General features: G+C 44.9%; 3 protein-coding genes, 1 long non-coding RNA gene and 1 pseudogene across 4 annotated transcripts; 3 read left to right on the forward strand and 2 right to left on the reverse strand.

Moving 5' to 3' along the window:
• The first annotated feature begins 6,590 nt into the window (after window positions 1-6,590).
• On the forward strand, window positions 6,591-8,358 carry LOC135386935 (uncharacterized). The gene is made up of 3 exons (XR_010420724.1): window positions 6,591-6,664; window positions 7,220-7,359; window positions 8,325-8,358. It is a non-coding gene; the product is annotated as an uncharacterized LOC135386935 (long non-coding RNA).
• Window positions 8,359-13,719: 5,361 nt separating this feature from the next.
• LOC135389385 (uncharacterized) lies at window positions 13,720-15,211 on the forward strand (annotated as a pseudogene).
• Window positions 15,212-23,153: 7,942 nt separating this feature from the next.
• Window positions 23,154-24,800, reverse strand: LOC135389386 (uncharacterized). The gene has a single exon (XM_064619441.1). The coding sequence runs from the start codon at window positions 24,798-24,800 to the stop codon at window positions 23,154-23,156; it is 1,647 nt and encodes a 548-aa protein (XP_064475511.1).
• Window positions 24,801-25,664: 864 nt separating this feature from the next.
• Window positions 25,665-36,426, forward strand: LOC135389387 (uncharacterized). The gene is made up of 10 exons (XM_064619442.1): window positions 25,665-25,933; window positions 26,346-26,452; window positions 26,522-26,754; window positions 27,057-27,141; window positions 27,260-27,414; window positions 27,515-27,739; window positions 27,800-27,974; window positions 28,142-28,215; window positions 28,396-28,635; window positions 36,232-36,426. Exons 6-10 carry the CDS (start codon window positions 27,584-27,586, stop codon window positions 36,424-36,426), a joined length of 840 nt encoding a protein of 279 aa, XP_064475512.1. The 5' UTR covers window positions 25,665-25,933; window positions 26,346-26,452; window positions 26,522-26,754; window positions 27,057-27,141; window positions 27,260-27,414; window positions 27,515-27,583.
• Window positions 36,427-52,250: 15,824 nt separating this feature from the next.
• On the reverse strand, window positions 52,251-53,228 carry LOC135389389 (uncharacterized). Its single transcript, XM_064619443.1, has one exon. The coding sequence runs from the start codon at window positions 53,226-53,228 to the stop codon at window positions 52,251-52,253; it is 978 nt and encodes a 325-aa protein (XP_064475513.1).
• Between the last annotated feature and the right edge of the window lie 18,861 nt (window positions 53,229-72,089).

Genomic DNA, 72,089 nt, shown 5'->3' on the forward strand with positions numbered 1-72,089 from the left:
AACCGCCACGACTGGATGTCTACATACGATGTGCAGAGAGCAAGAACACGCAGGAACACAAAAATAGCAGTAGAGGCAAATGAAAATGATTTGAAGCATACCCTCACATGACGGAGCAGTCACACCTGAAAGAGCAAAATTCTGGACACATTCCACTGCTAATACCACATTACCAACGGTGTCCATTTTCAGTAATTACAATCACAAAACGTGCAATCATCACTCATCACAGGCAAACTTCACTTCACAATCACTCATGAGTAGCACTTACAATGTATGTACAAACAGAGTATACACGGTCACGTGGTTCACTTCAAATCCAGGACCAGGTTCTTGTGAATGCACATGAAGCATTTTTCTTCAACCTCAAAGAACATGCACTTCTTTGGAGAGACAGCATCCAGGTTTACAGCTCCTTCCACTGGCACTACTTCGACAATTGTCCTCACGTCTAACTGCTTATTTAAGACAGACAGGACATTTTTCACAACTTCAAATGGTGTCGCTCTTAATGTTACAGTTTTCATGCATTTGCAGTCATGGCACTGCCGATGGCTCATACAAGACACAGAAATCATTTCAATACGACCAAAAGTGCCCCCACTAAGGAAATAGGAATTAGTGCGCCGAGTCTTGTTCAATTTATTCACACAAAACGTGACCGAACCCACAGACATTTTTTTAAAAGTGCATTCACTGTCCTCATACGTTCCCTTTCCGTAAACACGGGCTGTCCCAACCTGTCTGCTGAACTTGTGTCGCTTGCATCCTTTGACAAGATCGCCAAAAAGGTCCCTAAACCTTTCATCTGACTCAAAGAGTGCAGAGTACTTCAAAAGTTGCTGTGACATTAAATATTTTTCACAGATTTGCTGACCAACGAACCGCGTTCCCTGAAAGAATTTCAGGAGTCTTCCATTCATGCTTTCAAAGCGAAAGGCAGAATAATTCCATAACGGGCCCCAGCTGGTGACACTGTCTATCATGTGTATGAGAAGGTGTGCATTGTATGTCATTTTATCTATTCCATACAATGCCTGATATTCACCTAGGAAGTTGAGCAACTCACTACGGACGAGGTCAATGTTCTGAAGTGGAAGTGTCTCAGCTAGAAGAAGATGCATTATCTGAACAAACTTCATCCAGTTTCTGTAGTATTTCTTTGGAAGTATGTCCTTAAGAACAATTGGTGAAAAGAAGAGCACGAAGTTCTTCCATTCCGAGGCCTTCCAATACTTCCATTGTTTTACAGATCTTGCAGGCCTAGAGATTTCCCAGATAGACATCAGACCCTGGAGCCTGTCGTCTATTTGAGAAACCTTTTGGCCAATTTGATACTTGTGGGGCCCCTTGTGGTTGAACCACATGCATGCTGTTGCGCGAACAAAGCCGAGACATACAGCATGCATGTAATCAACGACGAAACCTGACGTGACACTGAAGTATGACAGCATGAACAAGATACTGATGCCCTTCACCCCACCGCTCTGACTCCCACTTTCCTGTGCATTTCTTACATGTTTCTCAAAACTTGCATCTGTTCTCCGTACAGGTAGCTTCTGCGCAATAGGGTAAACCCTTGAGTGGCCATGTCCTACCTCCACCACCTCCCCTTCATGCTGATACCACGGGCAGCCTTGCTTTCCATTAAACTGTGCCATGTTTAAAACCTGGCACCTTGCTATGCTGTCTACAGTACAAGGTCCTGGGAACACCTTTGAGCACTTTTCTTCACCTGACTTTGACTTCCAAATGAAGCCATCCCGTGACAACCGGTTCATGTCATCTACAAAAGGTTTCAGAAAAGTGTTCATACAGGGCTTCCCAGGTACAAACCACAGGCCAGCAAGCATCTGGTTGTGTACCCTCTCGCGGTATTGCAATTCATTTACCTGGAGTAACAATGGCCAAATGCTATATTGGGAAGACTCGAACACTGGTACACCATCGGTACTCCAGGTAAATGAAATGTCATCACTGTTAAGCAGCAGCTTACGGTACGCAGGGCTTGTAGTTATGTCGCCTATACAGTATAATGGTGGTGGGCGGGCTGTGAACTTTCCTTCGAACTTCTCGACAAAGCCACGAAATTGGGTTTCAAGGTCAATCGAAATGAAATAATACCCGCCTGAGAAAAGTTGGTCTCGATTATTGATGATGATGATTGAAGTTTTAATGGCGCATTGACAACAAAGGTCATAATGCGCCAACACTGGTCTCGATTATTGCTGTGACCACACTTCTGACATGTCACACCTTCCAACAAAGGGGAATCAGTGGTGTCCTCACACATGTAGTCTGAGCAGCTGGCACAGAAAAAGCTGGCACACTGTCAGAGACTGTCCAGTTGTGAGGAAATGTTTAAAGAACATGTACTTTGTCGATGGAAAGGACGTGTCTTCAGGAAGATGCGCTTCAACCACTTTGAGGAGGTTCTCGGTTGCTTCCTTCGAACTGTGATATTTGAGAGTGTGGCCCATCAGGAGAAGGATGCTTTCGGCTCTGGTTATGCGAGCACCAGGGTACAGCTGTTCATCCTACGAAGCGAAACAAGATATTGGATTTATTGGGTGTTAGCACCATAACATGATGTCAAATTAGCTGAAATGAATTCAGTGTTTACAAGCACACGGGCATCTCTAATCTTTGAAAATCCAGTCATCCACAAGAATGTATAAGCAGTTGCAAATAACTGAATTACACGATAGCATTAGGGTTAGCTGGCATGGCAAAGTTGCCGAAACAGTAATGAAGGAATTGCATGGAATAATTGCCCTAAAATTAATTGTACAAGAGTGAAAATTGTTCCTTGTCTCACACTGAACACAAAGCAACATTATCACCTTATCTCCTGGCCTTTATGCATAGAATGCATGGAATGGAAAAAGGTTCAGCCAGAACAGTTTCGGTTGTATATCCATTGTTCTCATAATTTGAACATTCATGCACGTATGAGGTCAGAGAACTCGCACAAGCACTGCACTGGCACTTACAGGTACGGGCTCGTCGTGTTGTGTGTACGGTCTAGCTGTGGAACCATCAGAAACGCTGGTCGTCGGAAATGTCTCCGTGTTGCTGTCAGGAACATATCCACGACTGCCAGTGACCAAGCACTGATTCCTGCTTGGCTCGTGCCCTTCCACGTTGACTCCTGCGATGCCACGTTATTCAGATGATCTGTCATCCCCCGCATCGCCGCTCTCGTCGACACTGGGACGTGCTTGTTCACCTTCATAATGGAAGTGAGGCCCCTCGGTGCAATTGCCGCAAGGTTCACACGTATGACCCTTTCCCGGTGAAAGGTGTTGATGCGTCTCAGCGGCTGGCTGTTCTCAGAGTTCAGTGTCCCTTTTCTTCCAGTTCCACAGCGTACTTCGCGAGACTGGAGTATCTGGACTTAACGCCCACTCACGGTATGCCCGCTTCGGCATACCCAGTTCGAGGAGCCGTCGGTTTCCCCTAACTACGGTGAATACTTATCTGACAGCGCAACCAACACATTAAAAAGAAGATTGCCATGGCCGTAGCTGCGCATTGTACCAGCTTAGACTGTACAGGTGCTCTTCAAGGGTCGCTGAATGAGGATTTGAGAATCACCACTTCGCGGCCGCGCCAAACAGCAGCCGGCTATGTACATGGATGTGGATTGATATCTGGCTTCTCTTTGCTGAACGCGGGTCTTCTGGTGCGGGCTATCTCGATACTATCGTTTATCATTTGCTATTGTTTTCTTTTTCTCAACTTGCAGTTACCTTGCGGTTTCATAATGGTTGAAATGTATTTTAAGAAGCCTCTAAGCCAGAAGTAAGCATGGGGAGGATTGAGTTGGATTGATATCCGATAAGTTACCAAGTCGATCCAAGCAGCGTCCGGGTTCAAGGCAGGAGGAAGGAAGGAGGGAGATTGGAAGTGCGAGGCCATTAGCCGCATTGCTTGTGTCGATCTGTAGTCTTCTGCGGTCAGAACTTGCTATTTCTCACCATGCATATTTTGGTGAAGTGACCGAACCTGAACATGCTTGACGTTTACCCTATCGAAAGCATTGTGGAAGTCGAGGTAGGGCTAAGTATCCTGCACAACCCGGGAAGCGTGGCGGATTTCAAACGGACAAGATATTTTATTCGATGGAGCGAGGATCCCGACCAAAGTGAGGCTTACATTGTAGCTGCAGGAAAGTCCTCTCTTGTTGCATTCGTTTATGCGCTACTATGTGCATCTGTGATGTTTTTCGGCACCGGCAATGGAAGCGTGGAAGACACGTTGTGAATTGTGTTGGCGTGGAGTAGGCAACTTGAAGTTCTCAAAACTAAAGCAAAAGAGCAAAGCAAGCTTCAAAACCTGGGCGATGCCTACGTGTTCTTTGCTCTCCTCCTGTTATTACTATCAGCGTACTAAAGACATCAGTTGGTCATGTGGTTGTGGAATGACTGCAGGCTGACCTACGTTCTTATTTGAAACTGGTGATAGCATGACACATTTCGTGTCCGTTCATTTCTTTCCCCTAAATTTGCGCTGAATGTTTTCTTCTTGTCCTCGCCACACAGTAATACGCTTGCTGCACGAAATTGTGATCTGCTAGTGTTCAGGCATGTGGTAATGCTATTGGCAGTAACGTGAATGATTTGTTATACCTACAGGGTCCCCAGATGTGCTGGAAGGAAAAAGACTGAAGATCCTGAAAGCCCTGAATGTTGTTGCAGATATATGTAGTACCACTATCTTCGTTTGATTCATTTTATACTCTGAGATGATTATTGATTCATTCTTGTGCGCCGTGTAAATGTTCTTTCATCAGCGGCAAGACAAAGCATAGTAGCCAGAAAAATATATCCTGTGGTTCATATTCTCATAGCACCACGCATAGCATAGCATATATACCACGTGTCCGACGGAAATCTCCGCAGCCCATCGCACGAATAGATCGATAAATGGGAAACTGAGGCACTGTTAGCGCTACTTGAGTTAAAAACAGGTTCTACACCACGAGTAGAACCTGTTTCTAACTCAAGTACCACAGTGATCGTCTCAGTTTTCCGTTTATCGATTTATTCGTACAATGGGCTGCAGAGATTATAGTCAGACACGTGGTATATAGGGCACCACAGATTCTCGTATTCTACAAGTGTTAATTACTGTTCGCTGTGCAGGCTGAGGAAGAACCCTGCACCAGTTGCCAGGAGCACAAAAGGAAGGTCGAGGACCTGACACGTGACAATGCCAAGCTGGCAAAGAAGCTTCGAAAGGCGAAGGAGAAGTACCGTATGTTACCAACTTGTTTCATTGACCGCTTTTTTTGTTTACGGTACACACTCGAAAAGGAAACAGCAGTATGCAATGTGTTCCTGCCATGTTCCATTGTAAGGCGACAGATCATTATGCAATTAAGTATGCAGGCTGGTTTATTTCTGTGTGGAAGGTACTGGTTTGAATCGCTTCAATTCACTTTGTAACTTTTGGGCCCACTGAGTTAGGTGGAATGAAATTACGTTCGATTATATGAGTTGTCATTTCTAAATTGCAAGTGTTGTTCTAGGCTACCTGATTCGTAGCAGGTGACAGCTGCGTGTTGACATTTTTCATTCGCGTGGCAGTCCGGCATGCAAGTGCCAGGTTAGGTCTTTCTTTTCGGCACACATTCATGTTTTCCGATGTGCAGATAGCCATTCCTATTTAGTGCACACAGGGCCGTACATTAGTGCTTTTTTAACAATACCTTGGTACGGTGTTCAGAAGTGGCAAATATGGTGGGGAAGATGGAGGACCTCATCACAGCAGCATCCACTCAGCAGGCTTCTGCAGTGTGTACTGCAGCAAAGGTATTAGCTCTATACCTTGGTCTTGTGTTTGTATGCATTTAAAGGAGTACAGAGGGCCATCCAAAAAAAATTCAGATTAAGACATCTGATGAAAGTGTGTGTGTCATTATACCGAGTAGCGCGAAATGTTTTGATGTGTGCAATTTTGTTTCCCAGAAAAAAACTCACATAAACGTAGCTCCGCGCCTTCACCCTTAACTCGCCACTCCAGCTATAACGAGGATGAGGAGGTATGATGGCACGTCACCGATGACGGCATAAGGAGACTCGTTCTGGTTTGCCGGTCAGTCGGGGTCAGCGCATTGTCCCTTTGCCGCCGTAAACCTGTTTTGCCAGTTCTCCCGGAGAATTGGGGATAGAAGGAGCGGCCGAAGCATTACCGAGCAAGCAGAAAGGCTTTATCAGAACCCCGAACAGCCGAGTAGCAGACGACAGCGGAGTAGCAGACAACATTTCTCTAGGCCAATCAGTGAGCGTTCTCCTTATAGCGTCAGCGCGAGGTTCCAGGCAGATCACAGGCTGGTACTGCTCTTCACCACCGTTGCGCACGGTCGCTTTTTGCGGCGTATTTTAAATTCAATTTCTGCGAAAATTATGAGTCTGTGGTGTAAATTACTTCGCATGGTGCATCTTACTGGCAAACTTAACAGTTTTATAGGAAGAAAACTGGGTGTTAAAGATGACTTCTGTGCTACTTTAAACTCATGTGCCAGTGCCTCAGGAGTGTGGCCTTCTTATCTATAAATGTGCAACCATATTCAATTGCAGGTGGACATAGGTCTTGGAGTCTGTATTGATGCTCGTGTGCTGCACCGTATAGAGCGGGGAGCTAAATGAGACGGAACAAAGTAAGAATGCATACTTGCTCCCTAGCCTTAAAGGAGCGCTCAGATACTGTGCATATCGCGAAATCTTTTTCCCCGTGTGTTCAAGTGGCGTAAATTGAGCTATGTGCTGTCATTGGTAATCACAATCCACCTGCAACAGGTAGCACAGCCAGTGAGCGTTTTTAAGGTACTTGAGGGTCACACACCAAGACTGTGACACAGCCGTCCTTATCTGACCTGATTTGCTGATAGGATAAGGCGACTAGAGAGTAGCTTCTCGGCAGCGTTGTCTGCCACACTATCAGTTACAAGATCCTGGAGCATGTTATAGTGCAGTCCAACGAAAGCATCCTAAATGCTGGAAATGGTGTTGCGAAAGGTGTTGCGAAAAATTTGATATTGTTCCGCACACGAGGTGCAGCGTGGGTTGACCCGTAGGACATTTTCAGGGCGTTAACTTATGCTCCAAGCTACGACAAGGAATGAAAAACTAACAAACTGTTGTGGGTCATTTTAATGCTCCTTTAACTGTGGCATCCCTGTCATGCTTCATGGATGTTTATTTTTTCGTTACAGACTTGTTCGGTCTCTGATGAGGGCACTGTTCGATCCTGAGGAAATGATTGGAAGAACACTGTATGGTAAACCGTGCAATGCGCACCAGAATGCAGTAACAAAGCCAGCAGTCGATGAGACAAGGCGTGAGGCCATCCTGGGTATGTTATGTGTGTGTATTTTTATGGGTCCTGGGTATTATGTGTATGTTATCTTATTGAGTCATTCTAATTTGCATTTGGCATGTTGGCAGCATCAACAAAACGCTGGAAGTGTCTGTTGGTAGTGTCAGTAAAACATCTTGCTGCTTGTGGTTGATCTTCCTAAAAGTACACATGTGTGAACACAACAGAAGGCCAGCATTCTCCCATTCATCATTCACATTGAGCTGTGAATGTAAGTTCCTTTGCTGTAGTTCAGTGATGGAAGTGCTGCACCATTTGCGCCATAATGCACCATAATTGGTGTCATGTGCACCCTTGCACCGAAACCATTTTTGTTTTTGTGTGCCCTATAAATATTCTGTCCCAGGTTTGCTTTGGTTCACAGCCATTCGATTTAAATTTGCTTCAGTTGGCCTTACATTTGTTTCAGTCTGACAAATGACTTCAGACACCTGTGTCTTTTGTAAAATTACAAAAATTGTACAATTAAAAAAATTGTAAAATTACAGGTGGAGCCTCGCAGAAAATGATAGTTTGATTACTTACTTTTGCACACAAAATTGAATGGCATGAACCACTTCCATCACTGAGTTCATTACCGGTACCATTGAACGGTGCTGGCATGGTCTCCATCACTTTTTCTTAAAATATATTTAAAAAATGTTTGTGCCTCATTAGTTCAAATATTGGTACTGTATATAGTGAGGCTTAAATAAAGGCTAATTAATGTTTTGAGTGCATGGCAGTGAATACTCACCGACGTAGCCTAGTGACTATCAGTTGGGGCACACGACGGTGTACACCAATCGACAAAGGTTTGTCATTAGGCCTCAGCAGTGAAGAGGAACACCGTAGTGTTCCTTGTGACTTTGTATTGCTCTCTGTGGACGGCTACAATAATCCTCCACGTTTCATAAGGTACATTTTTGGTTATGTACTAATATTCTTGCCTTCTTTTGCAGCGTACACATGCAAGAAGACGACGACCGGCCTCCGGGATATCAAAGAAAGCTTGTCGTCTATGATACCTAAATCGAAATCATAAATAAATCCCTTCCGTTTCGAACTTGTCGTCCTACTTGCATGTATGCATGTAGATGTCGCGCCCCAATACAATGCTCTATACAGTAGGTGCCCGCAGTGCATGGATTATACATGGATTATAGGGGGAGGGAATAACTGAAATTGAAAGAAAAGCCTTTAAGGCGCAAAAGAAATTCCATAGCAACTCATATGATATTCATAAGGAAAGTTAAAGAATGTCAAAAGAATTATTTCAAAAGAAGTCCTTTTGCAAAATTTCTATTGGAAGTCCGTCCCAAATAACCAATGAAATTCCAAAGATTCCAAAGGATTGGACAAACAAAATCCACAGAACTTCTATTGGTTATCTATTGACAATTTGGACTTTTTTCAGTTGGCATTCAAAAGGATGGACAAAAAATTTTTACAAGGGTTGGGAGGGGGGTTACGTTTCACGCAGCAAAAGTTATCGGGATCTGTGAGTAGGGTGGTGCAATCTTTGTCTATAGTGTCTTTCTTGCCATATTAGCAACCGATACCTCGTCCTGAACTTCGGGGAGGGGAGGTGTTGACGCGTCTGAACTGTCTTCAGCTTAAGGTCTTAGTTGACATTGAAATAGCATTCCGTGTGTTTATGCTCTGTGTATTCTGTGTCATCCATCTGAATCGTCATCTGCCCGTCATATGTGATTTTATTTGTGTATGAAAATAGTGGATGCTGTGTTTTGTCTCATCATGCAACTGGGGCCATTGGGAAAACAGAACAACAACAATGTCTTGCTGAGAAATATCGAGTTATTGGATTGGATTGGATTGAGGTGTTGCTGGCGCATGAGCAACTAATAGAGTTATTGTGCTGGTTATAAAGCACAGCCACAACAGCATATGCTTCAACAAAAATTGTTAATGTTCATTTGCAAAAAGGACGCATTCGCAACCTGGCGCATCAGGTCTCAGAGACAAACGTGGGATTGGTGTGTTGTGTATGGCACCAAGGGAGATATAGAGATTTTATGTGTGTTATATGCAATTCTAGTGTCGCATATAGTATGTGTATCATATGTGTACAAGACAGATATGAGTATCATATTCCTCCATATGTGTATGTTGTCCCATACGAAGTCGTACGGCACCCATGTTGCTGCCATATGCATCATGGGGGAGAAAGAGATGTGGAATGTGGTCCTATATAACTTCATAGGATTCCCGTATAAGTGTCATATTGACACCGTATGACTTTGTATGGTACCCGTATGAACGCCATATTGGCTCCATAAGACCTCGTACGGGGGCCATATGTATGCGTATGGGGGTGACATGTATGCATACGGGATCCATACGAATCTGTATGGAACCCATACAACCTGATATAGGACGAACCCGTTTCGGGAAAAAACAACACGCTCGCGTACGGTACCGCGTTAACGCGTCCGGCGCAGAATCGCGTTCGGTTTCGGGTAGGACATTGGGGAAACGCGGCCCGGCGTGTTGCCGAAACGTCTTCGTCCACGCGGGTGACCCTTTCTTCGAGTTTTAAGTAAATTTCGTTCGGAAAATATTCGTAACTTTTAATATCCACAACATAGAGAATTCACATTATGATATATGTATATAGAAAATATCAATCCTTTTCAATCAACCAATCTTTTATGTACCGTCCATCTCAGATATGTGCAATTTCAACATATCCGTAATGAATTGTGCGATATAGACTGCTTGTATATGATACTTTGATCCGAGTGCTTTCTTGATGAATGCAATGCCCATTGCAATGATTACAATTACATCTGGTCTAGTGTATTTCAATTCTTCGTTAGCAAACCTCAAAAACTCCGCCATCAATCCCAGTGGCCCTTCCGATGTTGACGTGCAGATATTTTTATAAGTATTGTAGATTCGGCATATAAATTATTGCACCTTCAGTTCTGCAGTTTGTACCATTTCTCCGAATACGACCATGTCTAGGACGTATTCAAATGCAGCGATAATGGAATCGTTTCGCGGCTCTTCCTTTTCGAAGCAGTTTTTTATCTCATCTTCCCATGACTTATGGTAGAGAGTACAAAATCTGTCCATCTTTTCAATGTAGAGCAATTGTCTCTTCTGTTTTCAAGTGCTCGTCTACAGTTAATTAAAAGCATATCTATGCTCATTTTATTGATTAAAAATTTATTATCTGGTTTAGAATGCTATAATATCCATTTGTCATGAGAATTATTGTTTTGACTCTGTTTCAAGTATTCATTCGACTGATATTCTATGGGTTGTGAAGTTACTACCTGAAATAATTATTGTCTTGCATTTGTTTCAATTGTTCACTCGATTGATATAAGTAAAAATAATCTCTAAGATGGGAATGCTTCATACCTCTGAGTTGCATTTCACATTTGATATTTCTGTGTGGTTCATTAGAACTTTCTGTTGCAAGGTATCACAAAAATTGATGTAATTAAATTTGTTTCTCTCTCTTGTAATTTGATTGTAATCATATTGAGTAAGAATATCTTCTTTGTAGTGGTATAGATTTTGTTTCCTCTTGTGTTCGTGTCGTTCGTGTCCCATGGTCTTCCAGGGTCTCTGCTGTTCACAGTTAATTACATACAACTATCGGAACTTCCCTCTATTGGACTGATGGTTCTCACGTATAGGAATATTAGACTTTTTATAATAGAATATGTAATTTTGATTCTAATCGTATTGATTAAGAATACCTTTTTTGATTAAATGTGGTGACTTTTTCTCGTTTTGATATGGTATTATGTAGCTATTATTTCCCTACATGTTGGAGGATTGGTTCTGTATTAATGCTATGTGTTGATCGTGTTGATTCTAATTATTTGCTTATGTCTGCGCTATTCATTTCATAAGAAACTGATTATTTGTGTCATGTTGGAATATTAAACTAGTAAGCAATGTGATGAATTTTGATTTTATGTATGTTTTCTTTCAGAATCGGATGGCTAGGTATAGTGAATAAAATATGTATATTATTCGCATGTACTGTCTTGCATTTTGTTTCTTCTGTTTCAGGTCGTGAAGGGTTTCTGCTCGGTTTTTCTCCTTCACCTGATTGGCATCTCAATTGGCATTACAATTCCCAGCACTATTGGCTTTAATAAATATATTTTCACTTGTAGTTTTTGTGTAGATCTATTAGAACTTTTTATTTAAAACTCCACCATGGACCTTTTTATAATAAAACTTTTAATTTTGATTGTAATCATATTGATTAAAATATATTCTTTGATTAAAATGTGCTACTCCTTCTGCTTAATTGAAAACTTGCGTGACTATCACTAATAAAAAATTGTGATACCCCTTCAATGCTATTGCATCATGCCTGTAATAAGTATTGTTACGTGTCGCTTTTGCGCCAAAAACCTCCAATTATCATCATCAGTATTGTTACGTGTATTGTGTTTCTTCTACATCAGAGTTTTTTTGGCTAAGTTTTTCTCTTTCACACAGAGTCATAACATAATTCCTGACACTAATAACTTTAATAAATATATTTTCACTTGTACTTTTTGTGCATGACTCCCCTTTGCATGTCTCTGCATGTTATAAGCGCGGACAACCCTCCGCACACGCGCCGCGCGGGGAAAACTACGCGAAGGGCTCAGGGGCAGGGCCCAGGGGTCCATGTTGTAGTTTCGCCATGTCGTAGTCTCGGCCCACCCTTTTACTACTAACTTGATCCTTAAAAATGGTATCAGGATGTTCTGTAAGTTTTTGCCTTATTCCTTGGAACCTGATTACTGGCATGAAACAGCGCTCACAAGGGGTCAAGTTAACGATTTTTCTTTAGTTGAAGCCAAGGAACAAGGCGAAAAGTCCCAGCCCCTCCCTGAAATCGTGTTTAGGGAACTGAAGTGTCTTCACAAGGCAGGCAGCATAAATGCGCTTGCCCTCGTACGCTTGAAATCTTTCTGTGAAGTAACTATCCCCCGAATGCAAGGTGCCTGTGAAAGAAACGTTAGACCTGGCCTGATTAATACAGTACCATACCTTTGTACGCAACAGAAATGCCCGGAAACAGCTTATGCGATACCGAAAGTGATGGCACCCATGATTGACAAAGTTCTTCTCTTAAAGCGAAAAAATCGTACATCACAGTTACTGAATAAGTGTGTTATACGTGCGAGAGGAACGGACAGCTAAAATGGTATGTTCCCAGTACTGGAATGAGGTAACATACACATACACAAAAAAAAAGTGTAAGAAATAGTGGCACACCCAGGAGCTTACTAGTAAAAGCATTCTCTGCTTGTGTTTCGTGCAAGCAGTACTTGGTCACCGTTCATGTCGTGATTCCACTACTCATGTCAGCCCACGCGCGAACATACGGCCACGAACCCACGATGCGCCAGACGCGACCGTCACCACCTGCTGCTTATGCGCGCGCCGCCGCGCGGCGTAACTCCGCGGCGAAACTCCGCCGGAAATTTAGCCTAGAGTCACTGTACCGGGGGAAGAGTATCGCATTCGCTTTCCTCGTGCCGCCGCCGCGCTGATTCGCCGAGGCGAGTCACGTGGTGCGCTTTCCTCCTCCTTGCTTCCAACCTGCCGCCGTGTGTACGGGGAACGCAATGCTGGTACGCACGTGTGTGTGTTGTTCTTGCTGTTTTTGCATGTGAAAAGAATCACAGAGAGCTGAGCAACTACGGACAACCATGCCAGGATGTTGTGCCTTCGGGTGCAGCAACCGGACAGAGTCAGGCAAAGCGTTTTCTTTCTTTTTTTTTTGCATTCCGACGGGCAAAAGTGACAGGACGCGTCGGTCACAGTGGCTGCACAGAATCGGCCGCAAGAACTTCGTGGCCACGAGGAATACGCGCTTGTGCGAGGTAAGTTCTGTGGCGTATTTAATTTCTGTTGTAGAGCCTTTGCACACAATATTGAATAACTGTTAAACTGCGAAGAACAGGTAATTCCGATCCGCGCGGGCGTATCAAAGTAGAGCTTATCGGATTTTCCTATTGTGTTTTCTGTTCTGCGGTGCTAACAAAATGCCATTCTCAGGACCACTTGACACGCGATGATTTCGAGGACAAGAGAATCGATGGAAGGAAGAAGCTGAAGTGGACGGCAGTCCCAAGCATTTTTGCACACCGGACACCTGCGAGGCTGAGGAAAGCTCCTATCCCGCGTTCTTCACACGCAGGGTTCTCCGAGCAGTCACCGAAAGACTTGCACAGTGAAGTTGATGACACTTTGACAGAAGATCAAGGGACCGTGTTAGAAGGTAATGCCTGCAAATATATGTAGATATATGCACCGTGTCAGGTATGAAAACCGTTCTGAAATATTGAGCTGAAATATTGAACATCTGACATGGGTGGTGGCAACATGGCAATTTGGAGACTGTGTAGCATTTGTGCAACAAGGTATGGGCTCCCAAAAACTATGTGTCCGCATCCGTGTGGGGGAGGTCGCAGTCTGCATTTCCTAGCTGATGCACCTCACTTGCTCAAGAATCTTCGTGGGCACCTCATCCGACAGCAGAAAATACTTCTGGATGCCGATACAGTCAGGAAGAACAACTTGCCAACCAATGAGGTAATTCATCATCTGGCTGCATAGCATCATGCGCCGTCTGATAGTTTCGATGCCAGGCTGGGTGACTTATGGTTACGATTATCTTCTGCAGGTCTCTCTTAAATACATCAGGGAACTGTGTGAGATTGACGAGAAACACAGTCTCAAACTTGCTCCACGGTTGAAACTGAAACATCTCAGTGGAAACCACTTCGACAAAATGAATGTAAGCACTGCCTGTGCACTGTTCAGTCACAGCGTGGCAGCAGCTCTCAAACTGTTGGTCGAGCACAGGAAGATTGATGTCACAGCCTTAACAACGGCCTGGTTCCTTGAGCAAGTGTTCAAGTAGTTTTCGCTGATGACGTCTAGGACACCTACAATGGCTCTTAGTGACATGTGCCCAGAGAAAGGAAAAGAAGCGAAACTCTTTCTCCTCGAGTTTATGGAAATGTTCAGGAAGTTGAGCATTATAGACAAAAATAGAACCAACCCAACACGGAAGCCAGTTCAGTCCGGTGTAACCATCACCACTACAACAGCACTGAATCTGCGTGAACGTTACGTGAGGGAAAGGGGTCTCAAGTTTCTACTTTTGGGTCGGTTTGCCAGGATGCCCTTGAAAATCTATTCAGTGTCGTGAGAACAAGGACACCAGTTCCTCGAGCAAGAGAATTCAAGCATACCCTGAGACTTATCACACTAGGACAGTTTTTTCAGCCAAGCAAGCATGGCTCCTATGACATTGACGACTCTGTGCAATTGACAGACTTCCTGTGTTCGATGCCAGACTTGTCCGCAGAATTGCAAAGCATGAACATGCCAGACTCAGAGGAGGCAAAAAACCTGGATCCAGAAGAGCACCAGTCACTTGAGTATTTAGCTGGGTATGTAGCAAGAAACGTAATGAAAAAGCACAGCCTCTGCAACACCTGCAAGGGAACTCTAATCGATTCCACTCTTAGCCAAGCGCAAAGCCTTTTGGCCCTGAAAAATTATATTCCAAGCAAACCATCGCTTTGCACACCAACCAGGAAAGTCCTCTGTCTTCTAGAGTGTACAGAAGGGTACTTCAGAAAGAGTGAAGAACCGCTTTTGATGGGCAGGCTGAGAATTACCCAAGTAGAGAAATTTCTCTACTCTAATTTTAACAAAATTCGATAAATCTCAATTTCTAGAAAACTGTTCCGTTTTCAGTTGTTCCGTGCACACACATTATGTTTGGCTGGAGGAGAACGTTATTCAGGCAGAATCTGAATCTCCGTTGGGGTCCAGCCTGTTCCTTTAATCCAATTTCTGTTCTCCTGTTTTAATTTCTCATTAATTTTGCACTGTAATGATAACTCTCGAACGGCGTGGCATGCTCACTGCTAGACAAACAGTGAAAGAAGCCACCTTCTGCATACTGTTTCACAAATTGTGTCCTTGCGATGAATATGTGTATCTGAATATCTCTTAGATTAGAGACCTGTCAGTGAAATGCTGTGCTGAAAAACCTATTGTCAAGTGTTTTTTATGAAGTGTCAAGTCCAAGTGTCAGATTGTTGTCTCGTTATTCTGGTAATATATACAGAAACCTAAGCGTTCGTAAAGTAAATGCACGAGATGATGTTTGCCAATTTTCATGTCGCATGTTTGTGTTTTCTGTTAAAGGATGCACTCAGTCGTCAGTATGAGCGAGCGACGAGGAAGTATGACAAGCTGAAATCTGAGCATCGGGAACTCAAGGCGAAGTTTGAGGAGGTGACAGAGCTCAACCGCGAGCTACAGAGGGTTCTCGTGCAGAGACTAGGTATGCCAATTTGTTTCTGTATATTCGCACTTGTGGCTGCTTTACAGTTCTGGAGCCTCGGGTGCGTACAGACTGTGCAAGCAGACTTGAAGTTTGCAACATGTGTCTGATTGCATCGATACATTTTAAAAAAGTACAAAGTGACCGCCTGGTGACAGTAACTTAGTTGACCCTTTGTCTGCATTACTGTAACGTTATTATCTTTCAAAGCAGCTGTTCCCCGGACCAATTGTATGTGTGTGCACAACAGCTTACAGGGTTCCATCATTTCATCCCTAGACAATTTAGGGCACCAGCCAAAAGACGCGGGCAGCTCATCCACCCCCATGACACACACAGACGGTTCGCAAGAATGTCACAGCATTCTGCAGCACTCGGAAGTTGATGGCCAGGTGAGGAACTGCTCTTAGGCATTTTTTGTAGTGTTTGTTTTCATGTTCACTGCTTTCAGTATGCCACAGCTTCTACAAAATTATGGGTACATATCCTTATGTACATCCTTTCTGACCCACCTTGCACCTCACTTGCGCGCAAATGGCAAACAAGACACACTCGTGATTACAGTGGTTACTTGCTATTATGAGCCTATTTAATTCATGCTGTACGGCCAGACTGCTATGGAACACTTTCTCCTCTATATTTTAATGACATTTCGCATGTCGTTCTGTGACAGATTTTTTTGTGCAAGAGGTGCACAGAATTACAGCACGGTCACTTTCACATGCGGTAATGTTCTGAGGTTCGCGCAAAATCCACAAGGTTATATAGAGTTTGACAGTGCATCGCTTGGAAAAGGGGACCACTTAAAACTTGTTTGAGGGGAAAATCTGCCTGCGAGGGGGAGCCCGGGTATGAAAATTCACAGAATTGTGGTCTGCCCCAGAATGTAAGGTATTTCGTGGAGTTGTGCAATTCATGGGATGCTCCATGAAAACTGAACCTATTTAGATCACATTATGATATATCTAGCCATTATAATTTTTTATATATTTTTTTAATACTGTAAAACCCTTAAAGGGGCTGTCTCGTGGCCACAGGATTTCAAAACTCCACTGAATTTACATTAAAGTACTAAAGAGATAGACAACCGTCAAGTCCCTGCACGGAATAAGCAAGTATTACCTGAGGAAACAGGAAATATAGAGGCCAGATGCCACATGTTCTGACTTCCCCCTCTCTTTACAACGTCAGATAGAATGAATAGAGCCTAAAGTTTTCGGGGTTTATTTTTTTTTAATTCGGGGGGTAAAAATGGGGTCAGCACCTTTGTGTAAAAAATTCATGCAAATTCAGGAAGCAGGACTGAATCAGACTGAATTTGGGGAGAAATCTGGTTTTATTGTAGAATAAATGTTCATTGTACCGTTTATCCAGAGTGTCAGAAGTGGACGTCAACCGCATATTTTGTGAGAAATTAGTACATCATTCCCTTGTGGTGCCTAGCTTAGATGCAGTTTTGCGCGTAGAAATCTGGTTTAACCTCGAAGTTGTGAACCTCGATTCGGGGTGCAAATTCAGGGGGGAAAATCGGATTTAACCCTAAAACTTCACGGTCTAAGAATGAACCAGAATGAAACAGGGACGCTGCCTTATAAAAAGAAGACATCAAGGACTTACAAAATCCCCAGTTATCCCCATGATTTAATCATGTTTCCGCATAATCTGCTTAAGGCATTAGCTTGGGTTCCCCACCACAGTGACGTAGCGGAAGACGGGAGCTGTGTCACTCCTGTTTATTTCGTGTGGGTTATTAAGATACAGTCACGTGATTCGTCAAGTAAATTTGCAGTATTGTGTTTTCAGATGCGGACAATCGAATGGTGTCACTTTTTTGAGGGCGGTAGTGTATGAGACTGTCACTTTAAATTTCTTAAATGGGTCAGCTGTATTTTTCTATAGCTTCCGTGATCAACACTTGTTTAGCGGTCATGAAGCACAAATTTAACTTGTGAATGGAAATTAACTCATCCAGCCCTGACAGTCACTTTCAAGAAGTTAACGTGCTTTGAACGTTAGAAGGGAGGAGAAGGGTTTGGTGGCAAAAGTAAGCAGAGCCGAGGACAGGAATATGAACCGTAAACGGGACAGTTACTGAGGAGCAAACTTTGGCGTCAGTGTTAACTCAGGTGCATTCATCAGTAGTGCCTGAATTAGAAGCAAAGCCTATAAGCATAGGATAAGCTGGTAAAAATTGATGCACCCTTATTGCATTCAATCCTGGAGAACATGCCTTCAGCATATGTGATGCATGGCAGACCTCACTGTACCCAGGTCCCAGTGCTCGTAATCTTTGCAAGTGGAAAGTTCCCATTTTCCTCAAAATTTGCGAAGTTAGTGGATTTTAAGTATTACGTCCACCTCATGTGAGCTTGGTGCTCATAGGCAAAGCTAATATGGTATATGGTAACGATTTACTCTACCTTTTCCAGATAACATTCCACGCCATTGATTTTACGCTTGGTGCTGAAACGTGGAAGGACATGCAGCTGTTAAAAGAAACTCACTTCGTAAAGAATTTAGCTGTGGCTGTCTGGGGCACAGATGAGCTAGTCAACCGCAGCGTGACGGGATCTCTGTCCAACAACAACCGTGGAGGGACGACTGCCCCTCGGCCACGACTGACGCCAAAGAAGGTGGAGTTCATTAAAGGTATGGAGAGTATCTTATAGTAAAAGCAACACAATATAGTAAAGTGCTACGAGCAAAAGCATATGCCAAGCAGAAACAAAAGCCAGCACAGATACAACAACCATATTTTCCAGTGTACAATGTGCGCGCTATACAGTAAAAAAGTGCTCTCACGAGGTCCTGCATCTTATCTAACGGTGCGTGTTATTCACGGAAATATTTTCCTGAAGAATTCCCGTTCAGGCCTGTGACGTACAAATTCTAGTCTCTTCCACTGTGTGCTGTGGCGTCCCCCCAAATTCCTTAGGGCCAATTTTGATCTCTGGGCCAACATATTTTTCATTCCTTACACCCATTCCACCGTTCAGTGTCACAAATTAATTTTACTGTAATTAAAATTCCCTAAAATTGTTATTCACTGGTTGAAAATGTAGTTGCTGTGCACTTTCTTCTGCCCCCAAAAGACATGGTTTCTTGTCATTTGGAGCTTCACAGCTGTAAACAAGGTGCCACAGCAACAGCAGTACCTGTTTCTACTAAGATGGCCTCCGGTTTCTGTTTATCGCTCTCTTTGTGAAGCACTTTGGTCTGCCACTCGTGAATTACTTTGTATAGCAAGTGACGATAGATGAAACAGTGTTGGTTCTAATACATGATACAGGAGGATCTGGCTCGTGTCGTCCATCCGTGTTTTTGCTCAGAGTTCCTTCTGTATTCTGTATAGCAGCAGTTAAAAGGGGCGTGTTTGGGGTTAAAGGGGTAGCATACACCTGCCTCCCCTGTGCTGCGTTGTCGAATAGGCACAGCAGGTTTGTACAGCAAGAGTTGGGCATATTACCTGAAATCGAGGCTGTATACAGTGTCTTTTTTAAATGGCAAGAGAGCGCTTCACTCAGGCAGTGATAAAAGAAGAACTCTCACCGTTGTGGTCTAAAAAAGGCGTCCTGTATGTGATGAACAAAGGAATTGGGGGAATCAGCTGCATGCCGCATAACAGTTCCATGAGTTGCCTTCCAAATCAGATAATTGCGCTCTGATGTTGCATTCCCCTGTGACCTCCACTCAGTCGGTGCTTTTAATACCTCATTTACCTGGGCAGGAAGCTAGCTGTTTCCTTTGTGTTGTATCCTTGAAGGCATAGTTCTCTTTTGGGCATACAGATTGGGGGCACTGACTTTACTGGCTGCCATGATGACTCCGACGCATTTGTGCCTAGCAATGCTCTCGTTATTATTTGATGTTCTTAGAAACAAAAAATATCTGCAGATTGTTTATAGCCACATTTGTAGTGATCACTGCAGAACCGTAATCTCTCATGCTCCTCACTAATTTGATGTATTTGTCTTTTAGCTTCGCTAAAGCGGAAGCTCAAGTCTGAAGGGGAATCAGACGACAAAGTCGTCGCCAGCATTGACAAGGTCAAGCGGATCCTGGCCGAAAAAATTAATGATTTGAGGAGGCTGCCCAGGCAGCAGGCAAATGTCCCCCGGCCAGATGAGTAATAAAACATGAAGCCATTATTCGAGTGTCTCTCTGCATGAGGTACAGACATAACATCACATGGGGGTTGTGTATGCTGCATGACATGTTAGGCAGGTTCTCAGTGGAACCGCACATCACTGCTAGTGCCTGCACAAGCCTCCTCAGTAGGTACCCATGGATCGAGGAGGATCCCCCATAGCCCTATGAGAACCCGCACCCCACAGGTTCTATAGGTACCCGCAGCACCCTACAGGTCCCGTGGGAGTCCACAAAATCCATAGGTCCTATAGGAAACTATAGGTCCAGTAGGAGCCTACAGGTCCAGTGGGGCCTGTAGGCCCTGTAGGTACCTACGAATTCCTTCGGGTCCAGTAGGTTTCATAATCCCACAGGTACCTACAGGAATTTTTACCGGGGAACTCATAGAAGATGTGGAGCCCATTTTCTTTGATTTTCCAGCCTGCCATGGTGTCGCACACAAACTTTTACACGAATATTTATTGTGCAGACTCAGATTTGCGCTGCGACGAACAAATGAGGAGCTGCAGAAGAACAATCCACAGCATTCAAAATGCGTATCAAAAAGTGTTGGCATGCGCATAGCGATTGAACGTGTAAAATAGAAATCTAATTGCGAAGAGAAATGAGAATAAAACTGATGGAAGTTATTTATGCCAATCTGAAGCTGCACGTACCAGCTCTATAGTTTTTATAGTAACAGGTGAAATAAAGGCGAAAAAAAAAGAAAGAACTTCTCCATGGAGCTAAACGAGACTCGACGGTGCCTTTCAGCGGCGAACACATAATGCCCAACAGAATTCCTCGCTTGACTACGTAATACGACAAATAACACTGTAGTGACGCTTGTGTGTCTTTGCGTTGAGTATTAACTAAGTCCCACCACAGGAAGTCACAAAAGTTCTGTTGCGCAGCCGCGAAAGCGACGCGATGTAACAATGAACTACAGCTATCCTAACACACCCTCCGCGGCGGCTTGGAAGCAATATGGCTGCCGGAGCAGACGACGCAGAGTGATTGCGGTACTCTTCCCCCGGTACAGTGACTCTAAGTTAGCCTAGGGACCGGAGCCGCCGCGCGGCAGCTCCGGTCCCTAGGCTAACTTTCCGGCGGAGTTTCGTGACCAGAGAGGGTATCAAAGGACCGTGGCACAAGCGTCGAGCCCGTCGAGTGCAATGGTGAAACTTGCCTAAATATGGTAAAACAAACTCCTTTATCAAATAAGACGCTTTCTGATGTGCCCCTTGCACTACATGGGACGTAATGTCTGCTCAGAATGACATGTTTTCGCGAAGCGCTGGGGTTGTGCACCCATAAAGTTAAATTTTGTTACGAAATACCAGTGTTTTGTTGCTTTCGGAGTCATGAGGAACAACCTAAAAAATTCACATGAAATTCGGAGGTGTCGAGAGGCCACCCCTGGACCATTTGGCGTGCAGAGGCCCGGCACGTCTAAAGAACATGCTGTATGTACCTTTTATGTGTAACTCCTGCTTCATCTCCATAGTTGAACCTCTAGCCACAGCTCAGGAAGAGCAGTTACTTGCATGATGGTACTGCAATGTACTCGTTGTTCACTTGTTGTTGTTTTTTTTCTCTTGTTTTTTTTAACATTTTGCCATGTATGTTTTACATGTGTTCTTGATGCTTGTGTTCTGTACCATCGTTAGTGCGCTGTTCTGACTGCATTGTTTTCAACAGTATCAGCAACTCCCTGTCACACCGTGTCTGCTATTCACAGGAAATGACATCGAGGAAGCACAACACATGCACCTGTTTGTTGATAAAATTTCACTTTTTCGGGTTATAGACGTACAGGAAGGGGTGACTGCTATTGTTTCAGCTTACTGGCTGTTCCAGATAGTGTCTTGCAACAAGCCCTATAACACGCTATGTTTACTCGAGCGACTTTGTTTAAAGCTGTCAGACTCGCGAGCTAGGGCACCAGTAATAAAGTTTTTTAATAGATACAGGAAGCACTTTGAACGCACTGATGTACAACTCTAGATATGAGCAGTGGTGGGCATGGGGATCTCTTTCCAAAAGTGGCCTAGGCATTTGTTAATTATGGGGTTATACAGGTTACCATTTACTTAGAAGCCTCCGATGAAGTGGTGAGCACATTTTTGTGTGTAATGTGCAGGGTGGGTGCTCTAAAAGGTCAGTCACATTTTCGCGCGTGGCGCGATACCTACATTCTTAAAAATAAGGTTGAAAAAGCGTAGTAAACTGCTCCTTTTACAACCTTCACAACTCTGTTACTACCTTTGTATTGCAGTTACTAGCTATTTACAACCCTATGCGTGCTTCCAAGTAGTAACTGCTGTGGTTACTAGTGGACGTAGTAAAACGGTGACGACTACAACCTATGTGTAGTAACTGCATGAAGAAGCTGAAATTTGATCCTGTTAATAAGTCATGCCGTAAATTTTAATCTTTCATAGCAGTTATGACACAACTTGTGAAAAACAAATGTGACTAAATGAAGGTCGCATATACTTTTTAGGCACAAAGGAAGGAGACCAGTTGTGTAAGAAGATACATCTCTGCTTTATTTTACCACCACATAAGAAATGAGATTTCCAGATTTGTAACACCAAACAAGAGAAATTACGTTTGCGTTTTACTATTATGGCTGCAATACAACAAACAAACAATATATTGATCCCCTTGATGATAAGGAAGACCCTCCAACGAAGCTTTGCACACACATATCTTGATGAACGAAAAAGCTATTTAGCATGCACTACATAATATTTTGCTAAAAGACACAGGTATCTATTTACATTCATTAATTTAACAGACAAAAGACTGTACAAACATCGTGATTTTTCAGTCACTTAAGGGGCAGATAACTGACTTTCCCTCCTTTGTTGCCAATGCTGCAGTAATTTACCCCGGCAACATCATTCCTGGCTTCATCATGATCTCGGAGTCGGTACATAAATCAAGCACTCGGTGTGAAGCAAGCTCGCATGATCGCACAACTTTCTCTTCATTTGTTTTATACACAGTATAAGCCCAGCGATGCCGCCTAAATACTATTGTTTTCATCTGATCAATTACAATGAACAAAGTGCCGCAGTGCACACATAGTGCCAAAATCTGTGCAAATGTTGGAAAGTCTCCTTTATGCAGCAGAACGATGTCCCGTCTCCTGTAGGTGTTGTGATCTACTTTTGCAGAAGCAACTTCCCAGACTGGCACATCAGTCGTAAATGCCTCATGTGTGCACTCTGGCAGATCACCCCTTCGAACTGGCTTCCCTTTTGTTGTTTCAATGCCAGTGTCAACATCTAGGTTTGCAAATTCAATGCTCTGCAAGAGCTGGTGCCTCGCTGCTACTGAGTAGCAAATATTTTTGAAGCTCTGGTGTTGCAATCATTTTGATGTACTGGTGCTTCGCTTCAAAGCGCATGCACCAATACTGCTTCAACGGGCCCAGTTCACTGATAACCCGAGGATAGTGGAGTAGAAAATGCATCTTCGGTATCATTTTACCAGGATACATTGCAGAGAAGGCAGAAAGGAAGAGCCTAATCTCATCTTGGAGATAGGCCAAGTAGTCTTTTAGCAATTCATCTGCAAAAATTATTTCCACTATGCCTCTCAACTGAAGATAAATTTCCCAGTGCTCATTGCCCTCGGGGATGAGTTCTGCAAACACAAGCGGGAATACGTAAAACAAACACCACTTCTGGGAAGCAGTTCCTTTGTACCCTGTTTGACCTTGCACAAAATGTCTTGTTAAGGGTTCTGGCTTCTGTTTCTTCTCATGATGGCCATAATTAAACGTTGCCACCCTGTCCAGATCCGAAAACGATATCACACTATCACTGATCAGCCCATTTAGTACCTCACGAAGAACATGTGGAATAGCTCCTTCAAGTACATCGTGCATGAGGTCAGGTGGAAGCTGAAGACTCAAGTCAAAGTAATGTATGCCTAACAGTAGTGACTGCTCTCCCACGCCATAAAGTCTCTTAGAAAGGTTAGAGTCACTGAGAGCTGCCGCCACGTGACTCATGTGCATGTCCATTGTTCGGTGCTGCACGTTCTTTTCGTGGAAAACTGCTTGTATGTCCTCCATTGAAACAAGACACCAACGGCAGGAATGTCCCTTGCTGAAAGAGGTGTTGAAGCCCCCCAACTTGTTCAGTGACAAGTTGTCTCCACAGCAGGCCACAACGAACCCGCGAACTCTCACGGTGTTGCCACTGTGCTGCACAGTAAATCCGACATCAGCAAGGACACGCAAGTCATCCACGAGCTGCTTCATGATTCTGGCCAGGCCATGCCGCTGCACATATTTGTACTTTGCCACCACTGCCACGAAAATGCTGCTCAGTTGTGATCTATACTTTGCATGAATGTTGAGTACGCTTAAATACACAACTATGAGTTTGTGCTGTCCACGTTTCGGTCCCAGAGGGTTAGCTATTTCAACCTCGTCAGTGTAGATCAGGAAGAAAAGAGTGAATTGAGAGCCCCCTTGTAGTAAATCACTAATCTTGTTCTTGAGAAGCAACCCATCACGGAAGTCATAAAAATGTGTTCCTTCATTTTGGTCTGCAGCGAAATCGCTCAGGTGAGCACAGAAGTATTCCGACATCATTAGGTTGCGCAATACATTGATCACCGGAATATACTGAAAATTTCCACCATCTTCAAGAGACAGCTGTTGTGGCCTGACATAAGGCATGTTTTCCTTTGCATATTTTTCTCGTTGGTATTTGTTGCTGGTGCATTCAAACACTTCTTCTATAAAGTCACAGTTTTGAAGCGTGTCAATTTCTTGGCTTGTACCGTCGCCTTCTTGATGAGTCTTTCGTTTTATCTCTGTGGCGAAGTTGAAAAGAATGTTTTTCACCACCGTCTTGAAATCAGAGAATATCGTTTCAGTGGTGCTATGTGGTATCTTGTGGACTTCTGCCATGCGAAAGAACAAGAGAACCATTTGCCTTTTCAAGTTAGCAACGAATTCGTGGAGCGATGGCTCTGTCCTCTTGATCAGTATAGTCACCTTCCGAGTTCATTTGGGGACACTCATACGACGCAGTAGCTGTTTCTTCGGCAACACTGCCAGAATTGTGTGTGGCTGTCCTTTTGTCGCCCAGTTCCAAGAAGTGTCGATGGTACCGGTACAGGTGTCGTCTGTAGCCATCGAATGCTTTATACCTCCTAGTACAACCCCTAATACCGCAAGCAAACGTATGGGTACCATAGCTGTGGAGTCTTCCTATGTGTGTCACAACTCTCGAAAACTTCTTTGACGAAAACGAACAAAACTAACATCTGTGCATTGTTGGACTCATGGAAGTGTCGGTCCGCTGAAGCGCACTTGGGACAGTCCGTAGGAAGCTCTCACGTGCCCTTATATCACATCATGAAACCGATGCAAATAAAGAAAACACAAACTTAAAATATCCAATTGGCTTACACGGCCTGCATCATGCTATAACGCGAGAACGCCACACCGGCACCATACAAAACAAAACAAAGTTGCTCGCTCCCTCAGCCCCCTGGAGGCAGATAAAGGGGTGGCGAAAACAAGGATGTTGGCTTTGTTGGTGGGTTCGTGGTTTGATGTTCAGACTAATTCTATGTTGTTACAAGCTGTTCATTTTTCTGAAAATTTAAAATTTTGTATGACAAATTCAAGACTTTTTGTCGTATATTTCGGGAGAGCGCGTGCGTTTACGAATTTTGTCACTGAATGGGCTGTCGCTCTTACAGTTCGTTGCTTCCAATCGCCATGCGCATCGCTACGTTAATATCCTGTTTCTAGTCGGTCCAATCCAAGCTATTCTGCTGTTGTGCGTTCTTGCTGCACGTGTAGTGCAACCGTTTTACTGGTTTTACTTTCTTGACGTTTTGCAATTATATATAAGGCCCGCCCGCACTGCACTTCCGAAGCACGATATGAGTGACGAGGGCCACTCTCTCCGAGGTTGTGGTGTGCAGTGTCTTGTGGCTTACGGGAGTAGGAACAAAGTTGTTACTGTCGCCGAAAAGCGTGGTGAAGATGACGTTTGGAATGCGCTGAAGCTGACAGACTTCAAAGACGCAGTCGGCAACGCACGACTAGAGGTGAGCATGGTTATTTTCCGCATTATAGACTCTAAGTATCTCCGTTGTATCGTGACGAGTCATTTCTTGTCACATTCTCTGTATCAGCTGTGGTTTGTCCTGATTCCCGCCACTTGCACTTTCGGACTGCATTATTATGGCACCCATAGGGCCCAAACGCGGTTCTGGTGTTTTGGTTGCTTACACCATGTCGAAAAGGGTTAAAAACTCGGCCGTTCGGTGATTCATTTAAAAGCGGTAAAAAAAAACTGTGCCGGGGACGAACAAAAAAGACACGTTGCGTAGCGTGTCGCCTTTTTTTGTTCGTCCCCGGCGCAGGGTTTCTTTTTACCGCTTTTAAATTACACCATGTTTTCACGTGTTGCATCATTGCTGCTTTCACAGCTTCACTGCTTTCCACTATTTTCAACAGGTGTACAATACAACATTTGACACTTTTGTCGACGTTCCTGAGGATTACGTTGTCCAAGCAGGCGACAAACTAAAGTTAATAGCGAACGTGCCTGAAGTGCCTCAAAGGTAAGTGAGTGTGCATCTCAAAATTGGTGGAATCGTTTCAGATCTCCTTGTGTGCTGGCTGTTTTTCAGCTTTATGGACACGCGTGACAGTGAAGGCTCAGACACAGTGCTGGTACTGGGACCAGAGCAGAGGAGGAGGGTCCAGTGGAGGAGTCACCAGCAAGAATCAAAACCTACAAGCTACCTAAAGTTTCTGTCGATATAAGCATGTCACTTCGGAGTGTCACAGAGGGTGAAGTACCTGCCAGTCTTCAAACACGTATTGTGGAGTGGGTGACAACAGATTTGAGAGCATACGGAGTGTAAGTGCACACGTTTAAGTCATAAAAATTAAGGATTCGTTGTTTGGACTGCTTCGAGCGGCCCATACTTTTTCTGCACTCTGTAGTGCCAAAGAAAAGCACGTCTTGGCATATATGACCGATCGGGCAACTAAGCAATTTGCCTAATAGTTTTGCATTCGCAGAACAATGACTCGTGTACTTTAGCTAAGCATTTCTCTCACTGAAACTACGTCTGTAAGTGCATTTTCACATTTTGTGAATTTTTTTCATGTATTAGCAACACTCCCAGGCCTATCTCTCATTCACATTTCCATCTTCAGGTACCCAGGGAACCTCTACACTGATGCTGCAAGGGCCCTTGTTTTGCAGTACCCACAGTTACGGGATTCAATGGGCACTGGCTATGTACGTAGACTGCCTTTATTTCAATGCCCATGCAATAACCTCATATCTAAATGAGTTTATTACTGTGAATAAATGTGCATATATATGTTTATCCTCTATACTTTCTCTATTCCTGCAGGACTCGTGGAAACTGCGTTTCAGGTTCAGATTTTCCTATTTGCGTCGTGAAATGGGTGGCGTCGAAGTGGTGAAGGAGGCTAAAGAAAATTTGGTCGGAAAAGGAAGGCCACGAGCCCACCTGATGTGTGCAAACGGCCATGTCGTGTGCTATTGGTTGGCACACTTCTGTTGACGCCTACATATTTTAGAGAATCTCATTTATATTTCATGAAGGAAATAATTATTGATTAGTTGTGGTATTTCTATCTTCCAGTCACTTCAATCACTTGGAAATGTCGGTGAAGGTGACAACACCACAGTCATCAATCGGCATAAAGAATTCATGAAGAACGAAGTAAAGCGCGTTGTGCCAAACATGAAGACAGTTAGCGACACTATGAAGACAACCTTCCGGCAGAGGCGTCAGTGGATTTTAGAGAATCATCCATCCGTGAGAGAAGTCCTGGCTGAGTACCCAGCACTCGCATTGCCAGATATGGTATGCATTTTATGCATGTAGTGTGGCATGCGTTAAAAATATTAATGTGTTTGTTCATAGCTCCACCAGGAATTCCATTTAATCACTGGGCTGGATGCAGATAAGAAGCTACTTGATGTCCTGAATGCCACAGGAGAAAGATGCATAGAAATGTTAAGGTCCCGTCGCCTTGCAAGAGAAAGCTTAGAAGACTTCCAGTCCGAACTTGACAGCCTGACTGGTGACGCTCAAAAGTGTAATTATTTTATGCTGATTTTTTCTTAAATTTTTCTAGTGAACCATTAATTTTCTAGGGCTTACGTTCAGTTTACCTATCACTAATCCACTTTGTACTAGATGCACCTCCCATTAAGTCTGTCTCAGACACAGTTTTCCATAACTGAACTTTTCTATTTTGTCCAGACTGTTTCGCGGTTGGGGTGCTCAGCTTCCTTCCAAGACTTGTTAAGGAGAAGCCAGCTTTCTTGAAGGGTGGTGTGAGTATTGCTTTAATTTCCAGATTTTTTTATTTTTTATGTTCCTTGCACAGCCACTGTCCCATGGAAGGAGAATGCAAACAACAAAAAATGCGATCGTTACTTTCTAACACCGAGAAATATGCGACAGATGTGAGACCTAAGTGCGCTGCAAAAATGCAATTTTTTCATATTCTGCAGGGTGCCTATCCGTGCTTGCTGTACCATGGTGAGAAGATATATGAAGCTGAAAACATCAAGGTCCAGTTTGAAGACTTCGAAATTGAAGTTCTCGACATCGTCAGCGGCGTGGCATCATTGATAGAAGTGTATTGGGTATTTGATATGCAATATTCCCCAGATAATAAAAGGACGTTAGGTGTGCTTGAGTACCTTTTTGGTCTCAAGCACACACCTTTAGGTGCTCTAGCACAAAGAATTGTAACTGCCCTCTCGAAAAATAAGTATGTTTTTTGTGAGTTCTAAGTTTACTCTTGAGGGTAGTAACACAAAACAACCTGGGTAGTAACAGCGCAACGTACTGGGTAGTGACGCAAAACAACCTGGGTAGTAACACTACAACCTAGGTAGTAACAGTCAGAGGTAATATTACTACCATAATACTACCTTCTGTTACTAACAAGGTTGTAAAATCTGTGCCAACCACTTACAACCTTAAAGGTGGTAACTACGACAACCTTATTTTTAAGAGTGTACTTGACGGACAGACTACTTCTACCACAGAGTGCATAATTTGTGCCAGGAAAGCCTCCAAAAAAATCGTGGTTACCAGGCATTGCACAACAACACGACCACGCAAACGTTCGTTGTCATGCATTTCCTATGCGCTATACCGATGTGAACACGGCAGTCTGCAAATTGTTGTCTATAGCATCCGCCTAGGGTCTCTAGCCGACACGAATTTGTTTTCCCTTTCGACGCCGCTAGCGCCCCTAGGCGGAAGCTGCACTGAACTAGTAGCAGAGCGCCGTGCTTACATCGGTATAGCGCATAAGAAATGCATGAAGACGAAAGTTTGCGTGGTTCAATTTACTTTGTTATGCAGTGCCTGGTAACCACGATTTTTTCTGAGCCTTTTCTGGCACAAATTATGCCCTCTGTGGTAGCGGAAGTCTGTCCATCAAGTAGGTATCGCAACACGCGCGAAAATGTGACTCACCTTTTATAGCACCCACGCTGTACTTATACTGTGGTGCACTTGTCATGACAAAGAATAACTGCGAGATCAAGCTTAGCAAAAATAACTGTGGGCCATTTTTGAAATAGAGATCACTACACGATACTTTACTGTTGTTTATGTTTGTGTTCAATGGAGAAGCATGCCGCAGTCATGCACCACCTATTTTATTGTTCTGTGCAGCACCACTACGTCATAAGCACGAAGAAAAACTTCCTGTTTGTGTAAGATCGCTGTGTTTTAAATGTCAGTACATTTCATTTATGCTCTACCCCGTTTCAGTAACTGCAAAGAGCCCTGTGGTGATCTGCATTCCAAATGTGGCCCAGGCATTTTTTGTTCTTCTTCTCTAGGCTTCATCTTTCGGTTATTGTTTGAAAAGAGACCTGTGATGATGTAGTGGCAAAATGCACCATGGCACAGGTACTACAAAAAATGTCTTTAGTGTACTTGTGCCATAGTGCATTATACCACTACACCAACGTAAGTTTCTTTGCAAACAATAACCGTAGCATCAAGCCTAGAAAAAGAAAAGGCTTGGGCCACTTTTAAAACACAGATCGCCACACCTGACAGTTAAAGTTAGCTGGTTGTGCTTTGCTGTTTGTACGTATATTCAGTGGAGAGGTACGCAGGATTTAGCCACAACCTGTTTTATTGGTTTGTGCAGCACAACCACATTACATTTCACATTGTAAACCAAAAAACACTTAGTCACATCACACACACAAACACATCATCATCTCTCCCATAATCATCTCTCACATACTCACCGTAGTTTTGGCACTCTATGGCCTTTGTTGCCTTTGTGCCATTAAACCCATAATCTCTCTCTCTCACTTAGTTGAGTGTGAACTGTGTAGTGGAAGTTACTGTCTTGCTAACATCCCTCTCGTTTGTGTGTTTATTTTTGTCTTTTCATTTGTCCTACTCCATTTCGATGAATGAAAGCTTCAGCAGTTTTTCAGTTCTTGCTGTCTGTAAAATTGATACTTTACACTTTATAATAAAAGAAATGCAGTGACTTCTGATCTTTTTTGCCTGGACTGAGCCGTGAACTTGGAGTGCGATATTACAATACTATTAACAGCAAGGGTGCATCTGCGAGTACACGTCCATGTATATGCGAAATACGCCATTACACCTTTCGTATGGGAGTATACTTCACAAAACACACTTGAACAAATGGTGTTTTAAAACAAAAACACTCCAAGAAAAAGTTATTCGGAGAACACACCATTTGTAACAGAGCTTTTTGTTGCATACACTGCTGTAAAGAGTGTTTTGGATGACACCCTTCATTCTGGTGTAAAGGCAACACCAAAAAGGTGTGCGCCATGGGACAAGCCATTTACACCGAAATAGTGTAGAAAAGTTTACTGTGTAACATGCAAAGCGTTCGGATAGACCTCTACCAGAGAAACGTCATCATGACATTGGTAGACAGACTGAAACCGAAACAACTCAGAGGGAGCGGGCTGGGTTCCACGAACGGGCACTTGTTCGCAGCCTCCCATGGAAAGAAAAGCAGGACCGAGGGTCGCGTTCCTTTAAAGTAGCACAGAAGTCATTTTTAACACCCTGTTTTCTTCCTATAAAACTGTTAAGTAGGCCAGTAAGATGTACCATGCGAAGTAATTCACACCACAGAGTCATAATTATCGCAGAAATTGAATTTAAAGTACGCCGCAGAAAGCGACCGTGCGCAACGGCGGTGAAGAGCAGTACTAGCCTGTGATATGCCTGGAACCTCGCGCTAACGCCATAAGGAGAACTCTCGTTGACTGGCCTAGAGAAATGTCTGCTACTCCGGTGTCGTCTGCTACTCGGCTGTTCGGGGTTCTGAAAAAGCCCTTCTCCTGGCTCGGTAATAATTCGGCCGCTCCTTCTATCCCCAGTGCTCCGGGAGAACTTGCTTGGTTTACGGCTGCAAAGGGACAAGGCGCTGACCCCCTACTGACCGGCGAACCAGAACGCGTTCTCCTTATAACGTCATCGGTGACGTGACATCATACTTCCTCATCCTCGTTATAGCTGGAGTGGTGAACGCGCGGAGCCATGTTTATGTCAGTCTTTTTCTGGGAAACAAATTGCACACATCAAAACCTTTAGCGCCACTCGATAAAATGACACACACACTATCATCAGACGTCTTAATATGGAATTTTTTGGAAGGCCCTCTGTATTCCTTTAAAGGCCCATATCGTAATCCCCTCAAGACACTGGCTTTCGGACGCGACCTTGTTCACCTCTAGCTCCAAGCGTAGTTCAATTCTACAAAATTTGTGGCGCTGTCGAACGCTATGACGTCATTTGTTTACAAACAGGGAGAGGACTATTGTTGGACATAAACGAAAACGATCTAAACATGTTGCACTCCTCCGCAGGCAACTCAATGTCTAACTCAACTGCTCACGCGCGCTGCACCTCCGTAATACTATTTTGTGTCCGAAGTAACTTGGAAGTGACTCGTTCTTTTTTTAAGTAACTCAGTAACTGCGAGTTACATTTCAGGCTGAAGAACTTCGTTATTAACTTAGTTATATTTTGCACACGGTAACTTAACTTGTAACGAGTTCTTTTTGACGGGTAACTTCTCAATATATGGTGAACTCCCGGGGAAATCACTGGAGAACATGATTCCGGTATGGGTGCCGAAGAAGGAAATCGAAGTGGAAGGCGAGATTCTTTGTTCGAGATACAGAAAGGCCATCACTGTACCAGGCACAAGAAAATGAAAATTCCACTGCTTTTCCACGGTAACACGGTCCTGCATCCCTGCAATGCCGACGTCGTTTTCCGTGAGAAAAAAAAAAAAAAGAAAGAAAGAAAACAGCTTCATGCGTTTTCGACAGGTATATCATGCGTTGCAAAATACAATATTGTGAACCAATGAGTGTGTTAATGGCTTAACACCATTGAAATTCGTTGTTGCAGACATCTGTACTGGGATTTCACACGATAAACATATCTAACCGTCTATTCTTGTTTCCCCATGTCGCTACATCCTGGGCTTAGCCACATCTGTCCTTTGGCTCAAAAACGGAGGTGCTAGAAAAACAGCAGCTAAATGTGCCTTTCTTTTGCTTAATGTATTCTGTCCAAGTTTCCTTTCCCCTCATGATAAAAAAATGCTGACGGGCATACAGTCATTACTGGTCGTGATCGCGGCGTGAACTGTGTGTGCAAAGTACGTCGTACAACAACAACAACAACAAAAAAAAGAAATCATGATTTCAATTTAACAAAAAGTACCTACCTAATTTCTGGCATAGGCATTCCGGACATCATCGTCCCAATTTCTATGAAATCCGTGTTCTCCTACCTTGTTAGGGACATGGAGAACGATCATCCTGAAATAGAGCCCTGCACGGACCCGGTATCCCAACCCAGCCCGCGGGCCAGGCTTCTTATTGGTTGTGTGCTCCGAACCGGGACGAGCCCGGGACTACAAAATATGCCGGCACCGAGGGCCGGGCCGGGCCGTCAAACATTTTTCCGAGAGTCAGGCTCGGCCGGGTCACGCAGCTAATTCTACACAATGAAGGACTATTAGTTCATATCATCATGCGCTTGCGTCATTCCTGTGCATAGTATTTGCAAAAACAAGCAAGGGACACTGGGTTATGCGTATGATTCGACCCTCTAGAACATTCTCAAAGCCACATCAGGCTCCCACAGCTCGCCATAGAGCCCATAGTTTGAGATAATTCAGGCAACACTGGGCATGCAACCAATGAAAATGGACTATGATGCCTACCATTCGGCTAATCAGGAGTCTCCCAGTTTGGCTCGCCTTTCGGCCCGGTCCTGGCTACCATCGGCTTTTACTTTTACTGGTTTTCATGCCTGACGCTCGTTATTCCGTATTCCAATACAACAAAGCAAATTTTGGACAAAATACACATTTATTTGAAACAACGTACTGACTCAATAGTCTGAGACAAATATTCACCGTGTCTACAGAGTCCAAATCGTTGCGTTCGTTGACCAAGTTCGAACTCGCAAAACACACACACAGTCTACTCCTAGAAGCGAGCGACGCTCACACGAGTGCATGCGATTTCACGGTGAGCATCTCCTTTCGTTGGTTGCAGTGCGAAGGTTACAACGAAGCGGGAAATGTTTATCGCACGGACATTGAATTCTGCCTCCACTGGCACTGCATTTAAAAATACGACGGCGCTCACAAGTGTTCCTCGGGCGTCAGCTCACCACTGCATTCCAGTTCTGAACTCGAGAGACCGTTCGTACGTAGGATACTTGTGTCGGGAAACGTCACAACACGCGCTGAGTCACTTTGACACACGAATAAATCTGCGACACTTCTCTTTGAACAATGCGGTCATACGGTGCTGTCAACTGACATCATTGAGACGCCGCTGCCGCCCTGCCGCTTCTCTGTCTTCTCTACTCGTAACTGCCCACCAGACCGGCAGCCCGCGAAAGAATGCTCTTTTGAAACTTTGCCAACCAATCGCGGAGAGCGGAATCTCCTTCGGCCAATGGGTATCAACTATGATGCCTGACGGAGTAATACCACGTGTTTATGACGTGCAAACATTTTTTTAGAGCCGCGAAGAGCTATGGGGGCCTGGCCACATCACATTGCTCCACACTCCTCACGTATTTCACAATCACGTTGGCAAAGCTTGGTGAGAGGTATATAGACTGGGAGAAGGTGTTTGTTGACAGCATCCTATAGCTCCGCAAAAACTTGATAGTGTAACGTAACGCCCATGCCCGCGTGCGTTCTGGAAGAGTGACGAAATGTGGCCATGTTGGTATGAGACCATATTGCGCACATATAGCGGATGTGTTGTGTTCCTTTCTTATGTCCTCGTGTCTTTATAGCGCTCAGCAGCAATATGGTGCGTTCTGGATTTAATTTGGTCTCATGCTGTTACGATGTTATACCGCCAGCACTTCTATGTTGGCGGCCTTGTCTTCTCTTCTCATAAATTTACTTATGAATTTGTTTGATAAGCTCAGGCAACGCGTACGTCGCGGCTGGAAGTACTAGGCCGGGATCTACTCGCCGAGTCGCCGGGCCGGGCCGCATAAAAATATGAAGGTCCGGGCACGGGGCGGGTCCTGAAAAGTCGTCCCGTGCGGGGCTTTACCCTGAAATATGAGTTTTTCAATGTGAGTGTTTTCGCACATTAACGCCAGTTTTACTGCACTAAACTTGCTGATAATGATGATCATACTTTTTCTGAAGTGCTTCCGTGCACTGTCCCCGTGCAAACTTTCGCGTCTCTAGCTGCAGCGAAGTTTTCAATACAAATTATCAAAATTTGTAAGTTCTCGCCTTGCTTGCAAAGATGCTCCTGTTGCCACCGCTTGCTGCACGTTATTGACGATTGGTTCATTTCTAAGCGACCCGTTTCAAAGCCATTACTTCAACTTTCAGCTTTCTAGGCCAAGTAGATGATGATGATGATTGGATGATGATGATTGGAGTTTAATGGCGCATTGACAACAAAGATCATAATAAGGCCAAGTAGAACCGGAGCACTACGGTACCAAAGTGAACATGGTTCTTGCTCACGCCGAAAACTTGGGGCCCTCTAGCGGCGAAACCCTTACGAATTTCGGATTAACATGTCATGACATATCTACTAGATACCCTGTGAACCACTCTGAATTTTTTAATTGAAACTACCTGACCATTGTGCTCAAACTAATTTCTCTTTCATTTAGGAACACTTCCGAACGGTACCTCCCCCCCCTCTCCCTCCTCCACGGAATCAAGAGCAAGGAAATATGAAACGTGTTCCGTCACCACGTATGGAACATTGGCCATTATGCTCAGGTGACCATGCAAGCCATGATGCAGAAGATGAGCTGCCGCACAGTTGGTCGCCACGTGGCACGGTTTATGACAACTACGTTGTGCTATCGCCTACTGCAATATCCGCACTTGACTACAATACATGAGGCCAGGACAGTGAACTGTGGCATGCAGCACGTCGCTTGAAGCTCACAGCATCGAATGTCGAGATGATGCCAAAAAAAGGAGACAACATCATACGATAAGGCGGCAAAGGGCATTGCCATGCCGTCATTCCTCGGGAATGCAGCTATGAAACATTGCAAAGCGTGTGAAAATACAGCCCGTGAACGGTTTATGGCTAGCACTGGGCTCCACGTTGTGAAGTGTAGAATTTTCGTCAGCGAAGATTACTTATGCCTTACCGCCTCTCCCGACGGCATAATCGAACGTAAAGCCGCTGTCCTCGAGATCAAGTGCCCAGATGTGCCCTCATGTCGAAAATTGCAAGAGAATGATTGCGAAACGCAAATACGATGTGAGGCTCATCGACGAGAATTATGTTCTTTCTAAGGATGGACCTAATGGGTACTTCATGCAGGTGCAATTCCAAATACTGTGCACTGGAAGACAACGGTGTGATTTCTACGTGTGGTCTGTTGCCACGAGTGGTGATGTGACTGACATAGTTCTTGCAGTGCCATTTGACCTATCGTTCTTGGCTACCAATGTTGTGCTACTAAGGAAATTTTACTTTTGTGCGCTGTTGGCAATCCTTGTAGAGCACTACAAAAATGGACGAAAATAACTTAATGTAACAAGCTGCGCAGTTCGACTGTCCAGAAATTCTTTATCCGGACGAAAATGGACGACTGAAGAGATGTCCGGATAATCGAGACATGACTGTAGTAACGCTAACGGTAGAATAGACATATTGCAAAGTTGATTGCTGTTGCATATTTCATTGCATGGTTTCACGGTACTTGCAGCAGATTTACATGCATATTTCGAGGTTCTTTACTGCATATAAACCCGCGGTCTACTAATAACATTGCCTTTCACTCAGGAGCCTCAGCGAAGAAATGTTACACAGGGGCAGAAACGAAGACTTTTCCTGGATGCACAGGATCATAATCGTCTCCTAAAGGGCATTGATTCCTCGGACGATAAGGAAGTAGGACTTAAGAAGCAAGTGAAGGAACTTCAACAAAAATATCAAAGGATAAAGAAGCAAAACGACGTCTTGAGAAAAAACATTTAAGCTGCAAACTGCATTGTGCTCACAGATTTTCGAAAAAAGTAAGGCTGCATACCTCTACTCCACATCCAGTCTCCTTGTGTCAATGCACACGTGTATGTTTTTTAGAAAAGATTTCCGGAAGCCATTACGCGGAAAACGACGCAGAACCGAGGACAGATAGAAGGACACAAACCAAGAGTCGCTTGGATTGTTTCCTTCTGTCGTCGTCTCTGTATCGTTTTCTATGTCATGGATCTTCACCAACTTGCCCAAATTCACACAATTCCCAGAAGCCCTTGCTTTGCCAAACATTGAAACAGCAAGGAAGGGAGTTGCCTCAGGACAGAAGATGCCGATATTTCGAACAGAGACTGTTCTTTTTCTGGGCACCGTCCTCATCATTGGCATGGTATCTTAAGGGTTGGGTATGACGTGTTTAAAGGTTCATGCGAATTGTGGGTCAACAGCCTGGAGGGAAGAAAGGGTCCATACGGGCTTCTACGGCCGGAGTGAATGGCCGCTTTGTTAGAATGTGGAGGGGATTATGCTAACGTAGTGATCTAGGCTACAGACCGGTTACAGAAAAATGGAAGGTTCACGAACACGTGGACGAAACGGGACAACAGGCAAGAATTGGCAAGCATAGCGAAAGATACGGAGGGTAGTGGTTACGTGGGGAAAGTTCCAGAACGAGCAAAGGGTTTTTTTTTTTTTTTTTGTAATACAAAGTTGTGGCATGCAATAAAGAAAGCAGTGGCCATGCAGAACATAACAGATGATAACGGAGGTAGAAGGGAAAAGCATATTTTATTTGTGAAGTGTTTCTAGGGTGCCTTGTGATTTGTTGATACCGCACGGGTGAAGAGCGTTCAACCTGTATGTGAGGTAAGACTCCCTGTCACGTCTGTCACGTGTCGATCTAAACGCGGTTTCTTCAATATATTGTTTAATGTTGTCAAAATTGTGACCAGGAACGTTAAAGTGTTCGGCGACTGCTTTGGAGAGTTTGTTAGACATGTCGGTTCTGTGTGCGGTAAGGCGGTTGTTCAATTGTTGGCCGGTTTCACCAATGTATTGCATGGAGGAGTCGCCGTATTCAATGCAGTATATGACATTGGAGCTTGTACATGTGAATGCGTGGTTAACGGGGTGGGTGTAATTGCTCGCAGTGCTTTTGATGGAGTTAGCGTGTTGAACGTGCTTGCCTGTTTTGCAGCGCGGGAGGTTGCAGGGTCGTGTTCCCGTGTACAGGGTGCTCGTTTTGCTGATTTTGGCATTGACCAAGGAGTCTGCTAGGTATTTTGCGCGTCGGTATGGTCACCTGTGTGGGATGGGTGAATATATTGCCAAGTCGGTCACTGCTTTGGAGGAGGGGCTCGTGCTTCTGTAGAATGGCTTTGATGTTTGGAAGTGCGTTGGAATATCTTGTGATGAAGCTTATTTGGCGCGCGTCAGGATTTTATCGGCTTTCCAGAACCTCGTTTCGATCGAGTGTGAGTGCCTCGCGACGGAATTCGGTTAGGAGGGAGTCTGGATAGTCCCTTTGGGCAAGTGTACGGCGGCAACCGCATGGAGCACTTTTGCCAACTGAATGGCAGCAGAACTTGAAAGGAACGGTGACCTACAAAGCGAACAATAGACAACGGACCGATGAGCCGGTTTCTGCCAAGGATAGATATTTAGTCTGAGGAGAGGAAGTGACACCACCCGACGGAACCGTGTGCGCCAATGAAAACACGCTTCACAGGAAATGCCACAAGCACGTGACAAAGTCACCTGTGACCATGCCTGTGACCGCTTTTTTTTCTTTTTTTTTTTCATTTGGGGCTTTGCTCTCTTCGCCCTGCCTCCTAGAAGGACACGCAGGTGGCCCGTCGCGCGGACTTCGACGTGGATATATTAATATGGAGGCCACCCCTTTGGAACTTAAAATATATCCTTTGGCAGGAGGTGGCAAGGTGTGTGCAAGCAGAGTGACTAAATGAAACATCAAAATATTAGAAGAAGGAGGAACCAGAGACACGGAGGAGATAGGGACGGACACAAAAATTATCAAACACAGCAAAGATTTTATGTCAGCGTCCTCTCTCTCTTCTATCAATCAAAATATTATTTGTGGCACATGGCAAATCGGAAATGTGTGAGGAGATAACGGTAACAAAAATGCAGTCTGATATTTCTTTAGTGAGCATTGCTAGAAACACTCATATGCCAACATTCTCTTCGTATCTCAAAATTTCTTGTAAACACCTGATTTCTAGATGTTATTAGCATCGTACTTTTTCAAGAACCGCTAAAGTATCATTTATGTTACTAAACAATGCGTACAGCAGTTTACTACAATAAGCATTGCCACTTCGCGTGCAACAAGCGGGGGTAAACGCTAGGCCGACGCTTCACCATGACAACCTCAACGTAGACATTCTGCTCCATGCGGTTGCATAGCTTCTATACCGTTCCGTTCACGCTGAGTTGGCGCTCCGTTGGCCCGATTCAGTTGGCAAAAGTTGCTCCATGCGGTTGCCGCCTACTGCAGAGTTCGTCAAGCTTCTCAGCGTAATCTGTGTTGTTTGAACAAACTCTGCGTAGTCTTACACTCTGCCCATTAGGAATTCCAACCTTATAACCCTGTACAAAAAGCCAACTGACAAACAACAATACCTTCACTTCAAGAGTCACCACCCGCGTCACTGTAAGGTTGGAATGAACAACCGCCTTACCGGACACAGAACCGACACGTCCAACAAACTCCCCAAAGCAGTCGCCGAACACTTTAACGTTCCTGGTCACAATTTTGACAACATTAAACTATATATTCTAGAAACCGGGTTTAGATCCACACGTGACAGACGTGATAGGGAGTCTTATCTCATATACAAGTTCAACGCTCTTCACCCGTCCGGTATCAACAAATCACAAGGCACCCTAGAAACACTTCACAAATAAAATATGCTTTTCCCTTCTACCTCCATTATCATCTGTTATGTTCCGCATCGCCACTGCTTTCTTTATTGCATGCCACAACTTTGTATTAAAAAAAAAACATTTGCTCGTTCTGGAACTTTCCCCACGTAACCACTAACCTCCTTATCTTTCGCTATGCTTGCCAATTCTTGCCTGAAGTCCCGTTTCGTCCACATGTTCGTGAACCTTCCATTTTTCTGTAACCGGTCTGTAGCTAGGGTTGCCACCTTTCGTAGTAAAAAATACCGGCTGAGGGAGAGGAGGTGGGATAGAGGGAAAGGAGGAAATGCTCGCGGGGAAAAGGAAGTGGCTGAGGGGTCGAATTGCACACACAGAAAACCAGAGAGAGAGCTGAAGACAATAGGAGGAAACGTGTTCCATGTGTGTAATAATAATAATAATAATAATAATAATGAGTAACTATGGAAACAAATAGTGACTGCGCGGAGTTGGGTCTGTGTTACAGATTTATTCAAGCTGTAGTGGAATGTCCCGGGGAGGGAAAAGCCCGTCCTATGAAAGGTTTTGAGCCGCAAATACCGGCAAAAGGCTGCCGGTATCACCCTCCTACCGGCAACCGGCAGAGCGAGCAAATAACCGGCCGTGCCGGTATAATACCGGCCTGGTGGCAACCCTATCTGTAGCCTAGATCACTACATTCACATAATCCCCTCCACACTCTAACAAAGCAGCCATTCACTCCGGCCGCAGAAGCTCGTACGGACCCTTTCTTCCCTCCGGGCTGTTGACCCACAATTCGCATGAACCTTTAAACACGTCACACCTAACCCTTTAAAGGGACGGTCTCGTACCCCCTGCCCCTTTCATAAAGTGTACCATTCGACTGCCCTTTGTTGAAAATGGAATACTGCTAATTTAACCGACAAAACACGCCACAGTTATTAAATAGCCGAATTAAATTGATAAAGATTGCAGAGTACGCTGCGATCTGCGTTGGCAACAATAAGAACGGCCACGTCGCCCTGCGGGTAAGTCCGTGATAGGATACAGAAATCGTCTGCTTTTGCGCGTGCTAGTGCGTCGGCGTGAGCAGACGACTTTCAGAAATTACTGGGCACCGCGGCAACTCTCGTACATTTTCTTTCAGTTCTCAGGTGAAAAACGCGCATTCTAAGTCGTGGCAAGCATGGTGGTTCAGAACAACTATGTTAATCGTCAGAAACAAGTTAAAAGTTGCTGAACAACCCCATCCACAATCACAAATCTGAAGTCGCTGGCCATCGGCGCGCGCGGTCGCATTACAGCTCGGACCAAAAATATATTACGCGCACTTCCATTACACTCCCCGTTGTACACTGATCATGCGTCGAAATTAAGTGTCGCTGACGACGTACATGGAGAAGGAGAACGTGTTTATTTAAAAACCGCATTAAATACTCGCGGAAAGAAAACACGTGACTTAGCTTCCACGTATCCGATTGTGCGCCACATTATGGGAGACCCCACAGTCAATGCTCGGACTACATTCTCCGCTCGCGGAGGTATATGCCTGAGTGTCCCCATTTCGAGAGCAAAGGGGATTACTCAAACCAAGGTGCTTCTGCAAGTTACAATTACCATGACAACGACGACGCACCCGCAGGCCGAAGTCATACGTGACGTATGCATGAGAGAGGCGCAGCGTTCGTCATCTGCTCTTACAGCACGTTTCGACAAATTCCTCGAAAACGACTTGGTTATTCCGAATGAAACTTTGACGGTTGTATGTGTACAGTACTCGTGAAACTAGTTTTGGCTAAGTTTCGGAATCGCCCCGGCTGTACGAGACCGTCCCTTTAAATACCATGCCAATGATGAGGACGGTGCCGAGAAGAAGAACAGTCTCTGTTCGAAATATCGGTGGCTTCTGTCCTCAGACAACTCCCTTCCTACATCTCTACCGGTTCGCTGGATTTCTACCCATCTGCATTGAAACAGCAAGAGTGGCTGAAGCCGTACTCAACATTTTTTTTTTGGGGGGGGGGGGGGGGGGTAGGGTTGCCAGATGAAATGCTCGGCGACAGGAGGTCCAACTTCACTTTTGACCTGATGAGGGAGATGAGTCGGCTGCTATCAGTTCGCCAGCTCACCACAACACCATACCTCACGGTGCGCAATGGACCGGTACAGAAGTTCAACGGAACACTCAAGAAGATGCTGAGGCGAACCTGCCATGAGAGCCCACGGGACTGGGACCGCTATTTGTCACCCCTTTTGTCTGCATACAGGGAGGTGCCACAGGCAAGCCTGGGGTTTTCCTCATTCAAGCTTCTGTACGGTTGAAAATTCAAGGGGACCTTGGGAATTTTGAAACAGTTGTGGGGTGGAGCATAGATTGGTGAAGATGTGGAGAGGACGTATCAACACGTATTGGACATGCGCAACAAAGTCGAAGAAACGTGTCAAATCGTCCACGAAGAACTGGGGAACGCGTCGCAGAGGTACAAGAAGTATCACGACAAAAGAAGCAGAGACCGACAATTCCGGGTGGGAGTTGCCCTACTGTTGCTTCCAACGCAAGGCAATACATTAATGATGCAGTGGAAAGGGCCTTTCAAAGTAATTGAAAATGTGGGAGAAGCTGACTATGTTATCGACCTCGGACAGAAAAAGAAGCTCCAATTCATGCAAACATACTGAAGAAGTACGCACAAAGAGAATCAGCGACACAAAGTAAACGCCATGTTGGCGTCAGTGGCTGCGAGGGATGAATGCGAAGACCACGTGGACGTTGACGTTCCAGTTACTTTGGGGGAAACGAGAGAAGATCGCCGGGACGTAATCGTTGGTGAGGAGCTAAGCACACAGCAGAGAAGTAATGTGCGAAACCTAACGGCAGCGTATCAAGAAATGTTTTCCCATTTACCCGGCTCCACTAATTTGGTGGAATGCAACTTACAGACTGCCAGGTGCACGTGGCCGTTCTATTCGCCGTACCATGTGAGGTTGGGGGAGAGTTGGAGGGAACGCTTAACCTGGGAATTATAGATACGTCCAACTCCCTCTATACCATTCACCAGTTTTGATTGCAAACAAATCCAATGGATCAAACAGAGGGTGCATTGATTTCCGAAGAATCAACGACATTCTCGTCTCAGACACAGAGCCCATTCTCAGATCGGATTGCAGAGGTTGGCTCAGGCGTATACTTCACTAAACTCAACCTTGCAAATATATATTGGTAGATTACCCTTAATGATGAGTCAAAACCAAAAACCGCATTCTGGACAACAAGTAACCTGTACCAGTTGAAGTACATGCCATTCGGCTTCGAGACAGCCTCAGTGGTACTTGCAAAACTCACAAGAGATGTGCTGCAGGGAATGCCCAATGTGCAACATTACTACAATGATGCAGTCGTCGCGACGGATACGTTCAAGGTGATGATGATTGGGAGTTTTGTAGCGCAGCGACAACTGGATACGTTGAAGGAAGGACACGTTGAGACCCTAAACGAAGTCTTCAGGAAGATATGAAAGGCAGCACTAACAGTACGACCAAAAAGGGGCAAAAATGGGTTCACTGAGTTGTCATTCTTGAGACACAAGATTGGTCACGGGAAACAAAGCCCCACCTCAGCTACCTTCGAAAAAATCAAGAATGCACCGAGGCCGAAAACGAAAGCACACATACGGTCATTTTTAGGATTGGTGGGCTATTATCGACAATTCATCCCTAACTGTTCGTTGGTTGCTGCGCTACTGTCAGGCCTGACAAAGAAACGAGAGAAAAGGTGGAAAAATGTGAGAGCCGAGCAAGAACGGACATTCTGTACGCTCAAAGCGCATCTTGCTGAGGCACCAATTTTGGAGTTGTCCGATTTTACAAAGCCTTGGGAGCATTTCTGATGTTGATGATTAGGTTTTTTCTGGCGCATCGACAATTGGGAGTTCTATTTCAATGTAATTCTGAACTTCATGAAATTGTGAAAACAGTACCATCACTATCTGTGTATATATATTAAAGACACTGTAGCATTTCGTTATGCAAAAGAACTATTTAAAAAAAAGAAAAAAAAGATATTCATGCTTTCGTGGACATTTTTGTATGTATGGTGCACGTACGGCTTTCGACACGATATGCCAGTAGAAAGCTATTAGATCGAGGACGGGCGTACCTAACCACTCAGAAAGAGTGCCTCGCTATTGTCTGAGCAATCAGACATTATCACATATTTGTGTATGGAACCCAGATCGTTATTCAAACTGATCATCAGCCGCTTAGATATACCTTGACAGCGCGAAGTACATGAATGCTCGAGTGCTCGGGCACAGCCGTGCAGAAGTATAATTTCAAAGTGGAGGGCATCAAGGGCAAAGATAATGTCGGTGCCGGCAACTTAAGTAGGCCTTAATGAAGGTACTATTCGTTAGGTTGATATGCAGGAGTTATGCATGCTGCACTCCAAATCTTTTTACACCTTAAAGGGTGTAAACCTAAATGTGCGGGGCACGCACCTTTTAAGGTGTAGTTTAACACCGTCAACATTGTTAGGGTGTAATCATGTGGAAGGGTGTAATTCTCAATGCCGAATAAGAAAATACACAGAAAATGTTGACAGCTTGATGCGAAAAAACTACTTTTTTCGCATCAAGCTCACAACACTGTCTGGGTATATGCCCAGGATCATCTAGGAATGAAGTGTATTTGTATGTCATTTTGATAATCACCAAATGAACATATCTATAAAAAGTTTCACTGCATTTAAAGTATTCAGTAAAGGTTGCTCTGCTCATGTAGCATGTCTATAGGTAATTGGTGAACTCTAATACGATCAACTATGTGTATAAGAATGTTATGTTAACGAAATATATACGGCTATACATAGGCAACTCAAGGAAAATCCGATTCACCAGAACACACTTCAATGAGTTATATGGAAAATGGTATGCATGGCTTGTTATATGCTCTGATTTTTTTTTTTTTCTTTACTGAAAACTGATGGAACAAGAGAGGTGTCACTTGAACAGGTGCCAGAATGTCACATAAGAAAGCTTCTGTCAGAAGCGTCACAATTGATAGCTTTGGAGTTTCAGCAAGTTGTGTAATTGTAAAAGAAATGCCTGAAAATGACTTGCCGGTATTTTTAGAGATCTTAGGAATATATGTTGTAAATTCTCAGATTCTTTTCATTGCCCTGTGTTTAACCACAGTTGAATAAGATTGCCACTTGCATGTCCATGTGGTAACCACCACTCACGAACCCACTGTTTTGAAAAATTGGAAGAGCGTTTCACCTGACGTGCTGAACCTGCACAAACTCCCGGATGGCAGGCGCGTTATCAATCATGTCATGCGCTTCTGTAGTGTGCCTTACTTATGTCAATTCATGTGGCGGGCTCTCTAATTGCCTATGTTATTTCTTAACCGATGTCAAGCTCTCCTTAGTGTGCCTGAATTAATCCACACCTGGCTGTTAATTATGCCATGCCATGTGTTTATTATTTCGTCATGTCGTGCGTTCTTCTCGTGTTTCGTAAGTAATTTTATGTAATGTGGAAAACCTGCCCACTTCATCGTCAAAACGTAATTGTTGTAGTTGTTATGTAATGCGCTCCTGTCATGTCTGCAGTATTCGATCTCCTTTCAGGGAACAAAGTAAATGTGTGTTCAATATTCAAACACACCCTAGAATACACCCTGTATCACACCATCACCGAGATTTTCCAGAAAAGGGTGTAATATACCTTTCTTACACTCTCAAGAGCTCTCAAACAGATTTTCGGGGTGCACAAAGGGTGTATTACTCCTGTGTACAGCCATTTTACGCCCATTTTACACCTTTAGGGGTGTGAAAAGATTTAGAGTGTGTGTTAAATGTAATCTGTTTACGTACCCACGTAACGTCTTTATTATAATGCGTCGCATTTTACTTATTCGTAGCATTTCTCAGTTTCAATCGTATGCATGTGCATTCTATAGGTGGAACAAGTAAAGCGTGAGCCCTATACATAGCCGGTGAAAATGATGATGATGATGATTCGGGTTTTTATGGCGCACGGACAACTGAGGTTATAGTGCGCCAAATCTATGATGAAATTATGACTAGTTAAAATTGTGCATGGAAATTGATAGGATCGTTAAAATTATATGTGAAGTAGATTAAAAACATATTTACAAATGCATAAAACAGCTGTATAAAATTACAGAAGACTAACCATGCCAGTGCCTTTTAAGAAATTAATAACTCTGTTAAAAGGGATGATAGCCTCATCACCGAGCAACAGTGCTGGGTGAAGAGGTAAAAACTGTCTATAAAACTCTCTGAAATGGTGCTGACGATGAGGTTCATGGTATGAACAGGTGATGAGTATATGCAGGACGGAGAGAAGCTCACCACAGTGCGTACACTGAGGAGGCTCCTCTCCATAAAACAAAAATGCATGGGTCAAGAAGCCGGTGAAAATACTACCCCATTTTGTTGTTGTTGAAATTGTGCTCATATGTTCCTCTCTTCGGTTTTGATGTTGTGAGCTGTTCAGTCGAAAGTTTGTGTGATTATACTGTTAGAATCTCGTCTATTGTAAAGTGTGAAATGTTAACACGTTAACATTCTTGAAAAGGGGGCAGTGTCACAAATCCGTGATTCCGGCGCATCTTGGGAATTTTTTTCGAGCATAGGCTATGCAGTTAAAAGTACAGTAGCTGAGAGATGCAGCAGTCTTTTTGCATCATGTACTTTGTCTAGACGTCGAAATTGCCTTTTTCCTGTGAAAAGCATTTAGTATTTATGTCTGGGGACTGAACATTGGGGAGGGCAATGAACCCCTGGACGTGTAGTGGGTTAGCAGATTCTTGCATGTCCTTGCATAAAGGCGGCATCTCAGCGTGAAAAATGCCATCTTAGTTAACCTAACTTGACCCTCGCAAACATACTGTCAGCGGGCTTCACGTGGTGCATGCACGTATGAGGTGAAGCCGGCTGGTGGAATGGCAGCTCCAGCCAAAAGAATGCCTACTAATTAGTATTATTAATAACAATAATAGTGGTACAAAGGGGTGTCGGGCGCATTGATGTAGAAGTTATGGAGCAGATTTTTTCTTGCTTTGAGACTTACCCAGAAGTCATAAAACCATAAAACGGAGTCAGCTTAAGTTGTCGTGGCAGCCACCAAGGTGACGACCTTCCGACCTTGATTCCACTTCGCATACCTTTGAAGCATTCTTTTTTGTTCGTGTCTGTTTTAATTTATTCCATACAAAAAGAAAAGAAAAAACCTGGGAGCGGTATAGACGATGTGGTGAGCGGGCGAATATGGGAATGGATCCTCCAAAGTTACGCTTTAATGTGCTTTAATGTTTTTTTTTTTTTTTGTTTTTGTTTGTTTTTTTTTCGACAAGCTGCCATCCTGTACACGCCCGGTAGGACCCTGCCATGGGTCAACCACGAATATGTTTTGTAAGAGAAGAAAGAGCGTTTCGAGCCAAACACGGTGTCGTCCATTATCATACAGAGATAAACAGTGAAGTCTTGAAAAACTGCAAAATTAAATGAAGTGTCTTTATTTTTTTCATCTAAACATCATTAAGGTCTCAAACTTCAAACTACGCGCCCGTACGAAAATTCCGGAACAAACTTGATCAGCCCGAACCTGGTTTTAATCAGGCCGGATGAAGAGGAATCCCCGGGGTCGGTCAGGCATCTTCCAGTCGGTTCCGGGATGGATCTGCCTTTATCCTGCCTGAAAACAAGAGGAATTTCCGGGATTCCGGAGCACCTGGGTTTTGATCAGACTAGTACAAGCTATAGTCAGGTTCAGTTCGCAACCGAACGCGAACCTGGCATTAATATTGGTCGGGTTAACACCAGGCCCGCCGGACCTGAGTCGGGGGCTTGGTTTTCAGACCCGGCTCGTGGCCTGCTTTTGAGCCTTTCTATGTTCTTTTTTTGTTTTTTTGTTTAAATCGGGCGGTAATCCTTAAAGGACTCCTGCAGAGAGAGACGGATTTTGTAATGTTAAGTCAATAATGTTTGCGTGAACTCAAAATTCATAGCCCTCCACTATTGGTTTCTGTAGTGCAGAACACTGGGAATTAACAGCATTTAACTGTTCGGTTTCGGCGATGAAAAAAAAAAAAAAAAACCGACGTGAAATATATTATTCATACAGACTTTTGCCGCAGATTGAGGTGGTTTCCATTCGTGTCGTGCAGTAATTAAGCTAATTTTGTTGATTATTACGAATTTATCAAGCACAGGTACCTTTTTCTTGCATTAATTTGGATGCATATCGACATAGCACACTATTCCAGTCAAAATGAATGGGTTTCTCACAAGATTTGCACATATATTTGACATCCGAAAATTCGTCGTTGGGCTCGATGAATTTTGCGTTCGCCGAACTCTCGGCTCCGCCTTTATCGAGACAAAGTGAAACGAGCGACACGTTTTATTCCGATCGAGTCAAGAGATCCACCGATGGATCTCTTGACTCGTCTGAGGGTTCGCCAGCCTTGGATCTTTTGACCCCTTTGTGTTACGTCGTTAACTCTAACATCGCTAAGCAGTAATTACCCGTATCGAAATACAAGGAACCCGTTTTACGTGGGGGGGTACCACCTATCTTGAAAAGTTTCCCCCCTCACATATACTAATGTGCCACAAACAGGAAGTTAATATCACCAACCATTCCCATTTTATTTGATTTGATTTGATTTGGGGTTTTTTGGCGCAAGAGCAGCTCTGGCCATACTGCGCCAAGACAATGGTTAAATATAGCAGGCTTCTATATAGTTAACAATTAAAAGCTGTGACTATGGCAATTTGATAATGAAGTGAATGATGAAAGTCACCCATGTGGGGTGTGAATGGGCGAGGCTTTGAGGCAACCCCAGGCAAGGGAGTTGCCAATCCTCCTCTGTCTCATGTGAGACTTCGGGGCTGCCTCGGGTGAGGGCATCACCCAACTCCCTACCTAAGGGATTCCGGGGGGTGTCCTGGGCGAGGGAGTCGCCAATCCTCCTCTGTCCTTAAAGGGACTTTAGGACACAGCCCCGGGCGGGAGTTTCCCTGTCTGCCCATTCTCTACATGTAGGAGTCAAGATGGCACTAGAGTCGGTTGAGGAAGTTGCAATCTCTAAGGAAATTCATAATGGAATCAGGTTCAACCATTGGCTCGTCACCTAGAAGAATGGCCGGATGAAACGGAACATTGTGCTTGTATAGTACGGTAAAGTGTTTCAAGCGAGCATTTTCAAACAAGGGGCAAGTTATAAGGAGGTGGACCACAGTGAGCTGGACATTGCAATGGCGGCATTCTGGTGGGTCTTCTCTGCGTAGTAGGTAGCCGTGCGTCAGAAATGAATGGCCTATCTGCAATCTGCACAATATTACGTCAGTGAATCTGTCTGTCTGCTTCACATCTGTTTCTGCTATCCTAGGTTTAATCAAGTGTAGCTTATTGTTGACCTTGGTATCCCATTGCTGCTGCCATTCTTTTATAATTGCTCTCTTCATAACCGGTCTGAAATCCTGAAGAGGTATGGTGAGCAACGACACATCTTCATTCAAGGATGATGCAGCCGCGTTATCAGCTTGCTCGTTCCCATCAATGCCACAGTGACTGGGAACCCATACTAGCTTCACCTCAAGCCCTCTGGCATAAGTCTTGTTTAGGAGACTGCGAACATGTAAAGCAAGAAAGTTACGTGTGGTCCTTAGAGACACCAGTGTTTTAATGGAACTTAATGAGTCTGTATATATGACTGAACGTTGAATGCTGTTGCTTAGTATGTGCTCTAGTGCCATCTTGATTGCAGTGAGCTCCGCTGTGGATATACTCGCATAGTTGTGAAGCCTTTGCTTCTGAACCAAGTCAGCGCATATCATTGCACAGCCAGTGCCGGTTGTACGTTTTGTCCCATCCGTGTAAATGGGTTGGTGCTGTCCGAAGGTTTCTTTTAAAGCCAGGAATTCCTGTTTAATTACAGAGTGTGAGGTATCATTCTTGTCGTATCTCAACAGCGACTGGTCGTACTGAGGTACCTGAATGCTCCATGGTGCTGTTTCATTGATCATTTGGGCGACCAGATAATCTACCTGCATGCCATATTTCTGCATCGCATGTCGCACACGCAAATTTAGAGGTGGAGTAGCAGATGGCTTATTTTCAAATAGACGCTTAAACCGGGTTTCTTGGACTGCTACGTAAGCTGGGTTTCGGGGGTTGCTCCGGTTTTTTGTGCAGTAGAGCATCATCAAATAGTGCCTTCGTCTCTCCAGGGAGTATTGCCCCGATTGCACAAGGAGGCTGTCGATAGGAGAGGTCCTGAATGCACCAGTCGCTAGTCTCATGGCCTGGTTGTGAATGGGGTCAAGCATCTTGAGTGTAGACCTTCTGGCAGATCCATAAACAATACAACCGTAGTCAATGCGTGATCGTACAACTGAATTATATACCTTGAGTAGCATTCCCTTGTCACTTCCCCAAGACGTGTGTGACAATATCTTTAGTATGTTTGATGCTGCGTGGCATTTCTGTTTAACATGTTTGATGTGGCTTGCAAATGTTAGCCTGTGATCAAAGATCACCCCCAAAAACTTGTGTTCCTTCTCTACTGGAATGTTTATTTGATTCATAATTAATGCTGGGTCTGGAAGTAGCCCCCTCTTTCGAGAGAACATCACGCATACTGTCTTTTCTGCAGAAAAGTTAAAACCATTTTCTCTTGCCCATTTGGCGAGCTTATTTATGGTCATTTGTACCTGTCTTTCGCATATCGACTGGTTACATGAACTGTATGATACCTGCAGGTCATCTACATACATCGAGTACGATACACTCTGTGGAATAACCCTTGCCAGGGAATTCATCTTTATGATAAATAGTGTTACACTAAGTACACAGCCCTGGGGTACACCATTCTCCTGACAGAAAACCTCGGATAGTGTGGTGCCCAATTTCACCTGAAAGAACCTATCTCGTAAGAAATTCTCGATACAGCGCAGAAGGCGTCCTCGGATACCATATGCATGGAGATCCTGCAAAATGCCGTGCCTCCAGGTTGTATCATAAGCCTTCGCTATGTCAAAGAAGACCGACATGCAGTGTTGCCTTCGCACGAATGCTTCTCTTATTTGTGTTTCGAGTCGTACAAGGTGGTCAATCGTTGAATGTCCGGCGCGAAACCCACATTGATTTTTTGCGATTATTCCCTCTGCCTCTAAATGGTATCGAAGACGGTTATTTATTAGTCGCTCAAACGTTTTTCCTATGCAGCTAGTTAGAGCTATCGGCCGGTAGCTTGCTGTCAACGTTGGGTCCTTTCCTGGTTTCAAGATTGGTATTACGTGTGCCTTTTTCCACTCGGAAGGGAGTGTGCCCTTGCGCCACACAGAGTTAAAAAGGGCTAGGAGCACTTCACGAGACTTTGTGGACAGGTGAGTTAGCATCAGGTAATGGACTGAATCCGGCCCAGGCGCAGTCTGATTAGTGCCTAACAAAGCCCTTTCGAGTTCAACCATTCGAAGGTCGGAGTTGTACGGCTCTCTTTCTCCGCCAGAGGTAGGCAGAGTTCTTCTTTCAGCCTCCGCTTTTATTCTGAGAAAGCTTGTGCTGTAGTGTGCCGAGCCCGATACCATTTCAAAGTGTCGTCCCATCATATCTGCCTGTTCTTTGAGTGTTTTACATGGCACAGTGTTCAGTATTAGCGGGGGCACAGTGAAAGCGAAGTACTTTCCCCTTATTTTGTTTAATCGGTCCCAGACCACCTTTGTTGGGGTTTGCTCATTAAGAGTGGATACAAATGACATCCAAGATTGCTTTTTCGCTTCTTTGTAGGTGCGTCGAGCCATGGCTCGTTTTCTTTTGAAGCTTAAGAGGTTATCTGTCGTAGGGTGTCTCCTGAACACAGCCCACGCTTTCTTTTGTTCTTTTCGTGTTTTTTGGCATTCCTCATTCCACCAAGGCTTTTTCCTTTTCGGAAATTTTGTTGATGTCTGTGGGATACTCTTTTTGGCTGCTTTTATTATCTGATGTATAATTCTCTCATTGCTCTCGTCTACTGAGGCGTCGTCTATCATTGAGAGGCTTAACGTCGATTCTTTTTCAAACCTCTCCCAGTCAGCTTTTGCCAGTATCCATCTCGGGCTTCGTGTGGAGATAGATTGAAAGGATGTAACATACATGAGCCGAGTCGGAAAATGATCGCTTCCGTACGGGTCTTGTTCCACTCTCCACTCGAGACACTGAAACAAGGAGGGAGAGCAGAAGGATATGTCTAGTGGGCTTAAAGTGCCGCTTGCACTACAACAGAATGTAGGGCTTCCCGTATTCAGGATACACAGTGAATGTGATGAGAGCGTGTTTTCGATAATTTTACCATGGGTGTTGCATCGCGTGCTGCCCCACAATGGATTGTGCCCGTTGAGATCACCCATAATAACAAAGGGAGTAGGAAGTTGGTCAATTAGGTCGTCAATTTCCCTCTGCTCTAGCACCATTGATGGTGGCAAGTACAGTGAAACCACTGTTACAATTCGGTCAAGGCTAAGTTGCACTGCAACGGCTTCCAAGTTAGTGTTGAGTGTAACTTCTGTCACTGGCTGTATTTTGTGCGCTAGTATCGCCACACCACCAGATGCACGGTTAGCGTTGATTCTATGTTTAGTAAAAACATTATAGTGCTTGAAGAGATTTGTTCTGCTACCATCTCGTAGGTATGTTTCCTGGAGGCAGAATGTTAGAGGTTCGTGCTTTTCTAAAAGGGAGTGTATGTCTTCCAGATTATGATAAAAGCCTCGACAGTTCCACTGGAGGAAAGAGCGCATAATTTGTGTGTGTGTGTGTTTGTGTGAAGGACGTACACCTTTCATGTGCACTCCCACTTCCAAACGAACAGCATCAAAACCATTTTACGTTTTCAGGGGTGCAAAGGGATGTTCAAGTATTTTTCTTTGGACCTGTTATCCGTTTGCGAGCTGGCTTCTTGCGGGCATCTGCTAATTCTTTGTCCGAGATATCAGGGAGCGAACCGCTCCTCGATAGCCCACCTTCCAAGTGTTTCCGTGTAGTTGAGCCGGTGCTCACGAATGAGCGCTCCGAGCTCGAGTCGTCGTCACAATCCATAGAGTTTACCTCCATGGAAGACGACGGGGGTGACACCACCCGTTGGGGTGGTGTCAGAGAAGGAGTTACAGGTTTACCAAGCTGTGGTAGGTCTCCTTGGGTTTGGTTGCGATTTGGATCTGTTTGTGTGCATCGTGTTATCATCGTTGGTTTTTCTTTGACTATCGCTGCAAAGGATTTCTGAAAGAGAAATGGCGAGACCTTTTTCTTGGCTTCAGGATAGCTGATATTCTGGGTTACCTTAATGTGTAGTATTTCTTTTTCCATTTTCCATTTTGCACATGACCTCGAATAGGCTGGATGCTCTCCTGAGCAGTTGACACACTGTTCTGTCTCTTTACATTCCTTAGTTTCGTGGGTAGTCTGGCCACATCGAGTGCAGCAGGGCGACCCTCTGCACGCATCAGCACCATGACCGAACCTGTTACACCGAAAGCAGCGCAACGGATTTGGGATGTATGGTCTCACTTCTGCGGATAGGTATCCCACCTTAAGCGTTTGTGGTATTGTGGGCTTATCGAAGGTCAGTACTACATTCCTTGTGATGATGTATTCATTGTTTTTTCTGATTTTCAGCTTCCTGACATTTGTAACACCTTGTTCCTTCAGGTTGGTAAGGATTTCCTCCTCCGGAACATCGATAAGTTCTGGCACAGCAATGACGCCTCGGGACGTGTTCAAAGTCTTGTGGTATGAAGCTGCAATCTTTGTTCCCAACATGTCATGTGTACTCAGAATTTTCTCGCAGTCAGCCTGGGACGTGCACTTAAGGAGGAGGTCTCCGGACCGCATTTTCTTTATTTCTGTAATGTTGCCCGACAAGGAAGCCACTGCCTTTTCGATAAAAAAAGGGGATAATTTGCCAAGTGGGACGCTTTTTTTCGTTTCTGTTTCTGCAGTGGACAAGACGATGTACTTAGGGGAGAATCATTTGCAGGGTTCTTCTAATAGTGTTCCATCGGTCCGAGGGCGTTTACCACCCCCGATCGTAGAGAAGTTTGAAGATTTTTTTCCCATGCACTGTTGATAACCAAGGACATTCCTAACGGTCACCCACATTTCATGCCCTTGAGTCTACATGTGGGAAGGTCCCGGGGTTATTACACCCATCGGCCGGGGCTTGACCAAGACCCCGACCGCCACCGTTCATGGCTTCTATCCCTTCGCCTCTCATCCCATCAGCACGGTACGGATAACACCTTGGGACTGGGGGCTGGGGTACGTGGTGTCGCCACTCACCAAACATCGGCCGAAGCTGATGCCCCCTGCGGGGCCCATTTTATTAAGGTGTATCCATATAAATGGCCCACCCTGTAGAATACAAATGCAGGTGGCAAATCAACATCTCATTTTTATTGACTTAGTTACTTATTTTGTAACACATAGCGCAGTCAAAGAAAAGCCGACAGCTCTCTTATGTCATTTGTGTTAAAAACAGGTGGTTGCATTGTAATGATGATGATGATTTTGGTTTTTTTGGCGCAAAAGCTGCTAGGGCTATAATGCGCCAAACAACAAGGTAATGTGATGAACCTAGTTAAAAACTTGAGATGCTCATGTTAAAACACTTGGCTAGTGGTGGCTTAAAAAAACATGAAAGGGTTAGGAAAAGAGCTCACTGTAAAATTCACAGTTTGTTAAGATATCCGATATCCTTTAAAAATTTATGTACTGCAGTAAAAGGAACAATAGCCTCATCACCCAGCAAAAGAGCTGGATGAAGAGGTAAAGAGTAACGATAAAATTCAGTGAAATGATGCTCACGATAACTTTCATGTAACGGGCATGTAATTAGAATGTGTTGGACAGAAAGGGGCTCTCTACCGTACGGGCCTAATTTTCAGACCCAGGCCCAGCTGCTATGGCGTGAACCCGGCCCGGGCCCGACGTCTCCTATATATTTCCAGCCCGTACCCGACTGTTCCCATGCTCAGGCCCGGTCCCAGCCCGCCTCTGCTCTATGTGTTCTCGAGGCTCGGATGCGTATTTAGATTTACTACGGTACTGTGGTACGGTGATGTTACACGTAAGGTTTGTCTGCGCAGTGTGGTGACATCTTGCGCATGCCACAGGGTAGGAATGCGGATAATTTGGACCACCTGAGGTTCTTTTGACGTGCGCTATGCTCTGGCCTCTACTCTGGTCTCCCTTCAAATCCGCGTATTGAAAGAGCACAGCACAGCGAGGAAAAGGACGCAGCTAATTGGTGGAGAGTGAGGAGGTACCCTCTCTGTTTTACAGGCTCTGTTACAGGCTACAGGCAAGCCGCTGTGTGCTTGGTGCTTTGCTTGCTTGGGAAGGCAGCGGCGCGTGGGCGATATAGATGTACCTTGCGGATCAATAGAGACTCATTTCCGCTCGACTGCGCATGCACCGGTGTTATTCTCCCTTCTCGAACTCTCACGCGAACGAAATATGTCAGAACACCTAACCTAACTGACACTCGTGCCGGACTTGCTCAGCGCGCCCGCCACAGCAAACGTTCCCAAATGCCTGTGATTGCACGTGTGAAATCCAGACTCAGTACACGAAATAAGCATGATCACATATAAAAAAAGTGATAGTTCTCAGATGAGAATACCATGATACACCGTACCCGATGAAAAAAAAAAGTTACATTAAAATTCAGCTGTCCAGTCTCGCCAAATATGTTCGCGTACGTGCCCGACCATGGTCGGCGTTGTCAAGCCTGTACCCGGCCCGGGCCCGGTGGCTGAAACCCCAGCCCGGCCCAGGTCCGTATAAAAACGCAAAGCGCGGGCCGGGCTCGGGCTTTCGGGTAAGCCCGGGCCCGTGCAGTACTCTACTACCAAGTGAACAGCCTGCCAGAACATGAACTCATTGACAATCCTGGTAATCCTGGTGTTAACATTCCAGAACACAGCATTGGTGGTCCCAGTGCAAGCATTGTTACCGAAGCACAAGCCTCACAAGAAACCAGTGCAAGCATCACTACCGAAGCACAAGCCCCTCAAGAGACAAACCCAAATGAAGTTAAAGATGAAAGTCACTGAAAAGGTTAGCCAGCCATACAAATGAAGTGCCTACCAAGTCCTTTCCGCTGACCTGCCCCATTAAGCTCCCTGTTGTGAAGACACGTGTGCGCCCACCGAAGCGAATGCTAGAGAGGCGGGAAAAAAATAAGGGGCACGATGTAGGTAGCCCAGTGCCATTCAAGCATCTTCCTCTGGAGTCTCAACACAAAAGTAAGAATATGTGGGTGAGCTGTAAATAGAAAAGTAACAAAAGTGTTCATACTACAGGGATATTAACTGCAATACCTGGTGAACCAGTTGCCCAGAGGGCACTTAATGGGGGACCCCTCATAGAAGAAAGCGAGGTAGAGGTACGTCCTGAGCATTTGCAAAGCTCTGTCCTGGACTATCGAGTGTCGTTACAAAGCGTCGAGTTTTATATATATATATATATATATATATATATATATATATATGTTTGAAACTCAAACGTCGCCATGCCAGTACTGGACAGCTGTTTCGGCCTTGTTGGGCCTCATCAACAGTACGCAGGCAGGCAACGTTTGAGTGGATGGCGTCAGAAGGTCACGTAACACGTGATTCCTCCCGTCAGGGTGAGATAACTCACTCACTGAAAGCCCAGTGCAAAGCCAGTGAAGTATAAAATGAAAAAAATAGCCGGAGCTCTTTGGCTGCACGTATAGCATATGTTTGAAACTCAAACGTCGCCATGCCAGTACTGGACAGCTGTTTCGGCCTTGTTGGGCCTCATCAACAGTACGCAGGCAGGCAACGTTTGAGTGGATGGCGTCAGAAGGTCACGTAACACGTGATTCCTCCCGTCAGGGTGAGATAACTCACTCACTGAAAGCCCAGTGCAAAGCCAGTGAAGTATAAAATGAAAAAAATAGCCGGAGCTCTTTGGCTGCACGTATAGCATATGTTTGAAACTCAAACGTCGCCATGCCAGTACTGGACAGCTGTTTCGGCCTTGTTGGGCCTCATCAACAGTACGCAGGCAGGCAACGTTTGAGTGGATGGCGTCAGAAGGTCACGTAACACGTGATTCCTCCCGTCAGGGTGAGATAACTCACTCACTGAAAGCCCAGTGCAAAGCCAGTGAAGTATAAAATGAAAAAAATAGCCGGAGCTCTTTGGCTGCACGTATAGCATATGTTTGAAACTCAAACGTCGCCATGCCAGTACTGGACAGCTGTTTCGGCCTTGTTGGGCCTCATCAACAGTACGCAGGCAGGCAACGTTTGAGTGGATGGCGTCAGAAGGTCACGTAACACGTGATTCCTCCCGTCAGGGTGAGATAACTCACTCACTGAAAGCCCAGTGCAAAGCCAGTGAAGTATAAAATGAAAAAAATAGCCGGAGCTCTTTGGCTGCACGTATAGCATATGTTTGAAACTCAAACGTCGCCATGCCAGTACTGGACAGCTGTTTCGGCCTTGTTGGGCCTCATCAACAGTACGCAGGCAGGCAACGTTTGAGTGGATGGCGTCAGAAGGTCACGTAACACGTGATTCCTCCCGTCAGGGTGAGATAACTCACTCACTGAAAGCCCAGTGCAAAGCCAGTGAAGTATAAAATGAAAAAAATAGCCGGAGCTCTTTGGCTGCACGTATAGCATATGTTTGAAACTCAAACGTCGCCATGCCAGTACTGGACAGCTGTTTCGGCCTTGTTGGGCCTCATCAACAGTACGCAGGCAGGCAACGTTTGAGTGGATGGCGTCAGAAGGTCACGTAACACGTGATTCCTCCCGTCAGGGTGAGATAACTCACTCACTGAAAGCCCAGTGCAAAGCCAGTGAAGTATAAAATGAAAAAAATAGCCGGAGCTCTTTGGCTGCACGTATAGCATATGTTTGAAACTCAAACGTCGCCATGCCAGTACTGGACAGCTGTTTCGGCCTTGTTGGGCCTCATCAACAGTACGCAGGCAGGCAACGTTTGAGTGGATGGCGTCAGAAGGTCACGTAACACGTGATTCCTCCCGTCAGGGTGAGATAACTCACTCACTGAAAGCCCAGTGCAAAGCCAGTGAAGTATAAAATGAAAAAAATAGCCGGAGCTCTTTGGCTGCACGTATAGCATATGTTTGAAACTCAAACGTCGCCATGCCAGTACTGGACAGCTGTTTCGGCCTTGTTGGGCCTCATCAACAGTACGCAGGCAGGCAACGTTTGAGTGGATGGCGTCAGAAGGTCACGTAACACGTGATTCCTCCCGTCAGGGTGAGATAACTCACTCACTGAAAGCCCAGTGCAAAGCCAGTGAAGTATAAAATGAAAAAAATAGCCGGAGCTCTTTGGCTGCACGTATAGCATATGTTTGAAACTCAAACGTCGCCATGCCAGTACTGGACAGCTGTTTCGGCCTTGTTGGGCCTCATCAACAGTACGCAGGCAGGCAACGTTTGAGTGGATGGCGTCAGAAGGTCACGTAACACGTGATTCCTCCCGTCAGGGTGAGATAACTCACTCACTGAAAGCCCAGTGCAAAGCCAGTGAAGTATAAAATGAAAAAAATAGCCGGAGCTCTTTGGCTGCACGTATAGCATATGTTTGAAACTCAAACGTCGCCATGCCAGTACTGGACAGCTGTTTCGGCCTTGTTGGGCCTCATCAACAGTACGCAGGCAGGCAACGTTTGAGTGGATGGCGTCAGAAGGTCACGTAACACGTGATTCCTCCCGTCAGGGTGAGATAACTCACTCACTGAAAGCCCAGTGCAAAGCCAGTGAAGTATAAAATGAAAAAAATAGCCGGAGCTCTTTGGCTGCACGTATAGCATATGTTTGAAACTCAAACGTCGCCATGCCAGTACTGGACAGCTGTTTCGGCCTTGTTGGGCCTCATCAACAGTACGCAGGCAGGCAACGTTTGAGTGGATGGCGTCAGAAGGTCACGTAACACGTGATTCCTCCCGTCAGGGTGAGATAACTCACTCACTGAAAGCCCAGTGCAAAGCCAGTGAAGTATAAAATGAAAAAAATAGCCGGAGCTCTTTGGCTGCACGTATAGCATATGTTTGAAACTCAAACGTCGCCATGCCAGTACTGGACAGCTGTTTCGGCCTTGTTGGGCCTCATCAACAGTACGCAGGCAGGCAACGTTTGAGTGGATGGCGTCAGAAGGTCACGTAACACGTGATTCCTCCCGTCAGGGTGAGATAACTCACTCACTGAAAGCCCAGTGCAAAGCCAGTGAAGTATAAAATGAAAAAAATAGCCGGAGCTCTTTGGCTGCACGTATAGCATATGTTTGAAACTCAAACGTCGCCATGCCAGTACTGGACAGCTGTTTCGGCCTTGTTGGGCCTCATCAACAGTACGCAGGCAGGCAACGTTTGAGTGGATGGCGTCAGAAGGTCACGTAACACGTGATTCCTCCCGTCAGGGTGAGATAACTCACTCACTGAAAGCCCAGTGCAAAGCCAGTGAAGTATAAAATGAAAAAAATAGCCGGAGCTCTTTGGCTGCACGTATAGCATATGTTTGAAACTCAAACGTCGCCATGCCAGTACTGGACAGCTGTTTCGGCCTTGTTGGGCCTCATCAACAGTACGCAGGCAGGCAACGTTTGAGTGGATGGCGTCAGAAGGTCACGTAACACGTGATTCCTCCCGTCAGGGTGAGATAACTCACTCACTGAAAGCCCAGTGCAAAGCCAGTGAAGTATAAAATGAAAAAAATAGCCGGAGCTCTTTGGCTGCACGTATAGCATATGTTTGAAACTCAAACGTCGCCATGCCAGTACTGGACAGCTGTTTCGGCCTTGTTGGGCCTCATCAACAGTACGCAGGCAGGCAACGTTTGAGTGGATGGCGTCAGAAGGTCACGTAACACGTGATTCCTCCCGTCAGGGTGAGATAACTCACTCACTGAAAGCCCAGTGCAAAGCCAGTGAAGTATAAAATGAAAAAAATAGCCGGAGCTCTTTGGCTGCACGTATAGCATATGTTTGAAACTCAAACGTCGCCATGCCAGTACTGGACAGCTGTTTCGGCCTTGTTGGGCCTCATCAACAGTACGCAGGCAGGCAACGTTTGAGTGGATGGCGTCAGAAGGTCACGTAACACGTGATTCCTCCCGTCAGGGTGAGATAACTCACTCACTGAAAGCCCAGTGCAAAGCCAGTGAAGTATAAAATGAAAAAAATAGCCGGAGCTCTTTGGCTGCACGTATAGCATATGTTTGAAACTCAAACGTCGCCATGCCAGTACTGGACAGCTGTTTCGGCCTTGTTGGGCCTCATCAACAGTACGCAGGCAGGCAACGTTTGAGTGGATGGCGTCAGAAGGTCACGTAACACGTGATTCCTCCCGTCAGGGTGAGATAACTCACTCACTGAAAGCCCAGTGCAAAGCCAGTGAAGTATAAAATGAAAAAAATAGCCGGAGCTCTTTGGCTGCACGTATAGCATATGTTTGAAACTCAAACGTCGCCATGCCAGTACTGGACAGCTGTTTCGGCCTTGTTGGGCCTCATCAACAGTACGCAGGCAGGCAACGTTTGAGTGGATGGCGTCAGAAGGTCACGTAACACGTGATTCCTCCCGTCAGGGTGAGATAACTCACTCACTGAAAGCCCAGTGCAAAGCCAGTGAAGTATAAAATGAAAAAAATAGCCGGAGCTCTTTGGCTGCACGTATAGCATATGTTTGAAACTCAAACGTCGCCATGCCAGTACTGGACAGCTGTTTCGGCCTTGTTGGGCCTCATCAACAGTACGCAGGGAGGCAACGTTTGAGTGGATGGCGTCAGAAGGTCACGTAACACGTGATTCCTCCCGTCAGGGTGAGATAACTCACTCACTGAAAGCCCAGTGCAAAGCCAGTGAAGTATAAAATGAAAAAAATAGCCGGAGCTCTTTGGCTGCACGTATAGCATATGTTTGAAACTCAAACGTCGCCATGCCAGTACTGGACAGCTGTTTCGGCCTTGTTGGGCCTCATCAACAGTACGCAGGCAGGCAACGTTTGAGTGGATGGCGTCAGAAGGTCACGTAACACGTGATTCCTCCCGTCAGGGTGAGATAACTCACTCACTGTTGATGAGGCCCAACAAGGCCGAAACAGCTGTCCAGTACTGGCATGGCGACGTTTGAGTTTCAAACATATGCTATACGTGCAGCCAAAGAGCTCCGGCTATTTTTTTCATTTTATACTTCACTGGCTTTGCACTGGGCTTTCAGTGAGTGAGTTATCTCACCCTGACGGGAGGAATCACGTGTTACGTGACCTTCTGACGCCATCCACTCAAACGTTGCCTGCCTGCGTACTGTTGATGAGGCCCAACAAGGCCGAAACAGCTGTCCAGTACTGGCATGGCGACGTTTGAGTTTCAAACATATGCTATACGTGCAGCCAAAGAGCTCCGGCTATTTTTTTCATTTTATACTTCACTGGCTTTGCACTGGGCTTTCAGTGAGTGAGTTATCTCACCCTGACGGGAGGAATCACGTGTTACGTGACCTTCTGACGCCATCCACTCAAACGTTGCCTGCCTGCGTACTGTTGATGAGGCCCAACAAGGCCGAAACAGCTGTCCAGTACTGGCATGGCGACGTTTGAGTTTCAAACATATGCTATACGTGCAGCCAAAGAGCTCCGGCTATTTTTTTCATTTTATACTTCACTGGCTTTGCACTGGGCTTTCAGTGAGTGAGTTATCTCACCCTGACGGGAGGAATCACGTGTTACGTGACCTTCTGACGCCATCCACTCAAACGTTGCCTGCCTGCGTACTGTTGATGAGGCCCAACAAGGCCGAAACAGCTGTCCAGTACTGGCATGGCGACGTTTGAGTTTCAAACATATGCTATACGTGCAGCCAAAGAGCTCCGGCTATTTTTTTCATTTTATACTTCACTGGCTTTGCACTGGGCTTTCAGTGAGTGAGTTATCTCACCCTGACGGGAGGAATCACGTGTTACGTGACCTTCTGACGCCATCCACTCAAACGTTGCCTGCCTGCGTACTGTTGATGAGGCCCAACAAGGCCGAAACAGCTGTCCAGTACTGGCATGGCGACGTTTGAGTTTCAAACATATGCTATACGTGCAGCCAAAGAGCTCCGGCTATTTTTTTCATTTTATATATATATATATATATATACTAGTAAAAAAATAGCCGGAGCTCTTTGGCTGCACGTATAGGATATGTCTGTAACTCAAACATCGCCATGCCAGTACTGGACAGCTGTTTCGGCCTTCTTGGACCTCATCAGCAGTACGCAGGCAGGCAACGTTTGAGTGGATGGCGTCAGAAGGTCACGTAACACGTGATTCCTCCCGTCAGGGTGAGATAACTCACTCACTGAAAGCCCAGTGCAAAGCCAGTGAAGTATACTAGTAAAAAAATAGCAGTCACTGAAAAGGCTGTTTTTTTACTAGTATACTTCACTGGCTTTGCACTGGGCTTTCAGTGAGTGAGTTATCTCACCCTGACGGGAGGAATCACGTGTTACGTGACCTTCTGACGCCATCCACTCAAACGTTGCCTGCCTGCGTACTGCTGATGAGGTCCAAGAAGGCCGAAACAGCTGTCCAGTACTGGCATGGCGATGTTTGAGTTACAGACATAGGGACATATATATATATATATATATATTACGTCTGGCGCTTGGCTTCTGCTCTGTGCATTAGGTATGTCCTGCACGCCTTCGCATTTTTGTGTAATGCTTTTGTGCGACCGTATCCTTTATTTATTTGTGGTATAGTTGCTGCCAAGAAAGAAAATGAAATTTGGGTTTGTGCCCACTGCAAGGAAAGGGATGATGGGACACTGAAAATGATTTGCTGCGATAAGTGCCTCGAGTGGTTTTATTGGTAAGGACATACCGAATCAAATATTGCCACGGTACACTTTTGTACAACTTCTCACTTTGGTTGCAGGTCCTGTGGTGCAGTAGTCAAGAAGGACATAAAGAAGCACTGGTTTTGCCCAGGATTTGCCCAGCGACTGCTAGAATTTGTTGCGCATTCTTCTTGTTTTTTTTATTTCTTTTGTAAATAGCTAGGCAATGGGTATAAGGCTTTGTATTCTAGAGCTTTGCAATTTGAAACATTGAGGTTGTCCAGAAGTAAGTGCAATAAATGCCTGTTTCTGTTATTGTCTCTATGTAAATAGGTAGGCAATAATTTTGCTAAGTATTGTTCAATGCACTGGGTGTTCACAATAACTACAAACCGGAACTTTCATACAAAGCGCTGTCGAAGGGCAACTGCAGCCCTTTGTGATTGATTGATTGATTATGTGTTTAATGGCACAAAGGCAACAAAGGCCATAGAGCGCCAGAACTATGCTGAGTGTGTCGGAGACGATTATGGGAAAGATGATGTGAGAGAGAGTGTGGTAGTTAAAACCTATCTACAGGTATGAGCGATGATTGATTGACCAGGATAAGAGAGAGGGGGATGACGATAGCAAGCGAGCATGGCAGTTAAAAGCTATCTACAAGTGTGACAATGAGATATTTACATGAGGAGTTCGGTGATAATGGATAAAAGCGGAGCAATGGTTATCATCTACATCTGACTAAGAAACCCACACGTGGTCAAAAATTTGATTACGTTATCAAACGGCACAAGAGGGGTGTCACCCAGTAGAAGGGCTGGGTGGAGTGGGACATGGTATCTGTAGAATGCGGTGAAATACTGTTGGCGTTGGTGTTCGAAGTGAGGGCAGGATGCCAGTACGTGCAAGACAGTCAAGCTGTCACCGCAGTGCGCACAAGCTGGCGGATCCTGACCTCTGAGTAGGTGGTGATGCGTGAGCCATGTGTGTCCAATCCTCAATCTCGCGTAAAGAACTTCGGATGATCTGTTGATGTGTTCAGTCCGATGCGGGGGAGAAACGTGTGGCTGTGTGAGGTGTAGCTTGTTACTTTGCCTTTGTGAAAGGCTCAAGTTGCAAACACATGCCACATCATAAGAACCGTCTCACACGGTTCAGACAGAAAAGACAGTTTTTCTTTGATAACGATTGTTCTGAAGGGAGCTGTTTACACTTGGTGGTATTGAAGCGTGAAGTGAATTTGAAGCGTCAAGCGTCATGCTGACTGCTTGAGTGCGAAGTTCTCAAGCCCCGTAAAGAATATCGCGGCAGAGATGCAGCCGAAATATTGGTAAAAAAAATGTAACAATAACTGAGACCGCTCTCTCGGTGTTCCCGACTCGATGAGGCGAGACCCATGTTCAGAACAACAATTGTCAACATTTCCTTCATGCCACAGCCTTCTAAAAACGCGGCGAGAATACACGACAGTCGCTTCAACACACACAACCTAACCGACACTCGCGCAAATGAAATGTGCCAACACACCAACCTAACTCCCTAACTCACGCTCACGCGAATGAAATATGTCTGCACACCTAACCTAACTGACCCTCACGTGCAACAAATCACCTGAAAACGGACATTTAACCACTACTCGCCTCACACTATGCAAAAACAAAGAAAACGCTCCACATCGCGGCTTGCAATATTGGACGAAAGATGGCGCGACCGTCGCGTTGTGCGTATATCAACTATGGTGGTTTGATGGGACCACTGATCTCAATTGTAAAAGGCTGGATCGCGGATGGGGAGCGCGAGCGTGAAGAAACCGGCCGCCATCTTACTGTACCCACAACAGTCGCCGCAGCGATCATGGCAACTTCTTGCAATTACGGTCGTACCAACCGTACTGGCAAGGTTACAGGGCCTAAATTTATACAGGTGAGTCACTCTTCATCAAAGAATAAATAGGCGTCCATTCCGTATATTTAGTTGACCATTATGAAGTGTTTTTTTTTTGCCCAAAACGAGCACTGGATGCAGGTTGCTTGATCGCTCTTCCGACGTTCAATCGAGCACACTTGCATTTTACCCGGCGGCAAATACAGTTTGAGTGCATAATATGCTTGAGAGAACATGTTACACTACACAGGTAGTGTTGTCATCAATATATGTGCGAGCACTCGAGCGCTTTTTTGCATGCATTGCTAGCATGGTACACGGTGTTCTCTGCGGAAGCAAGTGCCACATTCATTTCTTTGAATTACCTTCGCGCACAAATTCGGTATTACGTCATAATGAGACCACGATTGTCACCTTTTTTCATGTATTGGTATTGTTTTGTGCCTTGGTTTGATTTGTGACAAAGAAACTCCGCAACGGTGGTGTGGCGCGACTTCAATAACGCCTTTGTGTCTGAGCTGTATCGTCAGCTTGTTACGATAGTAATAATTTGTAGCGTGTCGTGCTATTTGTAGCAGTTTTTAAGGCAAAAGTGGTCTCTCAATACAGGTTTCGTCATGAGGGCTACCCAGTGAATAATCTGTGCAGTGTGATACGGCTGGGTGTACAGGTAAGCATCACGTTCCTCATCCACTGGTTTCTACTTTACAGGAAGGAACAACCTCAGTGCACGCACTGTGGTTAGCCTCTCTCAGCTTTGCATATTTTCTTACATGTTCACATCAGAAACACACCTTAGACTTTAGGCTCTTTCACCCAGCAATATAATAATTAGAGATTATAATTCTTTTTAGAAGAGTTCCCCATATTCTTTTTAGAATAGTTTTTAATCTTTTTAATTTTTAGAAGATACAGGGATTGTAAACCATGTTTTAAACTGATGTTTTAACATTTGTCCAATGCATTTATTAAACAACATATTCATTTTTAACTGGTTGCACCCAAACAGATGTTTTGATGTATTATTTCCTTTGTTGTCGATGCACTATAAAAATTGTAATAATCATCATCAATGCAGGTTACTTCACAGCTGCCTCGACATACTAAAGAAATGGGTGCAGAACCTGCGTAATGCCCACAAACCTTGACTACCACAGCACCTCCAGAAAGTAAAGGCATATGTGTCACATGGGATTTTTAAAGGCATTCACAGTATATAATACCTTGTATGAACTGTTGTAGATCTAAGCAGCCTCTACAGTACACTCTCAGAAATTAAAACTTGTCATGGAACTGTGAAAATTGTTTCAGTTAATAGGCATGCACATATACGCTATAAGAAGAAAATTATTTATTGAGAATGCACTTCTCTGGCTACTCATGTTGTTTACATCTACTGTTGATCACATTCATTTATCACATACAGTGAAACCTTCCTATGTTGGACACCACGGTGCAGCAGAAGCGTATCCTACTTATAGAGGTGTCCGAGTTACAGAATATGAGGGAAACAAAAAATGGAAAAGATCACAGCTGTGTTGCCAGAAATTTCCCCCTTCTTCAATTTATGGTCCTCAGTGGTACCTGGTGGCAGTAGTACCTCTACCCACTCTTCACTGATAATTATTACTGGTTTTAGTAGATTCAATTCTGTTCAGATTCCACTCAATGGCATTACCTCTGGAGCTTTTTGAGCAGCGATGACTTGTCTCTGAAGCGTCAGCCCACTTTTCGTTGCTTTGGTGCAGTGTGCGTTCAAAGGCTCTAGACAAACCGAAGACAAATGCTCACACAAAGAATTACGATGTACACTGACAGCACTTGTTTTTGGACTCGGAAAAACTAAAGCAACAAAATTCTGAGACCCGTATAGGGGAAAAAAGGGGCGAAAGTCAAGGCCACTGGCTCGTTTTGGGTATTTTTGGTGCAAAGATGGGCCGATATGGGCCGGTAATTTGGCCAGGGTTTTGTCCGACTTAGCAGGGAAAACCCTGTCCAACTTACGAGATAGGGAGGTGTCCGATATAGAGAATTTCGTCCCCGTGTAGTTTCAATGGGAGCCTGCCCGTGCAATGAAATCTTGTCCGACATGGGGAGCTGTCCGACTTTGGAGGTTTTACTGTATTATATTCTTATATATTATTATTATATTATCACATATTCGATCACATTAAATTTAAAATTTAGCATATATGAGAAAATATCAGGAGGGGAGTTGCTATTCATTGCTCATTCCAACCTAAAATTGAGAGAGCGTACCTGACCATTGTCATTCCTAAAATATATATTGCCATTGTAGCAAGGTCACAAAACAATAAATGTAGTCTTTTGCGACCTCCCTGCATGTTCATTGTATCCTGAAACGCATAAGTGCAAGAAATAAATCTTGAACTTGAAGAAACTTGATGTTGTATAAACTTGACATAAAATGTTGAATAATCTAATGAATGATATAAAATATTAAATAAACTTGAACTCGTATATTCTCTTTACTCATCATCAGTGATCTTCATTACCAAGGCATATCGTGTTAGACTTTTTTTGTTTGCGTTTCACAGACTGGGTACACGAGGGCCAAAATGACAAAATCACAACTGTTTCAAGCTCCAAATAGTCCTGTTGCAATTTGAAGACCATACGTGGAGCTGCATTTTTTGGAACATGCTCCACATAACAAGCATGACAAAGTCAGCACTGGATAGCAGGACCCCGTCCCCAAGCAGCTTTTCTCACGCTGCACTTGTATTCAACAGGAGAAGGACATTCAGTTTGGCACAACCGCGCCTGCAAATAATCAGAACAAATAAAGGAAGAAGCAAACAAACATAGAAGGACTGTACTTCAAAAAGAGATAAGTCCTGTGTCTCAAGGAGGTGTTACCACTTTCTAAGTAACTTAATTGATTAAGCTTACATCACTACCTGATTAACTGTCCTAACGAGTGTGATCTAATTGCGTGAAGTAATTATTTGGGCTGCTTCGGTGTGTCCATATTTGCGAGGCAAAGCACCGCTGTCGTTTACTAAAAGACTCTTTCTAAGGCGATGCTTGATATAAATCACGCTAAACGCATACACGGCTAAAACAACGGCTGTGATTCTACAGAACGATCTCTTTCTGCCATGCGAGTACATCTATTCCCGGACCGTTCTTTATGGAACAATTGTTGTCCAGAACACAGTACGGGATATTATATACATGGTTGTTGTTAACCTCAAGTCGTTTCTTATTGAAATATTGGCTGGGAAACGTGCTGTAGTACCATCCCCAGCGCTGCACTGCAGTGACGGTCTAGTTTCGGAATGAAAAACATAACGTAATTAAGAATCGAACGGCAGGACACCTGTGAAACACTGTTAGGATACATCAGTATACTGGCACCTTACAAAATTGTGTGATCACAAACAACGACCAATGCTTGCAGCGCAATAAATACTCACAATCTCTGTTGCCTCCCATTGTTTTCTATGGGCACACACAGCACTTTAGGGCCCACCAACATGGCGGCCCGAAGGCACGCCTCTCCCCCACGAGCCCCTCTCCCATGCGCGATCCAGCCTTTATACATAGAGATCAGTGGATGGGACGGTGTGAACGGCCAGCGTCCTCTGTTGAGAGCGAGCGAGCCCTTTGCCGAAGACGGCCACTTCGCGCGCAGGCAAGTGGAGCGACGCATCATAATGATCACGCTTCTTTAAAACACTGTTTGGTTCTTCGTGGCACAGCGTCTCTGCCATCCTCGTTAAGCAGCGCAGTTACCAGCAACGCGCCTCTGCCGCGTCTGACCGCTTGGACCTCCATGTACTGCTTCGCCAAAATGCCGCCAGGTGGCGTCCGTTTTGCTGGACTCGCGAATATGCTTCGCAATGACAGTTTGCTTGATACTGCTAAGTTTCGTTCTGTTCCTTAGTGTTTCGATGTGTTTTGAAATTATGTGATGGCACATAGCTACCTTGTGTTGTTCGTGGCGTTGGTTGTGCTGCAGCTGTCCATGGTAAACAAAAAATATCGCGCAAGGCACTGCTTTGTACCGGGGTGCAGAAGTGGGTACAGGTCGGCAAACGCAAAGCGTTCGCTGTTCTCCGTGCCGAAAGACGCAGATCCCCTTACCCAGTGGCAGCGAAATATTCCACGGAAGGGCAGAACCCTCGAACCTACTTCTGTAGTCTGCGACCTTCATTTCGACGAACCATTCATCGACAGGTACTATGCAGGACGCACTGTTATCAATGGAGAAGTTGTGCAGATTGAGAAGGAATGCGTTCGCCTGAAACCCGGCGCCATACCACCAGTGTTTCCGAACTGCCCGTCTTACCTTTCTAAGAAACTTCATACGAAATGAAAGAAGCGTGACCTGTCAGTGAACTGTGAAGGACCCCGGTCAAACAAAAAACGTCGGTCCGAGCAAGAGCCGTCAGCTGGCCAGAGCCAAGAAAGCTTCGAGGAGCATGATGGCCGCACAACTTCACCAAGCATTGCATTTTCTGCTGTAAGGCTCCCTTCAGATGGCTGGGCACAAATGAAACGCGACGACAACGTCGTCTTTTGTACATTCTTACTCAACAAGGCACGTGACGACCTGATGATACGCGGGACATCAGCACCACAGAGGACCTGCAGCAGCATCTTGACAGCATGCATGCACTAAACCGCTGCAACGGAAGTGGTGGTGTGGACCAGTTTGCACCACTAAAAGTGAAAACCTCGAAGGACATCACAATCCGAGACAGGGAAATCAGTAGCCAGAAGTGCACCCTGGTAGTCGCAAAAAAAGGTGACTTTCGTTGCAGCAACTCTTTGAAACAGTTGAATATAACAGTTTCAACGCTATGTTTCAGGTGCTGTATGCATGCATTGTAAGTACGTTCGAAAGCTGCTCTTCACACGGAGGTCAAAAGCCAAGACGACTTGCTCACAAAAAGCAGTGACCCTCAATGCACTCAAGCTTCGCCTGATGCGCAGAAATAAGACAGTTTGCAAGCCGAAAGAAGACTTAGATGTCTTGCGCATTAAGATGGCCGAGACAGATGCTGCTACACTTGAATGCAGGGTATGCTATTACTCATAGGAGATGGAATGCCTTTGAACCGAATGTAACATTGTTCACATGATACTTTTCAGATAAAATATCTTCCGGTGAAGCAGCAGCTGGCTGTCAAGCACTGCTCTGAAGCACCGCGACGAAAGTCGACCAATGGCATGCCCTACTCCAAAGACTGGATACTGGAGTGCATAATCATGGGGTAGCGATACAATAGCAGATTTTATATTCTGTTTCAGAACGTGGTGAAGTAACTGCAAAGCATTAGGTCACAAGCTCCCCCTTGTTTAATTCTGCCTTGGGTTTAGTTCTCAATGACTATGATTGCACTGCAGGGTGAAAAGCCCAAGGCTATACCATCACCTTTGAGAGCATAAAATCCTCTGTTTGCCTAGTCCTATAACGCTTTGCAGCCACGTGGCAAACTACAAAAGTGGATTTGGCTCCAACCCGAACCTGTTCTCCGCCCTTGCAATCAAAACCGCAACAATGCAGCGTTTTCAACTTCACGGAGGAATTGTAGTGGATGAGATGAAGTTATCAGAAAACATCAGTGTCACCTCATCTGGAAAACTTGACGGCTTCGTAGACCTTGGACCTTTCACCTCCGATAAAGACAAAAGTGCTCCAGCTGACCATGGTCTTGTGCTCCTTTTCCAACCATTTGCAGGAGCATGGACACAAATTGTGGGTAAGATTTGTTACACTGCAGACCTGGCTAAGCAGTGGTGTCAGACTAACATTACTGGCTTGCACACATGCCCCCACGCAGGTGTGTTTGCAGCATCCGGGAATGTCAAGCAGGACATCCTATCAAAGATTTGAATTGATGCTGTACTACAGTGCGAACAGTCAGGCCTCAAGATGAATTACATTTGCTGTGACGGGGCCGGAATCGGAGCATGTGGAAACGATTCGGAATAAGCGTATGTCTCCGACTTTTTTGTCGCATCTGCACATTTGTTGTGCTTGCATAGGCAGCGGTATTCAATGCTTGCAGGCCACATCTAGTGACGTCAGATGCAGTACGCCACATCCAGTGGACCCAAGCAGGAACCTGTACTTCGTGTCAGATTTTCCGCATCTCTTGAAATGCCTGCGAAACATGCTATTAAAGACAGGGTTTGATACTCCATATGGAAGGTATGCGATGCAGTTCAGTGTCGTCTTCCAAACTGATGTGTGTGTGTGTGTTTTTTTTTGCATTATCGTAAGCGTAGTCAAGTAATTGCAGTATTATGCCGATACAGGTTTTCAATGAGCACATCCAAGCGGCCTGGAAGGTGGACTCCAAAATTCTTACACTGAGAGCAATGCCTTATGTGTCACGCGCAGTTCTATTCCCAAATGCATTTGAGACTATGAGGGTAAACCTGGCGTTCCGTCTATTCAGCGAAGATGTTCTGTGAGGCTTGACCCTCTACAAGCAAGCTGTTGATGAACAGTACGGAAGCTGCGAGGGAACAGTGAAGTTCATTAAGTGCATCAACCGCCTCATCCAGGTGATGACTTCAAGACGCCCTTATGATGCCCTCAGGTATCTTCCACTTACACAACTGCACTGTACCGGGATTCTGGAAGTGCAAAATTATCTACGGGATGAGATCCCGAATCAAAGGTGCTGACACTACCGCACTCTTTTGTAGGATAGATTCGCCTGATGCAACCTTCCTGGAGGAGTTCCTCTGCTTCCTTTCTGATTGGGAACAGCATTCAGCAGGTGGATGGTTTGTAAGCGAGAGCACTGCCGAGGGTCTTAGAGTCACCACAGAAAGCACAAGAAAGCTTCTTCATTACCTGTCACCTCTTGGCTACAAGTATTTGATGTCAGCAAGGCTGAGCCAGGATTGTCTAGAACGTGTCTTTGGGATTATACGACAGACATTTGGACCAAATGACCACCCGACACCAGCGCAATTTTTGCTTGCAGCAAACTGTTTCAGTTTTTATGGCGAAGTCACCAGCAGGAGGTTCAGTGCTAGAAGGGCTTGTGTCATCACTTCTCAGTGCTCAAAAGACTCAAGCGGCAGACCTGGATACACTGATAGAAGTTGGGGATTTTTAATGTGCACAGCAAACACTACGGTGAGATCACATTTCCTGTGTCCAACTGAGTAATGATTCCCGTCTGGTCTACTACATTGCTGGCTATGCTACAGGGAAACCTTTCGTCACCCTAAAGTGCGTCGAATGCAAGTTACTATGCCTAACGGCTGACCCTGTGTGTGACTCTAGTCATCCTTCTAATTATACTCGTACCATTGACCGTGGAGGACTGCGGCACGTCACAGGATGGCTTTTTAACCTAATCAACTACCTGGAAGGGGCCTTTACAAGTGTTCTCAGTCAGCATGAATTAAATTATGAAAGTATCCTTGATGTTATAGCTTCATCAAGGGACATGTTCCAGCCGTTGGGTGTGCAGAACACCAGCTGTCGCTGACTCAGAGTAGCACCAAATTCTATCTCATTACGAGGCTTCATTTTTATGCGAAAGGTACTAATCAGACCAGGGATGAGACAAAGAGAAAGAAGCAGAGGTTATCTAAGCAGAGCCGCCTCGTGTGATTGTTTTTGTAATATTTTTGCGATTAATTTGCAATACGTGCTGCAGATGGTGTATGTTGAGTATGTAATGAAACTATAGAGATGTGTATGTTGAGTATGTAATAAAATGTAAGAAGTGAACGGCAAAATGCGCTGTTACCTGTTTGAATATGCACTGTAGTGAAGTCCGCAGAGGGAATCTATCGTATGGACAATATTGCCAACTACGTGACATACCTCAGGAGCAACAGCCACGGTAAATCTACTGCTTCTTAATGGCTTTTACATGCATTGCGAGACGGCCACTCCGCTCGTTTGACGCGAAGCCTGTATCCGCAAGCATGGGGCAATCGTGCCGTTCTGGTGGATAATAAGTCCTGGATAATAAGTCTCCGCAA

Source organism: Ornithodoros turicata, chromosome 3 (genome assembly GCF_037126465.1).
Source record: "Ornithodoros turicata isolate Travis chromosome 3, ASM3712646v1, whole genome shotgun sequence".
NCBI classification, from domain to species: Eukaryota; Metazoa; Arthropoda; class Arachnida; order Ixodida; family Argasidae; genus Ornithodoros; species Ornithodoros turicata.

Coding starts and splice junctions, on each gene's coding strand:
- LOC135389386 (XM_064619441.1), bottom strand. CDS start 24,800: ATGGTTCTCTTGTTCTTTCGCATGGCAGAAGTCCACAAGATACCACAT.
- LOC135389387 (XM_064619442.1), top strand. CDS start 27,584: ATGAAGAACGAAGTAAAGCGCGTTGTGCCAAACATGAAGACAGTTAGC. Junction 27,740..27,799: donor CACTCGCATTGCCAGATATG/GTATGCATTTTA, acceptor GTTTGTTCATAG/CTCCACCAGGAATTCCATTT. Junction 28,636..36,231: donor GTGCTCTAGCACAAAGAATT/GTAACTGCCCTC, acceptor CCTTTCACTCAG/GAGCCTCAGCGAAGAAATGT.
- LOC135389389 (XM_064619443.1), bottom strand. CDS start 53,228: ATGCGGTCCGGAGACCTCCTCCTTAAGTGCACGTCCCAGGCTGACTGC.